The sequence below is a fragment of the Dryobates pubescens genome, chromosome 7 (genome assembly GCF_014839835.1).
Source record: "Dryobates pubescens isolate bDryPub1 chromosome 7, bDryPub1.pri, whole genome shotgun sequence".
Taxonomy (NCBI): domain Eukaryota; kingdom Metazoa; phylum Chordata; class Aves; order Piciformes; family Picidae; genus Dryobates; species Dryobates pubescens.
Genome location: NC_071618.1, coordinates 43,415,315 through 43,485,730, shown reverse-complemented (window position 1 = coordinate 43,485,730; position 70,416 = coordinate 43,415,315). Strand labels below are relative to the sequence as shown.

The 70,416-nt window shown below is 50.0% G+C and overlaps 2 protein-coding genes across 2 annotated transcripts in view; one reads left to right on the top strand and one right to left on the bottom strand.

Annotated features, from left to right (window-relative positions):
* Positions 1–31,992, top strand: part of CAB39L (calcium binding protein 39 like) — a 40,721-nt gene extending 8,729 nt beyond the window's left edge. Inside the window, exons 2-8 of the mRNA XM_054163121.1 lie at positions 2,190–2,354; positions 5,930–6,048; positions 15,251–15,419; positions 19,247–19,306; positions 22,986–23,051; positions 24,593–24,736; positions 31,661–31,992. Of these exons, the coding sequence (XP_054019096.1) occupies positions 2,190–2,354; positions 5,930–6,048; positions 15,251–15,419; positions 19,247–19,306; positions 22,986–23,051; positions 24,593–24,736; positions 31,661–31,840 (903 nt within the window). The 3' untranslated portion in view covers positions 31,841–31,992. The remainder of the gene's footprint in view (positions 1–2,189; positions 2,355–5,929; positions 6,049–15,250; positions 15,420–19,246; positions 19,307–22,985; positions 23,052–24,592; positions 24,737–31,660) is intronic.
* A 14,683-nt stretch (positions 31,993–46,675) lies between these two features.
* Positions 46,676–66,681, bottom strand: CDADC1 (cytidine and dCMP deaminase domain containing 1). Its single transcript, XM_009906278.2, has 9 exons — positions 66,606–66,681; positions 61,311–61,405; positions 59,451–59,628; positions 57,771–58,349; positions 54,293–54,342; positions 51,144–51,313; positions 49,917–50,106; positions 48,374–48,434; positions 46,676–46,919 (listed from the first exon to the last, which is right to left on the bottom strand). Exons 1-9 carry the CDS (start codon positions 66,679–66,681, stop codon positions 46,846–46,848), a joined length of 1,473 nt encoding a protein of 490 aa, XP_009904580.2. The 3' UTR covers positions 46,676–46,845.
* Between the last annotated feature and the right edge of the window lie 3,735 nt (positions 66,682–70,416).

Here is a 70,416-nt window from a genome sequence, read left to right as displayed (position 1 = left end):
TGTTGGGTGATAGGTTGGACTTGATGATCTGAAAGGTCTTTTCCAACCTGGTCCTATCCTATCCTATTCTATCCTATTCTATCCTATTCTATCCTATTCTATCCTATTCTATCCTATTCTATCCTATTCTATTCTATTCTAATTATAGATCTGGCTTTGGACATCCATTAGTGTCCTCTTAGCTTTTACAAATGACTCTTAGATTTTCTGCTTGGGTCTAGATGTCTTTTTTTTTCCCTTGCAAAGCTATCAAAATGCTCCTTTCAAACAAATGGTTTTCAGTATAGATGTGAAATGCTCTCCTGCCTTTACTATATTCAGCTGTCTTGTCTAGCACTTTCCTGTCATGCTCAGCTTTGCTTTCAAACTTGTTCTTTAATTCCTTCCCACTCCCTGCCAAAAGATCCAAGCAGCCCTGCTGTGGGTCGTGTGTGTTAAGGTACCCTCAGCCAGAAAGAGATGTTGCCTCCACAGCTTCACAGGTGTGTGTGCATTGCTATGCAGTTAAAATGCACACACAGAGTCACAGTATGTCAGGGCTTGGAAGGCACCTTGAAAGATCATCTAATCCAACCCCCCTGCCAGAGCAGGAGTACCTATAGCAGAGCACACGGGAATGCATCCAGGTGTGTTCTCACACATGTGAGGAAAGGACATCTTTGTTCCATGGAGTCTTTGCCTATACAAAGTGGAGTAAACCTGGGAGGAGAGCACGAGGCAGAACTGCCATGCTGTAGCCATCAGTTGTTTTGCTTGCCAAGGGGGACATTACCCCTCAATCTGGTTTAAACCTGCTGACTGCCACCAACATCAAGCTTTTACCTATTTATACAGGTTTCTCTTTAATTTTCCCTGCAAGCTTTCTGGTCAAGCTACTTAGAATCATAGAATCAATAAAGTTGGAAAAGACCTCAGAGATCATCGAGTCCAACCTAGCACCCAACACCTCCTGACTAACTAAACCATGGCTCCAAGTGCCACATCCAATCCCTTTCTGAACACCTCCAGTGATGGTGACTCCACCACCTCCCTGGGCAGCACATTCCAATGGCCAATCTCTCTTGCTGGGAAGAACTTTCTCCTCACCTCCAGCCTAAACCTCTCCTGGTGCAGCTTGAGACTGTGTCCTCTTGTTCTGGTGCTGGTTGCCTGGGAGAAGAGACCAACCCCCTCCTGGCTACAACCTCCCTTCAGGGAGTTGTAGAGAGCAAGAAGGTCTCCCCTGAGCCTCCTCTTCTCCAGGCTAAGCAACCCCAGCTCCCTCAGCCTCTCCTCACAGGGCTGTGCTCCAGACCCCTCCCCAGCCTTGTTGCCCTTCTCTGGACACCTTCAAGTCTCTCAATGTCCTTCTTAAACTGAGGGGCCCAGAGCTGGACACAGGACTCAAGGTGTGGCCTAACCAGTGCTGAGTCCAGGGCAGAATGACCTCCCTGCTCCTGCTGGCCACACTATTCCTGATGCAGGCCAGGATGCCATTGGTCTTCTATAGGTGGTACAAGGATTTGTTTGTGCTACCAGTAGAGGAGCCAGGGCTGCCCAGCAAGCAGTTGATGGGGAAGCAGCACAGCAGCCACCCTGCCAATGGGAGGACCTGGCTGGTTCAGTACCTCCAGCCTCTGTCCCCATGTCTGTTGGTTGACCCCACTGGGGAGGACGAGTGGAGCAATGGTGAAAGTGCTGCTGCCCCTGTGGGGCAGTGCCTGCCTCCAAACCCAAAGAGGGTCTTGTTGATGCCTGTTGGTGGTTGCACTCCTGACCCAATTAGAAATAGAATAGAATAGAAATAGAATAAACCAGGTTGGAAGAGACCTTCAAGATCATCGCGTCCAACCCATCAACCAATCCAACACCACCCAAACAACTAACCCACGGCACCAAGCACCCCATCAAGTCTCCTCCTGAACACCTCCAGTTGTGTGGCTGTGGTCTGTAAGGCCATTTTTCCATGGGGTATATCCATGTGTTTCTATGGAACCTGCAGGATCCAGTGTGGATGCTCCAGCCCCAGTGGTTACATACAGTTATTAAAACCATTTTGCAGTGGATAAATAATCATCACAGGTAGCTGGAAGCTTGTCTTTTGAACTGCTTGTCTTTAATAATGAACCACTTCTTTTTTCTTTCTTTCTTTTTTTCCCTTTTTTATCCTCATTTGTGTACACCCCCCCCCCTTATTTGCTGGTGTACAGGCATCAGAGGAAGTGTCAAAATCTCTGCAAGCAATGAAGGAAATTCTGTGTGGGACCACAGACAAAGAGCCACCTACAGAAACTGTGGCTCAGCTGGCACAAGAGCTATACAACAGTGGCCTTCTAGTGACACTCATTGCCAACCTGCAGCTGATAGACTTTGAGGTAGGTGAGCTTCCATGAACCATTCATCTCCTGGGTCTCAGTGTTGTCAGTGAGTAGGGATGTATTTTTCTGAAGCCTAAATGATTAGCAAACAACATGAAACCCACCCTGGTCCAAATGACCAGGGAAACTGCTCCACTGCCCCACTGCCCCCTAAACCTCCCAGATCTCCCGGTACTGAGAGAGAGAGGAGTTGAGACAAAGCAGTGTTAGTCTCATCTCAAGGTCAGCCAGAAGTGTTATCTTCTCCCAGGCAAACAGAACAGCCAAGATAAGAGGAGAAGAGAAAAATGGGAATGGAAATGAAATGTGAAGAATTGTTATGATACAGCTTCTCTGTAGGGCAACAAAGGGCAACAAAGCTGGGGAGGGGTTTGGAGCACAGCCCTGTGAGGAGAGGCTGAGGGAGCTGGGGTTGCTTAGCCTGCAGAAGAGGAGGCTCAGGGGAGACCTTCTTGCTGTCTACAACTCCCTGAAGGGAGGTTGTAGCCAGGTGGGGGTTGGTCTCTTCTCCCAGGCAACCAGCACCAGAACAAGAGGAGGTTTAGGCTGGATGTTTGGAAGAAAGTGTTCCCAGAAAGAGAGATTGGCCATTGGAATGTGCTGCCCAGGGAGGTGGTGGAGTCACCATCCCTGGAGGTGTTTAAGAGGGGACTAGATGAGGTGCTTGGTGCCATGGTTTAGTTGATCAGATGGTGTTGGGTGATAGGTTGGACTCAATCTTGAAGGTCTTTTCCAACCTGGTTAATTCTATCCTATCCTATCCCATCCTATCCCATCCTATCCCATCCTATCCTATCCCATCCTATCCCATCCTATCCTATCCTATCCTATCCCATCCTATCCCATCCTATCCTATCCTATCCTATCCTATCCTATCCCATCCTATCCTATCCTATCCTATCCCATCCTATCCCATCCTTTATTATTGATGTAATGGCATCCTTTGCAGTGCTTTTGTCCTTCTCTAGCTGCTTTCTATCCACCCTGCCTTATCTTGTGCTCCAGTGGCCATGTGCCTTTCATGACAGTACAACCAAATTGCAGATCCAAGTAAGAAACATTCTAGTATCCCTACAATTTTTAGAGCTGTCTTGTGGTGAGGGAATTCTGCACTGGTTCCCTCCTATGTGCCTCCATTCCCTCTAGGAGAATCCAGAGAGACCAACTTCTCTGGCTCTTGCTGTCACTCATCTCCAGAAAACTGGATGTAACTAGAGCTAAACAGACATCTCTCTCTCTAGGTATATCTCCCTGTGTGACAGTAGAGTAGGAGATAGAGATAGTGGTGCAGTGTACCGAATTTTAAGGAACTAATACTAAGTTTTGCATAGCAGAGATCATCTCAGGTTTTGGCTGTTTTCATCTCCCCCTGTCAACAGCTTTCCTCTCTCTGGGTTGTTTTCATCTTGGAATAGCTGCTGAAGCCACTGGGGATCACAGGATTGCAGGCATGTGTTATGGGTGTTGTGAAGACAGGGTAGAATGGGATGACTTTGTGCAGAATTAGGCTAATTAAGCACATGTCCAAGGGTCAAAAGTGTTGCAGACAAAGGCAGATGGACTGGCCTGCTCTGCTTTGATTCCTCTGTTTAATTCCCTGAGTCTCCAAGCCAGCTGGGTTGGGAAGCAGAATATTTTGTGTTTCTCAGCAGTGACTCATTTGTAGAGGTGAAACCAGGGAATTGCCTTCTGGGTGAAACTATCTGCTCCTTGGCTTCAGATGTTCAATAAGTTCCCCACCAAGGAATGTTTGTCCTCTCAAGACAGATCAAAGGGCATGTACAGATTGTAAGTAACCTTTTGCCTTAGCTTGCCCTGTGCATAGTGACCTGTTGTTGACTCAGTGTCTTGGTTACTGGTCAATAGTGAGCTGTCTCCTTCCTCCATGTATTTCACATGTCAATTTGTCTCCTGTGGCCAGGGGAGAAAGTGGTGGGGGAGGAAGAGGTCTTCTAATGCAAGATGCACTGGCAAACTCTGTGGTTGAGTAAGACATAATCTGGAAAGATCTTAAAAGCTGTTTGCACAGGGAAGCATTCAGAGACAAAGCAAGATTGTGCAGATAGATGCATGCAGGAGAAGAGCAGCAGAAAGTGATGGATCTTGGTTGTGACTAAAGTGGGAGTGTGGCACAGCTGTTTTCTCAGGAGTAATTATTTCATTCTTCATGGTGAAACAGGATGGGATAGGATAGGATAGGATAGGATAGGATAGGATAGGATAGGATAGGATAGGATAGGATAGGATAGAACAGAATTAACCAGGTTGAAAAAGACCTCAGAGATCATCAAGTCCAACCTATCACCAATACCATCTGATCAACTAAACCATGGCACCAAGTGCCTCATCCAGGCTCTTCTTAAACACCTCCAGGGATGGTGACTCCACCACCTCCCTGGGCAGCACATTCCAATGGCCAATCTCTCTTTCTGGGAACACTTTCTTCCTAACATCCAGCCTAAACCTCCCCTGGCACAGCTTGAGACTGTGTCCTCTTGTTCTGGTGCTGGTTGCCTGGGGGAAGAGACCAACCCCCACCTGGCTACAACCTCCCTTCAGGGAGTTGTAGACAGCAAGGAGGTCTCTCCTGAGCCTCCTCTTCTGCAGGCTAAGCAACCCCAGCTCCCTCAGCCTCTCCTCACAGGGCTGTGCTCCAGACCCCTCCCCAGCTTTGTTGCCCTTCTCTGGACACCTTCCAGCATCTCAACATCTTTCCTAAACTGAGGGGCCCAGAACTGGACACAGGACTCAAGGTGTGGCCTAAGCAGTGCTGAGTCCAGGGGCACAATGACCTCCCTGCTCCTGCTGGCCACAGTGTTCTTGATGCAGGCCAGGATGCCATTGGCCTTGTTGGTCACCTGGGCACACTGCTGGCTCATGCTCAACCTACTATCAAGCAGCACCCCCAGGTCCCTTTCTGCCTGGCTGCTCTTCAGCCACTCTGACCCCAGCCTGTAGCACTGCATGGGGTTGCTGTGGCCAATGTGTAGAGCCTGGCACTTAGGTGTGTTCAATCTCCTGCCATTATCTGTAGTAATGATTGCATTCTTTCTGGTGAAACAATGGGCAACTTTAAAGTGAACCCTGATTTTCCAGCATGTAGTCACACTTGGCATTGGTTGCATTTGTGTGATTAAAAGCTTTCACTTTGTCAGTCCGGGTTGTGGGGCAGTGTGCATGGTTCTAGCTTGACAGCTCCAACTGGGATGCTGCAGGGGCAATAGTACATGCTGCAAAGCCATGCTCAGCTTCAGGTAATGGCTTTCATGTTGCTGTTTCAGATGGCAAGGGACTGATTTGCTTGACAGAACAGGGGAGATGTACATCTTCATGTAAATAAATCCCCCAAAAGCTGTAAATGGGAGTGAGGAGGATCAGTAGACTTCAGAGCCACCAGATGGAGGAATCCTTCTTGTGACACTGAAGAAACCAAGTATGAGGTTGTGTGACTGTGGAGAGCTCATACAAGCAGACTGCCTTGGTTTCAATTTGTTTTCTGCTTTAAGCAGAGATCAGTAAAGGTCATCTGTTCATGCTTGTCCAGTTGAAGCTCTATTTTTCTCCTTTAACAGGGAAAAAAGGACGTTTCCCAGATCTTTAACAACATCCTGAGGAGACAGATTGGCACACGCAGCCCTACTGTGGAATACATTAGTGCCCATCCTCATATCCTGTTCATGCTTCTAAAAGGGTAGGTGCTGTAATCTGGTTTTCATTGGAGAGCATGGCCTGGAAAGTGCTGACGCTGCAGTTGATCTGTGTTCTCACTTTTAGTTTGGCTCTTGGGTTTTGGTGGGGTTTTCTTGCTCTTCAATAACAGATTTTGTTCCAGATTCTTATGTGACTGGTTTGATATTGGCTTTCACAGTCTCACAGTATCACCAAGGTTGGAAGAGACCTCAAAGATCATCAAGTCCAACCTGTCACCACAGACCTCATGACTAGACCATGGCACCAAGTGCCACATCCAATCCCCTCTTGAACACCTCCAGGGATGGTGACTCCACCACCTCCCTGGGCAGCACATCCCAATGGCAAACGGCTCACTATCTGGGAAGAACTTTCTCCTCACCTCCAGCCTAAACCTCCCCTGGCGCAGCTTGAGACTGTGTCCTCTTCTTCTGGTGCTGGTTGCCTGGGAGAAGAGACCAATTCCCTCCTGGCTACAACCTCCCTTCAGGGACTTGTAGAGAGCAATGAGGTCACCCCTGAGCCTCCTCTTCTCCAGGCTAAGCAACCCCAGCTCCCTCAGCCTCTCCTCACAGGGCTGTGCTCCAGACCTCTCCCCAGCCTTGTTGCCCTTCTCTGGACACCTTCAAGTGTCTCAATGTCCTTCTTAAACTGAGGGGCCCAGAACTGGACACAGGACTCAAGGTGTGGCCTAATCAGTGCTGAGTCCAGGGTCACAATGACCTCCCTGCTCCTGCTGGCCACACTATTCCTGATGCAGGCCAGGATGCCATTGGCCTTCTTGGCCACCTGGGCACACTGCTGGCTCATGTTTAGGCAGCTGTCAACCAGCACCCCCAGGTCCCTCTCTGTTTGGCAGCTCTCCAGCCACTCCAACCCCAGCCCGTAGCTCTCCCTGGGGTTGCTGTGGCTTTCTTTCTACTTGTATTTTTTCATTACTGGATTCTTTTATTTGACTGTTATTTTTTTTTTATGTCACCAAACATTGCTGGAGTAATTCCAACATGTTGGAACAGTTGTGTGCTGATTGCTTTTGACTGCTCCCCCACGTGATGCAGTTCTTGCCCTGGACTCTCGTGCAGCATTGTTGACGACTGCTGGGTTTTAATTTGGACTTTTTTTGCACTGCAGGACTGGCTTCAAATGGTGTCTGTAAATAACTGGAGCAAAACTGGGCCATTATGTGGTACAACAGAGAGAAGACCAAAAAAATGCATGAAAAGAATAGTTGTGTCTGTAGGACAGGCTTCCCCGAGGCTTGCAGCCACATCTGAACTGCAACTTTAAATTCATTCTGTACTGAACTCCCCAACCTTCAGCAGTAAATCTTTGGGGTTTTTGTCTTTTAACCTTTGAGGAAGTCAGTGCTTAGCTGTAGTCTGGTGGTTCCCAAGGTAAATTGGCCAAGGAAGGGGAATAGACTGATGTGCAGAGAGGACATCAGCTGTGCCAGGGGAGGTCTAGGCTGGATGTTAGGAAGAAATTCTTCCCAGCAAGAGAGATTGGCCATTGGGATGTGCTGCCCAGGGAGGTGGTGGAGTCACCATCCCTGGAGGTGTTTAGCAAGAGCCTGGATGAGGCACTTGGTGCCATGGTTATTTGATTAATTGTGTTGGGTGATAGGTTGGACTCAGTGATCTCGAAGGTCTTTTCCAACCTGGTTAATTCTGTATTCTGTCTTCTATTCTGTAAAGTGATTGAGAGTACCACAGAGTACCAGGGATTTCCAGAACTGGGGGCTTGTGGTTGAATGTGGTGGCAAAGCTCTTACCTTGAGTACTGTGTCCAATTCTGGGCCCCTCAATTTAGGAAGGACACTGAGACACTTGAGCGTGTCCAGAGAAGGGCAACAAGGCTGGGGAGAGGTCTGGAGCACAGCCCTGTGAGGAGAGGCTGAGGGAGCTGAGATTGATTAGCCTGGAGAAGTGAAGGATCAGAGGTGACCTCATTGCCCTCTACAACTACCTAAAAGGTGGCTGTAGACAGGAGGGGGTTGGTCTCTTCTCCCAGGCAACCAGCACTAGAACAAGGGGACACAGTCTCAAGCTGTGCCAGGGGAGGTTTAAACTCGAGGTGTGGAAAAAGTTCGTTACTGAGCGAGTTGTTCGTCATTGGAATGTGCTGCCCAGGGAGGTGGTGGAGTCACCATCCCTGGAGGTGTTCAAGGGGAGATTGGACGTGGCACTTGGTGCCATGGTCTAGTTGTGAGGTCTGTTGGGACAGGTTGGACTTGATGATCCTTGGGGTCTCTTCCAACCTTAGTTATACTGTGAGACTGTGGTTGCTGTGACAAGAAGTGATGTAGACCCTCTGCCTTCCTTGCAGGCAGGGCAGTGAGTAGCTGGGCAGGCGATTGTGCTTTTACAAGTGTAGAGATCTGTTGTCATTCAGCTTCAGTTTTCAAACTCTTGACTTGTTCTGTGTTACTAAATGGCAGCTTCCTCAGAAAGGAAACCAGTAAGCTACTTACTTACTCGAGTACTGTGTCCAGTTCTGGGCCCCTCAGTTTAGGAAGGAGGTTGACTTGCTGGAGTGTGTCCAGAGAAGGGCAACAAGGGTGGTGAGGGGTTTGGAGCACAAGCCCTATGAGGAGAGGCTGAGGGAGCTGGGGTTGCTTAGCCTGGAGAAGAGGAGGCTCAGGGGTGACCTTCTTGCTCTCTACAACTACCTGAAGGGAGGTTGTAGTGAGGCAGAGGTTGGTCTCTTCTCCCAGGCTACCAGTACCAGAACAAGAGGACACAGTCTCAAGCTGCATCAGGGGAGGTTTAGGCTGGAAGTTAGGAGGAAGTTTTACACAGAGAGAGTGATTGCCCACTGGAATGGGCTGCCTGGGGAGGTGGTGGGGTTGCCGTCACTGGGGGTGTTCAGGGCAAGGCTTGACAGGATGCTTGGTGCCATGGTTTAGTTGATTAGGTGGTGTTGGATGATAGGTTGGACACGATGATCTTGAAGGTCTCTTCCAACCTGGTCTGGTCTATTCTATTCTATTCTATTCTATTCTATTCTATTCTATTCTATTCTATTCTATTCTATTCTATTCTATTCTATTCTATTCTTAAATGGATTAAAATTCACCATTTGTTTATTAAAAGTCACCATTTATATAAACTTCAAGCCAATTGTTTCAGGAGCGTGTGACTTCCCTCAGTCCTCGTTAAGTTGTACAACTGGTTTGGATTTCATCTGCAGAGACAGTCATTTTCTTCCCTTTTCTCTGCCTTTGGTTTGTTTGGTTGTTTTTTCCTCTCACACATTGTGCATGTATTGCTGCCATATGTCTGGGCTTTATTTAAAGCTAAGAAATATATTTGGATCTTGTCCCAGATATTCTTTGGCATCTGTAACAAGCAATAATATTAAGATTAATTTAAGAAGGACGTGGAGACTCTTGGATGTGTCCAGAGAAGGGCAGTGGGGCTGGGGAGAGGTCTGGAGCACAGCCCTGTGAGGAGAGGCTGAGGGAGCTGGGGTTGCTTAGCCTGGAGAAGAGGAGGCTCAGGGAAAACCTTCTTGCTCTCTACAACTGCCTGAAGGGAGGTTATAGCCAGGTGGGGGTTGGTCTCTTCTCCCAGGCAACCAGCACCAGAACAAGAGGACACAGTCTCAAGCTGTGCCAGGGGAGGTTTAGGCTGGAAGTGAGGAAGTTCTTCCCAGCAAGAGAGATTGGCCATTGGGATGTGCTGCCCAGGGAGGTGGTGGAGTCACCATCCCTGGAGGTGTTCAAGAGGGGATTGGATGTAGCACTTGAAGCCATGGTTTAGTTAGTCCTGAGGTGTTGGGTGCTAGGTTGGACTTGATGATCTCTGAGGTCTTTTCCAACCTTATTGATTCTATGATAAGATGATGGTGATGATTTTATGTTATGCATATGTGCTGCTGACAGACATTTTACTGTAGGTGACCTGAGCCAGTGGGTGGTGGCATCATTTAGGTGCTTTTTTGGAGGTTTCTGTTTGTGTAGCAGTGTGTCTGTGTTAGTTTAGTCCTTCAGGCTCCTCATCCTTGATTTCTTGATTATCTCCCCAAAGCACTGCACTGTATCAGAATTGCCACTTCAGAAGTTTCTTGTTAGAAAGTGCCGCTGAATTCGCCCACAGCAGGCCATAAGACAGTTCTCTCCTGCCCTGATGGCATCTGAGCAGCTGCTGCAGAACAGCGTAATGATGTCAAACACAATGCTGCCCTAACTCCCTGTGCCTTGGTGCTGTGACTGTCTAAAACCAGTATGCTGGAGATTGGGAATGGAATGGAATGGAATGGAATGGAATGGAATGGAATGGAATGGAATGGAATGGAATGGAATGGAATGGAATGGAATGGAATAGAATAGAATAGAATAGAATAGAATAGAATAGAATAGAATAGGATAGAATAGAATTAACCAGGTTGGAAAAGACCTCAGAGATCATCAAGTCCAACCTATCACCCAACACCATCTAATCAACTAAACCATGGCACCAAGTGCCTCATCCAGTCTCTTCCTAAACACCTCCAGTGATGGTGACTCCACCACCTCCCTGGGCAGCACATCCCAATGGCCAATCTCTTTGCTGGCAAGAACTTCTTCCCAACATCCAGCCTAAACCTCCCCTGGTGCAGCTTGAGACTGTGACCTCTTATTCAGGTGCTGGTTGCCTGGGAGAAGAGACCAACCCCCACCTGGCTACAGCCTCCCTTCAGGCAGTTGTAGAGAGCAAGAAGGTCTCCCCTGAGCCTCCTCTTCCCCATGTTAAGCAACCCCAGCTCCCTCAGCCTCTCCTCACAGAGCTAGTACCTAAAATATGTGCCTGCAGCAAGGGCAGGGCTCTGAATATGCAGCTTGAGCCTGTGGTGCTTGTGTGCAGTCAGCTATGGGGCTGGGAAACACGTGTTCAGGTTGGACACCACCACTTGAAAACGTGACTTAAGGACATGTTTTCCTATTTGCTTAGTGCTAAATGAAATACATGAAATCAGCATCTGCTTAAAGAGAAGGAAAGTGGATTTGGCTGGCTTGCCCCATGCAGTGCTAGTTACATGACATTTGGAGAGGAAGAACACTCTGTGACGTTTCCAGCGTGACTGTAGAAGAGACACCTTGGGACCATTGTGAAGGCTTGTCATTGTTGTGCTTGCATGGGATGCAAAATTTCCTCTGCTCCCTGACAGTCAATTCCCAGCAGCATCAACAAAAGGTTACTTTTTCACTGCATAATATCAGCTCTCTTGAGTGGGAAGGATCCTGAATCAGAGCTCCCGCCCAGGGTTTCCTGCTTAGTACTCCAGCGGCACTGCCAGCTTGAGATAACTCTTTATACCTTGTAGGCTTAATTTTACTTGGTGGCTGCTTCCTTCCAGCTTCAGAGAAATTTACAGCACGTGGCTCACTGCTTTTTCTTTATTTTTCTGGGTAGGTTAATTGACCTTCCTGCTGCAGGAGTCCTGTGTCCAGTTCTGGGCCCCTCAGTTTAAGAAGGATATTGAGACACTTGAAGGTGTCCAGAGAAGGGCAACGAGGCTGGGGAGAGGCCTTGAGCACAGCCCTGTGAGGAGAGGCTGAGGGAGCTGGGGTTGCTTAGCCTGGAGAAGAGGAGGCTCAGGGAACACCTTCTTGCTCTCTCCAACTCCCTGAAGGGAGATTGTAGCCAGGTGGGGGTTGGTCTCTTCTCCCAGGCAAGCAGCACCAGAACAAGAGGACACAGTCTCAAGCTGCACCAGGGGAAGTTTAGGCTCAAGGTGAGGAGAAAGTTCTTCCCAGAAAGAGAGCTTGGCCATTGGGATGTGCTGCCCAGGGGGGTTGTGGAGTCACCATCCCTGGAGATGTTCAAAAAGAGATTGGATGTGGCACTTGAAGCCAGGGTTTAGTTAGTCCTGAGGTGTTGGGTGACAGGTTGGACTTGATGATCTCTGAGGTCTTTTCCAACCTTGTTGATTCTATTATTCTATGAGGACTTGCTTTGACAGTGCTTTGCTTTCTGGGAGTGCTGGCTTTGTGTCTGAGTAGGATTTCAGATGGATACAACATTTGGTGTATAGAGAGTGCCGTTTTTCTCTCTCTCTGTTGTCAAGCACATTGCATCAGCCTGGAAATAACTTTTGTCCTTTGTAATTTAAATCATTCCCCCTCTACCACAGTGACTGTAGAAGCCTTGAGGTTTGTGTAACTCATTTATAAATTCCATATATATATATATATATATGTAGCTCATGCCATATGCTCTCTCTAACATACTTAGTCACTGCCCTGATTTGGTTTGCGATGATCTCTCCTTATCACAGTGCAGTTAAAGTTTAATGGTGGATTGGCTGAAGCTGCAAAACTCCCCTTGAGTTCATACAAGGATAAACTCAGGCTCTATAAGGTACTGTAAAATCAGATCAGAGTGTAGCTGTTTGTCAAATCCTTGTGTCTCTCAGGCTCAATGCCTTCCAAATCTCCTGCCTGAGCTCCTTACCTTGTACCATCTTCCACACCAGACAAGCAAGTGTGATTCCCTTTGCACCCAGATGGATCTCTGCTTTCAGCCTTGCCTCTTTCAGCCTCCATAGTGTATGTCTGGAAACATTTCAAGCCCATTGTTTGCTTTTCTGGTGGCCCCAGTAGCCAGCATGTGGGGATGTCTTTAGGTTGCAAGCTTAGTCTGAGCAGAGAGGAACAAGGTACTTTTTCCTGCTGCCACAATATGTTGGTATACAGCACTAGTGGCTTGCTAAAAGTGATTTTTGAAAGACATTCCTATCATTCCTGCCTGGTGGCTTTGCATGTAAGTGTGGGTGCAGGCAACATGCCTGGGGAGGCCACACCTTGAGCCTGTGTCCAGTTCTGGGCCCCTCAATTTATGAAGGACATTGAGACTCTTGAATGTGTCCAGAGAAGGGCAATGATGCTGGGAAGAGGTCTCAAGCACAAGCCCTGTGAGGAGAGGCTGAGGGAGCAGAGGTTGTTTAGCCTGGAGAAGAGGAGGCTCAGGGGAGACCTTCTTGCTGTCTACAACTACCTGAAGGGAGGTTGTAGCCAGGTGGGGGTTGGTCTCTTCTCCCAGGCAACCAGCACCAGAACAAGAGGACACAGTCTCAAGCTGTGCCAAGGGAAGTTTAGGCTGGAGGTGAGGAGAAAGTTCTGCACAGAAAGAGAGATTGGCCATTGGGATGTGCTGCCCTGGGAGGTGGTGGAGTCACCATCCCTGGAGGTGTTCAAGAGGGGATTGGATGTGGTACTTGAAGCCATGGTTTAGTTAGTCCTGAGGTGTTGGGTGACAGGTTGGACTTGATGATGTTTGAGGTCTTCTCCAACCTTATTGATTCTATGATTCTATGAGAGGGCAGCCTGTAAATGTCTTCCAAGGAGTTGTGAGAGCCAAACCCAACTTTCCTCACTTCTGTGACCAGCCTGAGGTCCATAAGCCACTTCCAGATAACAGAAGATCTGACTGAGAATTACTCAGTGGATACTCATGTTTTAAAAAGTCATTGTGCTGGAAACAATGTAATTTGCTTTCATTCCAATCAAAATATTCCTCAGCCAACTACTAAACATTTTCCTGGCTGCACTCCTAGCAGCAACTCCGCCTCTTTTGCCTCGACAATTAATACTCCTGTTAAAGGAGCTGGGGAGAGGTATGCCCCAACGGGAATCATCAGCAAACCTCCATGGCCCTAAAGAGTCATAAATTCATGATGCAAATGAGTCCCAAAAGGAAACAAATAGGGGCTTGAGTGCTTGCAGCTCCTTGAGGGTGGGAAGTTTCACTCGCCTGCTCGGAACAGCGCTTCGCTCTTCATCAAGCCAGCTATTGTTGACGTCGGTTTGAAGCATGCAGCTCTGGTATGCTCCTGAAACACTACCAGTCTTTTAAACTGCAAGCTGGTGGTCAAGTTGAGGGCCCACTCACTTCACAGCACAGATGGCATTTTGTGCTTCCCTCCTTTTTTGCTTCTCTTTTGGCCTAGTGATAGGAATGAATTGTGCACAGGGAAACTGATGCTGATAAGCTCTGAGCGATAATACACAGTTCTGATATAGTATAGCCAGCTTATTGAAACAGAGTGTGCTTTCTGTCCCGTGGCCTTCATCACTTTCACATGACTGTATATTGTTGGAAGAAGTTCATTTTCAGGCCTTCCTGACTGTTGGAGTTTTGTTCTTCCTTTGGGGTTTTTTCCTGGGGTTGTTTTTGGTTGTGTTTGCTCAGGGGGGATGCGGGGAGGGATCATTGCTCTTTGGTTTGTTTCGGTTTTAATTGCATGTCTAACAGTTTTGTTTCAGGTTCATTTCAGCCTTAAAGAAATCCAAAGTTTATAGAAATAGAAAATGCTCTGAATTGCTTCCCCCTTTCCTTCCCTTTACAAGGTCAAGAAGTGTGCTGGCTCCTGACTATTGTAATGCCTGTGCTGTAGTGGGATTGGAATTTGAGGAACAAATAATTTGTCTCCCAGACAAAGTTGTAGCATCTGCAGAGGAGAGATTGAGCAGAATTCTTCCTGAACTGCAAACAAAATCTATCTCCAGAGCTACAAAAAACTTAATCCTGTCTAGACTGCCTGGATAGACTTCCTACCTTCCTTGTTAGACATGAGTATTCCACAGTGATGTTCTCTAGAAGAGGAGTGGAAGCTGATGGATGGTCATGAAGTGTTCTGTTTTTCTTGGATAAACAGAGGAGCTCAAAATGAAACCTGAAAAGGGGCATTGCTATATTGTATGGGCTTTGCTTTCTCATCAATTCTCATCAGAGCAGAGGAGCTCACAATGTAACCTGAAAGGGGCATTGCTATATTGTATGGGCTTTGCTTTCTCATCAATTCTCATCAGAGCAGAGGAGCTCACAATGTAACCTGAAAGGGGCATTGCTGTATTGTATGGGCTTTGCTTTCTCATCAATTCAGAAGGATAAAGGAGTTCTGCTGAAACATTATGCACTCCTCACAGTCTTTCTGCAGAGAGGAGGTGTAAGACACATTCACACTGAAATGTATTTTGGCTTGGGAAGACAGGGGTCTGCAACAGGAAACGCTGGCAGCCTTCCCTGCATGGCTGCTCCTTAGCTTGGAGCTGAGGTCCCCGAAGCTGGGGGCCGCGGTGCAGCTGGGAGCTGCTGTCCGTGCACTGTGTCCCTTCTGGTGTGCACATTCCCTGTGCTACCAAGTTTTGCACTGCTGGAAAGGTGCCTGCTTATCTTTGTCCTCCTGTGTTCTGATCTTCTCTGTTTCTTTTCATTCTTCAGTTACGAGTCCCCAAATATTGCCTTACGCTGCGGAATTATGCTGCGAGAGTGCATCCGGCATGAGCCCTTGGCCAAACTCATCCTCTTCTCAGAGCAGTTTAGAGACTTTTTTAAATATGTGGAATTGTCAACGTTTGACATAGCTTCTGATGCCTTTGCTACATTCAAGGTAAACTGCCCTAGACCTGGGTCACAGGGTGCTGTCAAGAATGGCACTCCGTGAGCAGTTGTCGCTGGATATTGCGTCACACTTAAACTTACTAATCTTTGTTGATTGATAGGTAAAGGCTATAATCAATCCTCAGTCTGTCTGTAACAGGAATCACAACAGTGGTCAAGCCTACAAAGAATCTTTGGAGTGGAATAGAATAGAATAGAATGGGACAGAATAGAATGGAACAGAATGGAATAGAATAGAACAGAACGGAACAGAATGGAACGGAACGGAATGGAACGGAATGGAATGGAATGGAATAGAATGGAATGGAATAGAATAGAATAGAATAGAATAGAATAGAATAGAATAGAATAGAATAGAATAGAATAGAATTAACCAGGTTGGAAAAGACCTCAGAGATCATCAAGTCCAACCTATCACCCAACACCATCTAATCAACTAAACCATGGCACCAAGCACCCCATCCAGTCTCTTCCTAAACACCTCCAGGGATGGTGACTCCACCACCTCCCTGGGCAGCACATCCCAATGGCCAATCTCTCTTGCTGGGAAGAAATTCTTCCTAACATGCAGCCTAAACCTCCCCTGACACAACTTGAGACTGTGTCCTCTTGGTGCTGGTTGCCTGGGAGAAGAGACCAACCCCCACCTGGCTACAACCTTCCTTCAGGGAGTTGTAGAGAGCAAGAAGGTCTCCCCTGAGCCTCCTCTTCTCCAGGCTAAGCAACCCCAGCTCCCTCAGCCTCTCCTCACAGGACTTGTGCTGGAGACCTCTCCCCAGCTTTGTTGCCCTTCTCTGGACACCTTCAAGTGTCTCAATGTCCTTCTTAAGTTGAGGGGCCCAGAACTGAACACAGGACTCAAGGTGTGGCCTAACCAGTGCTGAGTCCAGGGGCAGAATGACCTCCCTGCTCCTGCTGGCCACACTGTTCCTGATGCAGGCCAGGATGCCATTGGCCTTCTTGGCCACCTGGGCACACTGCTGGCTCATGTTCAGCCAGCTGCTCCAGGGGAGGTTTTGGCTCGTGGTGAGGAGAAAGTTCTTCCCAGAACGAGTAATTGGCCATTGGGATGTGCTGCCCAGGGAGGTGGTGGAGTCCCCATCCCTGGAGGTTTCCAAGAGGGGATTGGATGTGGCACTTGGTGCCATGGTTTGTTAGTCCTGAGGTGTTGGCTGCTAGGTTGGACTTGGTGATCTCTGAGGTCTTTTTCACCATTATTGGTTCTATGACTCCTGCAGGGTGCCAGTGTGGTGTGTAGCCTGTGGGCAAACCTGTGTGTGCTGCTGAGCTTCATGTACAGAGGAATTAGTTTAGCCCTAAAAAATAATTTAAGCAAGCTGGAGAAAATTCTTTTTGGGTAAAGACTCTTCTAAATATAGCCATAACTCCTTTTTATCTTCTGTCACTGCGTGCCTTGCTGCCATAGGAACGAGTTGTTCCCTCTTTCCTCTCACAGCTAATTAGAAACATGATTAGGTAGCCCTCAGGAACAACTGTAAGGAATGCTGGAGTTCATCTCAGCATTTCAATGCACACTGAAACCTGGCCTTGGGTTTTACTGACCTACTGAATGGGGTGAGGATTTGCATAGTGGAGATCAAGTTGCATTCTTCAGTAATGAGCAGCATTGCTGATGCAAACCACCAGTTAATCAACAGCAGCCCTTTCATTGCTTTAAGTCAAGCTGCCCTGGAGCTCCTGAGGGTTGTGTTACCAGAGTGGAGGTGGCACAGAAACATGCACAAGTCAAACTGCACTGTCAGGTTGTATGAAAATGCAACATAACTGAGATACTTGAATCTTCTGGCATTTTACCCTGCACTCTGAAGACTGTTTGATCAGCAAAAGTGCTCCTGGACCCTGTTCCCAGCTTGACAGAAGAGATTTGCATCTTGTTTTGAGCAGCACAGCAGAATGTGTGGTTGGTAATGATGGGCAGACTTCAGCCCAGCCAGGAGGCAGGGTGGGGACAGGGGTCAGTTAAGCTGGGTTCAGGGACTGCAGGCTGCCATGACTCATAGTATCATAGAATCAGGCAGGGTTGGAAGGGACCACAAGGATCAGCTAGTTCCAACCCCCCTGCCATGGGCAGGGACACCCCACACTGGATCAGCCTGGCCAGAGCCTCATCCAGCCTGGGCTTAAACACCTCCAGGGCTGGGGCCTCAACCACCTCCCTGGACAACCCATTCCAGGACTTCACCACTCCCCCCAGAAAAGAGGGATTCAAGTCGTTCACAGATCCACAGCTGTGGAACTTAACTTGTGTGATCTGGGTCTATTTTTAGCAGGGTTTAAAAATAGCATGCTGCATCCTCACGTGCCCTGGAAAGCTACAAGCATGGGGGCAGTTCATCCCCAGGCACAGGGCAGAGAGTGCCTGTTAAAATGCTTGGGGGGGAAATCTATAAACAGCATTTTTCAACACTTGCCTGACCTGATACGTGGTCAGTTCTGGAAATAAAGCAGCTGTTCATCCCCTCTCCTATTTGTCTCTTACACTGAAAGGCTGGAGCAGTGAGAAGTGACAGGGAAGCAACTGAATAATGAAATGTGGAGCTACCTCTTTCTTTAATGCTGTAAAGACAGGTTCCATGATTGCTTGCTGGCTGGATTGCTGAACTCATCTTTACAGCTGTGTTTCCCCCACGCTGGGTTTGTAGTGTTGCCACTGGGGTTCAGAGCTGAAAGCCTTGGATAGTCTATGCACCAGAGGAGGGCTGATCAAATGTGCACTGAAGTCTGAGAGTATTTATAGTAAGGAAAACATTAGAATGTCTGATGATTGGAGGTGTGCTGCTTGATTAAATTCAGGCAGGTGCACTGCAGAGAGGAAACAGGGCTGCTAAAAATGCAGACAGTCAGATGTGGGGGGTGCCAGCTGCAGCTGGAAGGAGTGCTGATGGACTGCTGCTGCTCCATGCCCTGTCATGATTTGCTGTGCCAAACTCAATTTGGATTAGCATAGAATCAATAAGGTGGGAAAAGACCTCAGAGATCATCAAGTCCAACCTAGCACCCAACACCTCAGGACTAACTAAACCATGGCTTCAAGTGCCACATCCAATCCCCTCTTGAACACCTCCAGGGATGGGGACTCCACCACCTCCCTGGGCAGCACATCCCAATGGCCAATCTGTCTTGCTGGGAAGAATTTCTTCCTAACATCCAGCCTAAACCTTCCCTGGTACAGCTTGAGACTGTGTCCTCTTGTTCTGGTGCTGGGAGCCTGGGAGAAGAGACCAACCCCCACCTGGCTACAACCTCCCTTCAGGTAGTTGTAGACAGCAATGAGGTCTCCCCTGAGCCTCCTCTTCTCCAGGCTAAGCAACCCCAGCTCCCTCAGCCTCTCCTCACAGAGCTTTTTGCTGGCTCTGTTCTTGGAGATAAGCAACAGCAGTTGATTCTTATTAGCATAATTTCCAGCTGCAGGGTAGCACATAGATCACTTTTGACTTTGGGTCCCTCCATAGAGGGTTCATTTACTTTATTCCTTTCCCCTGCTCCACTTCATGGTAAGTACTGTGACCTGTGAACCATGACCAATGACCATAAGTAAAGGAAAGAAGGGAAAAGTCATATAAAGCAATAGTGTTAAAACAGTTTTATATTGATTGTTAACACTAACCAAGCTCTCCTTAAAATCCTGCTGAACACACACTGCAGTATGGGTTTTAAATGCTTTCTGCCTGTGGAAATCATGTCAGGAATGCTTGCTAAAAGATGGCCTGATGAAAAGTGCTGAAACACATTTGAGGGTCAAGGGACAATCCGGTGAGCATTCTCTCCAGGTAACCTTCTGCTGTTCTCTCCCAGGACCTGTTAACACGCCACAAATTGCTGGTAGCAGAATTTCTGGAACAAAATTATGATGTGGTAAGTATGAATGTTGGAAGAGAATGTGTGTGTGTGTGTGTGTGTGTGTATATAATACAGAATTAACCAGGTTGGAAAAGACCTTTCAGATCATCCAGTCCAACCTATCACCCAACACCATCTGATAACTAAACCATGGCACCAAGTGCCTCATCCAGGCTCTTCTTAAACACCTCCAGGGATGGTGACTCCACCACCTCCCTGGGCAGCACATTCCAATGGCCAATCTCTCTCTCTCTCTGAAGAATTTCTTCCTAACATCCAGCCTAAACCTCCCCTGGCACAGCTTGAGACTGTGTCCTCTTGTTCTGCTGTTGGTTCCCTGGAAGAAGAGCCCAACCCCCACCTGGCTACAACCTCCCTTCAGGCAGTTGTAGAGAGCAAGAAGGTCTCCCCTGAGCCTCCTCTTCTGCAGGCTAAGCAACCCCAGCTCCCTCAGCCTCTCCTCACAGGGCTGTGCTCCAGACCCCTCCCCAGCTTTGTTGCCCTTCTCTGGACACCTTCCAGCAACTCAACATCTTTCCTAACCTGAGGGGCCCAGAACTGGACACAGGACTCAAGGTGTGGCCTAACCAGTGCTGAGTCTGGGGCAGAATGATCTCCCTGTATATCTATCTAGCTATCTACATACATATATATATGTGTGTGTATACACACAGAGGGGTTTGTGCACCCCATAAAAACAGTTGCATGGGACTGCAGAGTTAAATGCTGCTTTTACTAAAGCAGAATCCTCATGTGGTGTTTGAAGCAGAGATGCCTACACAGACACCTGGGAACACAAGCCAAGGGTGTGGGAGAGCTCTTAGTTCAAATGCAAGTGTTACTCCTCTCTGCAGGCATTGCATCTCCTCAGATGTGAATGGAATTGTAAAAGTAGTATGGGAATGGAATGGAATGGAATGGAATGGAATGGAATAGAATAGAATAGAATAGAATAGAATAGAATAGAATAGAATAGAATAGAATAGAATAGAATAGAATAGACCAGGTTGGAAGAGACCTTCAAGATCATTGTGTCCAACCCATCAACCAATCCAACACCACCTAAACAACTAACCCATGGCACCAAGCACCCCATCAAGTCTCTTCCTGAACACCTCCAGTGATGGTGACTCCACCACCTCCCCAGGCAGCCCATTCCAATGTGCAATCACTCTCTCTGTATAGAACTTCTTCCTGACATCCAGTCTGACCCTACCCTGGTGCAACTTGAGACTGTGTCCTCTTGTTCTGCTGCTGGTTGCCTGGAAGAAGAGACCAATATCCCCCTGTCTACAACCTCCCTTCAGGTAGTTGTAGAGTGCAATAAGGTCACCCCTGAGTCTCCTCTTCTCCAGGCTAAGCAACCCCAGCTCCCTCAGATCATGGGGGGAAACTGTGCATGTTCTGGAGGAGTTGTGTGGTATTTCAGCACTGCTAGGGCCATCCCAGTGTTATTTATAATACTTTGGGGCACAGGAGAAGGGTTACCAGAAGAAGTTTCCCATTTTACCTACATGGGGGACTGAGGTGTGTAGCAGTCCTTTTGCCAGCCTAAGCCAATTGGTCCATTGGTTTGCTGCCATTTTTCATGCTGGTTTTTTTATGGCTTGGTTTTGAACCAAACGTGGGGCAGAAATAAATCCCCTGGAACAAGCTGAGAGTGGACTGATAGAGATCGTGGGGTTAGACTCTGGGTTATGTGCTCGTGTTACCTGAGATATTCTGTATTTCCCTGCCAAAGTGAAAAGGCTGAAGACTGTTTTTTTCATTCTCAAGTTACCAAAAAGGTTAAATAAAGACCAGGATTATTGCTGAGTCATGCATGCAGCTTAGCTGGAGCAAAATTAGTGTCTGCTAACCTTGTCTCTCAATGCTGAAGCGCTGCACTGGAACAGCCTCTGGTCTGCATTTATTTGACATTTAACATTTTTTAAGCAGGAAGTCAGAGGGGGTTTTGGTATGGGGTTTTTTTTGTTTGTTTTTTAAAGATGATTCCTGTGCAGCAGTACTGAGGATTTCGGGTGGTTTGGTAGATGGATTGAACATACGATCATAGAATCAGGCAGGGTTGGAAGGGACCACAAGGATCAGCTAGTTCCAAGCCCCCTGCCATGGGCAGGGACACCCCACACTAGATCAGGCTGGCCAGAGCCTCAGCCAGCCTGGGCTTAAACACCTCCAGGGACGGGGCCTCAACCACCTCCCTGGACAACCCATTCCAGGGCTTCACCACTCTCCTGGGGAAGAACTTCCTCCTCACCTCCAGCCTCAATCTCCCCACCTCCAGCTTCATTCCATTCCCCCTAGTCCTATCACTACCTGAGAGCCTGAGCAGTCCCTCCCCAGCCTTCTTGGAGCCCCCTTCAGCTACTGGAAGGCCACAATGAGGTCACCTGGGAGCCTTCTCTTCTCCAGACTGAACAGCCCCAACTCCTTCAGTCTGTCCTCACAGGAGAGGTGCTCCAGCCCTCTGCTCATCCTCCTGGCCCTTCTCTGGACCCCTTCCAGCACCTCCAGATCCCTCTTGGAACAGGGGCTCCAGAACTGGAGGCAGGACTCCAGGTGGGGTCTCAGCAGAGCTGAGCAGAGGGGGAGAATCCCCTCCCTTGCCCTGCTGGCCACACTTCTCTTGCTGCAGCCCAGGCTCTGGTTGGCTTTCCAGGCTGCAAGTGCACACTGAGAGCTCCTGGTGAGCTTCTCCTCCCCCAGCACCCCCAAGGCTCTCTCCTCAGGGCTGCTTTCCAGCCAGTCCCTGCCCAGCCTGGATTTGTGCCTGGGATTGCCTCCACCCAGCTGCAGGACCCTAGCCTTGCTCTTGTTGAAGCTCCTGAGGTTGGCTTGTGCCCACCTCTCCAGCCTGTGCAGGTCCCTCTGGATGGATCCCTTCCCTCCAGCCTGTCTGCTGCACCACACAGCTTGGTGCCATCAGCAAACTTGCTGAGGGTGCACTCAATGCCACTGTCCCTGGCACCCACAAAGATATTGACCAAGCCTGGTCCCAGGACTGATCCCTGAGGGACTCTGCTTGTCCCTGACCTCCACTGGGACATGGAGCCATGGACAGCCACTCTCTGGGTGCTGCCATCAAGCCAGTTCTTTATTCTTGACACTGCAGCCTTATCTCTCAGTCTTCTTGACCACGAGATTCCCTTGGCTTAATCCTGCAAAAGCCAGCATGCTCCCAGCTCCTAGTGACAATCATTGTGCCACCAGCTTTAACAGGTGAGAGTGCTGAAGGCAGGTGAGGTGGCATCTCACAAAAGGAGCTTTTGGGATGTGCCAGAATGGGATGCACTGCCACCAGGGTGGGGTATTGTATTCAATCACATAGCAGGTCATGACCATGATGTGAGGAAGTGCACATTATGTGCTGCACCCACACATCCTGGCAGAAGGCTGTACAGACAGTGGCTCACTTCTGTCCTAGTTGGCTCACACCAGCTCCTGTTACATCCAGTCCATATGTGGTATCCCCCTCTGCAGTATTTGGAAGAGAAGTGTTCCTGGGCATTAATTCACTGCATGAAAACCTGCCAAGAGCAAAAAAAGACCACGAGAGCCTGGGCCTGGCATGGCAGCCCAATGCTAGAGGGTGGCATTGCTGTGGGCTGTGCTGCTCCTCGCGAGTGGGAAAGACTGGGAGGGTGAAGAATGGATATGACTCAGATGCATTTCTGTTTTCTTGTGACTCTAGATCTTTGAAGATTATGAAAAACTCCTCCACTCTGAAAACTATGTAACAAAGAGGCAATCTTTGAAGGTAAAGCCTCCCAGCACTCTCCCTCTACGTTTGAGCCCCACATTATGCAGCACAGCAAGGTGCATGCATGGCAGCAGAGCAGCCAGGTGCCTTCCAACCAAAATAAATGAGGACGTGGGATGCTCTCACAAAGTGCAAGACCTTGCTGTGTCTTTTCTTCCCTGCATCTCTGGTGCAGCACTGGGCTCTTTCTGTGCAACAAGCACTGTCATTTCTCCTCTGCCCTCAAATTTGCACTTTGGTTTCTGAATGTAGCTTAAAATGAACTTCAAAGTAGCATGGGAGTCTCTGGTGCTGCTTGCTGCTGCAGCCCCAAGTCTGACATGACCTGCAGATGGCTCCAGATAGGTGTGTTAAGGTAATGTCTGAATGAAGTGAAGGTGTCCTTGTGGGACAGCTGAATTACACTTGCTTCTGTTCTAGCTGGCTCACACCAGCTCCTACTGAGCCCAGTTCATATGTGGGCAGTGTGCAGTGTTTAGAAGATGGTCACTACTGGCATTAAGTAACTCACTGCAAGGTAACAAGGCCAGTTGCCCTTGGTTTGTTTCTTTAAAGGGTATCATAGAATCATAGCATCAATAAGGTGGGGAGAGACCTCAAAGATCATCGAGTCCAACCTGTCACCCAACACCTCATCACCACTAAACCATGGTACCAAGTGCCACATCCAATCCCCTCTTGAACACCTCCAGTGATGGAGACTCCACCACCTTCCTGGACAGCACATCCCAACAGCTAACAACTCTCTCTGTGAAGAACTTTATCCTCACCTCAAGCCTAAACCTCCCCTGGCACAGCTTGAGACTCTGTCCTCTTGTTCTGGTGCTGGTTGCCTGGGAGAAGAGACCAACCCCCTCCTGGCTGCAACCTCCCTTCAGGTAGTTGTAGACAGCAAGAAGGTCTCCCCTGAGCCTCCTCTTCTCCAGGCTAAGCAGCCCCAGCTCCCTCAGCAGCATCTTTCCTAACCTGAGTGGCCCAGAACTGGACACAGACAGCTGGCTCCAGCTTGGCTGTGTGGGCTGAAGGCCTGTTTGCCAGCAGAGTGCATTAGGGCTATGCCTATAGATTGTTTCCTTGGTTCACTTCATCTGAAAGGAATCCAATCAATGCACTCCAAGGCTGGCTTGTTAACACAGAGCCACACACAGTAAGCAGGGCCAGGTGAGAGGTGCATTTCAGAAGTGCTGTGGGACTGGAATATCATTGAGGACACAGTGTGCAGCCAGTGGGACCTCAGTCATCCAGGCTGGCAATGGGGCAGGCTGCCCAGAGCCATGTTTCATGGGGGGACTACTCTGAAGAGCTTTGGAATCCCCTAAACAGCTTTGTTTTGGCCATTGTGCCTGCAAACCAGACTTCAGATATTTGGGGTTGGCTTTAATGTGTTAGATGCAGTAAGTGACATTGCTTAGAGGCTAGAAAAGCATGGAGGCAGTTCTGCTGCTTCCTTGGCATTTAAAACCAATGTGGTGAGCTGGGGAGGGGGAAAAAAAAAGATTCCTAATAATTTGGTTTGGTTTTGTTATTTCTGCCTATAGCTGCTGGGTGAATTGATCCTGGATCGACACAACTTTGCCATCATGACAAAATACATCAGCAAACCAGAAAACCTGAAGTTAATGATGAACTTGCTGCGAGATAAAAGCCCCAACATTCAGTTTGAAGCATTCCACGTGTTCAAGGTGAGCTGGTGGGAGCTGCAGAGGTGGCAGAGTGGGGTTTTAGCCTCACAGAAGGGTCTTCCAAGGTGGTCAAGAGGAAGAATGGTATTGGAATGGGCTGCCCAGGGAGGTGGTGGAGTCACCAACCCTGGATGTGTTTGAAGGCTGTTTGGATATGGTGCTTGGGGATATGGTTCATGGGTGAACCTTGCAGAGTCAGGTTATCAGTTAAACTTGGTGACCCTGAGGGTCTTGGGATGTGTCCAGAGAAGGGCAACAAAGCTGAGGAGGGGTTTGGAGCACAGCCCTGTGAGGAGAGGCTGAGGGAGCAGGGGTTGCTTAGCCTGGAGAAGAGGAGGCTCAGGGGAGACCTTCTTGCTGTCTCCAACTCCCTGAAGGGAGGTTGTAGCCAGGTGGGGGTTGGTCTCTTCTCCCAGGCAACCAGCACCAGAACAAGAGGACACAGTCTCAAGCTGCACCAGGGGAGGTTTAGGCTGGATGTTGGGAAGAAATTCTTCCCAGCAAGAGAGATTGGCCATTGGGATGTGCTGCCCAGGGAGGTGGTGGAGTCACCATCACTGGAGGTGTTTAGGAAGAGACTGGATGGGGTGCTTGGTGCCATGGTTTAGTTGATTAGATGGTGTTGGGTGACAGGTTGGACTCGATGATCTTGAAGGTCTTTTCCAACCTGGTCTATTCTATTCTATTCTATTCTATTCTATTCTATTCTATTCTATTCTATTCTATTCTATTCTATTCTATCCTATCCTATCCCATCCTATCCCTTCCTATCCTATCCCTTCCTATCCTATCCCATCCCATCCTATCCTATCCCATCCTATCCTATCCCATCCTATCCTATCCCATCCTATCCTATCCTATCCTATCCTATCCTATCCTGTCCTATCCTATCCTATCCTATCCTATCCCATCCCATCCCATCCCATCCCATCCCATCCCATCCCATCCCATCCCATCCCATCCCATCCCACTTCTCCCCAGTGCCCCCAGTGGGTAGGGCAGCTACAGGATGTGTTACACAAAACTGCACTGTGAATTCTCTTTGTAGAGTGGGTCACAGCAGATCCTTTTCCTCTGCTTTCACTTCAAATCCTTAAATATTTCAGAGAATGAGGGAAAACACTACTGCTTGGTTGTGCCCCCTTCTAATGTGTTCCTGCCTCCTCTTTCTGGGTTAGTGTCCTCCAGCTTAGTCCTTTTTGTCCAGCTGTCAGAATTCCATGCTAATCTAACTGGGAGAGGAATCTTGTCCTCAGTTTTTAATCTCACCAATCTGAAACTGTGCCTGCATTTTAAAACTGTGCTTGCAAAACACCTTCCCAGTCCTGGTTGAAATTACAGTAGACTCACTGCAGTGACTTTGAAATCCAAGGTTTGCTGAGAAGGGGATTGCTCTGTCTGAGCTGCCAACAGATTTGGGGTTAAATTACCTGATGTAAATGTTTCACTACATAAGACACAGTTGAAATGACAAAGTGCTTGTTCTGTAAGCACCCAGATTCCAACACTCCCATGCCCCAGGTGACCCCCCCCAAAACCCCCACATATGACTCCTACCTCCCTGAGGCATTTTCTAGTTACTGAAGATTCCAAACTGCAAAGTAGAGATGAAAATGATGAACACCTCTGCTGTGAAAATACTTTGCAGGGGCATTTTGTGGCTGAAAATGCCAGTACCCCTACAAGCTCTGAGGAGGTTTTACTCATCCAGGACACTTTGGGTGGGATATTGAAGACAAACCAAGTGCTCACTTGCAGTGTCTCCTTCCATCTCTAAGGAGAAGCTTGATCTTCCTCATAGTTGCAGCTCCTCTTCCTTTTGTCTGAGCAAAATGAAACTTAAGCTCTTTTGGTCTCTTCTCCCAGGCAACTAGCACCAGAACAAGAGGACACAGTCTCAAGCTGTGCCAGAGGAGGTTTAGGCTGGAGGTTAGGAAGAAGTTCTTCATAGAAAGAGTTATTTGCCATGGGAATGTGCTGCCCAGGGAGGTGGTGGAGTCACCATCACTGGAGGTGTTAAGGAAGAGCCTGGATGAGGCACTTGGTGCCATGGTTTAGTTGATTAGATGGTGTTGGGTGATAGGTTGGACTCAATGATCTCAAAGGCCTCTTCCAACCTGGTTAATTCTATTCTATTCTATTCTATTCTATTCTATTCTATTCTATTCTATTCTATTCTATTCTATTCTATTCCATTCCATTCCATTCCATTCCATTCCATCCCATTCCATTCCATCCCATTCCATTCCATCCCATCCCATCCCATCCCATTCCATCCCATTCCATCCCATCCCATTCCATCCCATTCCATTCTCTTCTTTGCAGCACCATCCTAAAGGCCTGTGGCTGCTGGGTAAAACTGGCTGTGCTAGGCAATGTATGCATGAGGATTAGGCAGTGTTGAGTCATCAGGAACAGCTAACACAGCTCAGCTTTTCCCCTCCTCTCCATAAATAATTCAGTGGGGTCACACAGGGCTGTAGGCTTTGAGAATCACCAGTTCTTCTCTGCAGTTATTTCAGTGGAGAGGTCTTGGTCTTGAGCATGCACACTTTGAGGACCAAATATTGAATCACAGTCTGCCATAGATTTGTCAGGGTTGGAAGGGCCCTCAAGCATCATCCAGTTCCAACCTCCTGCCATGGGCAGGGACACCTCACACTACAGCAGGTTGCTCAGAGCCTCATACAGCCTGGCCTTAAAAAGCTCCAGGGATGAGGCTTCTACCACCTCCCTGGGCAACCTGTTCCAGTCTCTCACCACCCTCATGGGGAAGAACTCCTTCCTAACATCCAGTCTGAATCTCCCCACTTCTAGTTTTGTTCCATTCTCCCTAGTCCAATCACTCCCTGACACCCTAAAAAGTGCCTCCCCAGCTTTCTTGTAGCCCCCTTAAGATACTGGAAGGCCACAATTAGGTCTCCTTGGAGCCTTCTCTTCTCCAGACTGAACAGCCCCAACCCCCTCACTCTGTCCTCATAGGAGAGCAGCTCCAGCCCTCTGCTCATCCTCCTGGCCCTTCTCTGGACACACTCCAGCACCTCCAGATCCCTCTTGCAATAGGGGCTCCAGAACTGGACACAGTACTCATGGTGGGCTGCTGAGATGGATTTGTGACAGTTAGCACTGCAGCCTGCTTGGAGTTTGCCTGCAGGGGAGCCTCTCAGACATACTTTGATGTGGTGACCTTATACATTTGCAGTTAAAGGCTAGTAAGAAGCTCTCTTGGCTTCCATGCAAACAGATCATTGTGAGGAAACCCCCCTGCAGTGGTGATCTGGGGTTATGCAACTTTCTTGTTCTGAAGCAGACATTTTGCAAGATAGATTTTACTGTTTGAGTCTAAAAATAGTTTGGGTACACTGTGTTTTGGGACCTTAGTTTCATTTTTCCATCCTCTTTCGTGCACATTACAGAGCTACCTCCAGCAGCTTGCTCTGAAATTGGGCTCACGTAATTTGACCATGCTGACAGCTTCCTTCTGGGACAAAGCTCAAACCACATCTGTGGGGCTGTGCCCTCTCTGCTTCTTAGCTGGAGAATTTAACAGCTGTTATATGAAGCACTGCACTATAAGCAACATGAAGCATAAGGCACTTCCATGTGCAGTTGCCTGACCCAGTAAGATTGAGTGTGACCCAGGAGTAAGCCTTAAAATACCCAATCCAGGGTAGCCAACCTCTGTAATTGCTTTGGTAGCCAACCTCTGTAATTGCTTTGGTAGACAACCTCTGTAATTGCTTTGGTAGCCAACCTCTGTAATTGCTTCAACTCTGCTGTAGTCCCAGAAAGAATCATAGAATCAATAAGGTTGGAAAAGACCTCAGGGATCATCAAGTCCAACCTAGCACCCAACACCTCATGGCTAACTAAACCATGGCACCAAGTGCCACATCCAATCCCCTCTTGAACACCTCCAGGGATGGGGACTCCACCACCTCCCTGGGCAGCACATTCCAATGGCCAATCTCTCTTGCTGGGAGGAACTTTCTCCTCACCTCCAGCCTAAACCTCCCCTGGCACAGCTTGAGACTGACTTCCCTGCTCCTGCTGGCCACACTATTCCTGATGCAGGCCAGGATGCCATTAGCCTTCTTGGCTACCTGGGCACACTTCTGGCTCATGCTCAGCCTACTATCAACCAGTACCGCCAGGTCCCTTTCTGCCTGGCTGCTCTCCAGCCACCCAGGCTCCATCCTGTAGCACTGCCTGGGGTTGTTGTGGCCAATGTGTAGAACCTGGCACTTGGATGTGTTCACTTTCATGCCCTTGGCCTCTGCCCATCTGTCCAGCCTGGCAAGGTCCCTCTGCAGAGCTCTTCTACCCTCTAACAGATCAACTCCTGCCCCCAGCTTGCTGTCATCTGCACATTTACTGATGATGGACTCAATCCCCTCATCCAGATCATCAGTAAAGATACTGAACAGGATGGGGCCCAGCACTGATCCCTGGGGCACACCACTGGTGCCTGGCTGCCAGCTGGCTGTGGCACCATTCACCACCACTCTCTGGGCCCAGCCCTCCAGAGTGGTGATGCCAGGTTATTGCAAGGAAACAAGGCCAGATTCTCTAATCAAGTGATTTTGGTATTTGTTTGAAGAGTCAAATAGAGAAGAGAGCCAGAGTTCCACTTTGGACAGAGCTGATTTTCATTTCAAGCATTTCACAAATTCTCCCAAAATGAACCTACTGCCAAGGCTATTTCTTTTTTTAATTGGAATTTTAAGATTAATCCTCTCTTCATTTTGAGCCTCACTCATCTAACTGAATTAAGTGCTCTGGAACATTGAGCCTTTCATAATAGAACCACAGGTGAAACACTGAAGCCCTCTTCATGAAGTTAGCTTCAGTTCTGCTTAATTTCAGGGGGAATGTTCCAGATAGTGTTAAAATGCTCTCTGTTTTCAGGGATTTAGCTCCTCCTCTATGAAACTAGCAGAGTCCTACATGAGGAGAGCTCTTTTGAAAGTAAAATCTTACTGTGATCCTAATCCTGGGCTTTGTGAAGCTGATGAGAATAGAACAGAATTAACCAGGTTGGAAGAGGCCTTGGAGATATCGAGTCCAACCTATCACCCAACACCATCTAATCAACTAAACCATGGCACCAAGTGCCTCATCCAGGCTCTTCCTAAACACCTCCAGGGATGGTGACTCCACCACCTCCCTGGGCAGCACATTCCAATGGCCAATCACTCTTTCTGGTAGGAATTTCTTCCTAACATCCAGCCTAAACCTCCCCTGGCACAGCTTGAGACTGTGTCCTCTTGTTCTGGTGCTGGTTGCCTGGGAGAAGAGACCAACCCCCACCTGGCTCCAACCTCCCTTCAGGGAGTTGTAGAGAGCAAGAAGGTCTCCCCTGAGCCTCCTCTTCCGCAGGCTAAGCAACCCCAGCTCCCTCAGCCTCTCCTCACAGGGCTGTGCTCCAGACCCCTCCGCAGCTCTGGTGGCAACCTGCACATTTCCCGGTCCTCTCCATCCTTACTTTCTTCCCATCGGCTAGAGAGTAACTCGAGCTATTGATGTTGTTGCACAAGCACTGGGGCAGTGTTTTGTTGACCAGCCATGGTAACCTCGGAGCGGGCCAGATGGGAGAGCTCCCCCCGGGGCGGCCAGGGGCGTGCTGCTGTGTGTCCCCACCGCCAGCCCCCGGCCCGTCTGCCCCCTGTGCAGAGCCTGCATCTCTGATCCATCCTGCGCTCCCTGGGAGGAGCTTGTCACCTCTGGCCTTTACAACCAGCCTTAAGTTGGCCGTTGTCAGGCAGCGCTTAAGGCAGAGGAGCTGTTAAAGAAGCAGTGTTGTGGCCCGGGGTGGGGGGACATGTGCAGAGCCGGAAACCTCTGCGGCTTTAGGCATGGCAGGAGGAACTATCAGAGCGTGGTTTATTCTTTACAACTCCAGTCTGAGGAGAGCCCAGTGCTTGGCTGCCTGTGCCAGGTGAGTGTCGGTTCCTCCTGGCCCCCGCTGCCCTCTCAGCCTCCCCTGCTCCCTGCGGGCAGCGGCGGCGCTGGGTTTGCCGCGGCGCTCCTGCTCCTGCTGCTGGAAATTTCCACGCTCTCATGAATGGATTAGGCAGAGGGAAGTGGAGCCTCTGACATGCTTTTCCAAACCAAAACAAAGCTGGCAAGTCTAATTTTAGGCCTGGTTTAGTATGGAAATGATATCAATACTGACACAAAGCTTTTCCGTTCTCCTGATAATGAAGTTCTGTGTATTTAAGCCTTGCACGTGGAAGAGGCTGGGAATTGATGGCTCCCTCTCAACAGCTGGGTTTGCAATCAAACACAGGACAAAATTAAAGGGCAGCAATGCACACAGCCATAGCTTTGCTTCAGCTTGCTGCCCCAACAGCATGTTTATAACTTCCCTCTCTCTGTGCCTTGGGACAAGGTGTCCAGTGGCAGAGTGTCATAGAATCATGGAATCAATAAGGTTGGAAAAGACCTCAGAGATCATCGAGTCCAACCTAGCACCCAACACCTCATGACAACTAAACCATGGCTTCAAGTGCCACATCCAGTCCCTTTTTGAACACCTCCAGGGACAGTGACTCCACCACCTCCCTGGGCAGCACATCCCAATGAGCAATAGCTTTCTGTGCAGAACTTTCTCATCACCTCAAGACTAAACTTGCCCTGGCACAGCTTGAGACTGTGTCCTCTTGTTCTGGTGCTGCTTGCCTGGGAGAAGAGACCAACCCCCACCTGGCTACAACCTCCCTTCAGGGAGTTGGAGAGAGCAAGAAGGTCTCCTCTGAGCCTCCTCTTCTCCAGGCTAAGCAACCCCATCTGCCTGGCAGCCTTCAGCTGACCTGTTAGGGAATAACTTCCAGTGATACTGTGACTGACATTGTTCTCTCTCTCTCTCTCTCTCTCTCTCTCTCTCTCTCTCTCTCTCTCTCCCTGGGTTTGTCTGCATGCTAGGTTTTTGTGGCCAGTCCAAACAAAACACAGCCAATTGTGGAGATCCTGTTGAAAAACCAGCCCAAGCTAATTGAGTTCCTGAGCAACTTCCAGAAAGAGAGGACGGATGATGAACAATTCACTGATGAGAAGAACTACCTGATCAAGCAAATCCGGGACTTGAAGAAGCCAACGGCGTGAGGAGCTCCTCCAGTTTTCCACTCTAGGCATTAATCTCATCTGTTAAGTTCTTCTGTGTCCCTTAAACACCACAATAGTGCTTGAGAAGGCACAGCAAGTGCCTGGGTTTGATTTTTGTCTTTGTTCCTAGATGTCAAGAGTATAGGGGGGGGGGGGGGGAGGGTTTACATGAAAACAAACAAATCAAAACCACCCCACAAACCCCACCAAAAAAATAGAATAATATATTGTTTTTAATCAAGACTGTACTTATTTATGTCTGTTTAGAACCTGTGCTAGAAGCTGGTTTGATGGATTTGCATTTGTGCTCAAGCAGAATGAGCCTCTCTGCCTAACTACCAGCAACCTCAAGCTGGTGGTGAGTGCACGGCGTAGGTCTTCTGAGGGCTGTAGCATTGCTCCTGTACTAGCGACTTGGTTCCAGTGCTGCACACACACACATGACTGTGAAAGAGGACATTTGTCTCTGGAGTTAGCTGCACTTACAGACAGGGTTCTTCAGTTAAAGCAGCAGGAGATGAGAAAGCAGTAAAGGCCACGGGTTTGCTTTATCTCTGTGTTCTATCACCTTTAACTTTTCCTTTCTGCTAGATCAGAGGTTTTCTATTCAGTGCTAGGGAAGGGATGAAGGCATCAGCTAGGGGAGCTCTTTCTGCCTGCTTCCCATTTTCCTGTATGTGATCAACCTTTGTGCTAGAGCACAGGCTGTCCCCACCAGCTCCCAAGCAGGGCGATGAGGAGCTGCCCCAGGTACACGGTGCCCGCGTAGCCCTCAATGGGAAGGAGGGAAGAGCAAGCCCTCTCTGCCGAGGCTCATGCCACATTGCTGATAAAGTCATCCTGCACCTACTAAAATCAGCAAGAAGTCTGTCCCCAGTTTCAGCAGAAATAATGCTGGGTGGTGGCCAGAGCCACATGGCTGAATTGTGCCAAGCACTGAGCCCCAGCACTGGTGCTGCGAGGGGAGAAGGTCCTCAGTGGCTTCCCAGCTGGTTTTAAATCCTGGCCGTGCAAAATGGGGTTGAGCCGAGTTCAGCAAGGGGGATACTGCAATGGCCTCAGCCTGAAGCCCTCAGGGGCCTGGGGTTCCTCAGCCTGCAGGTGCTCCCAAAGCTGAGAGCATCTGGTGGATTCCTAAGTCAAACATGGGAGGCCATATAGCAGCCCCAGGCACCAGAGGCTGCTCGCCGTCTAGCCTGGTGTTTTCCACCCTCGTTGATCCCGATGCGAGTTCAGGTTTTGTGCAGAAGTTGTGGAAGGGGAAATTGCTGCACTCCTAATGATCCAGGTTCAGTAAGCTGTGGTGCAAACAGTGTTTCCCAGGTGTGGTTGAAGAGGTTTTGGGGGCTTTCCATTTTCTGTTGGGAAATGAAACTGATGCTTTAACAGGAAGTGGAGTTTTGAGAGCAGGGAGTGGAAACCCCCTGGATTTTTCTGAGCAGCCCAAGATCTGAGTTTTCCTATTTGTTGTAAGAGAGTTGTCTAGCTAAAACCCCAGCCAGTGCTTCAGATACAAAGGTGATGACACTGCACTGTAAAATCAGAACAAGATCTTTCCCTTCATTAAAATGTTATATACTGGGCGACTGGTACTGTGTGTGCTTTAGAAAGGGGGTGGAACAGAACAGCTGGTGGGGTTTTGTTTTCAGAGGTCAGACACACACAACAAACGCACTTCTTACTTGCCTGGGGCTAAAAGAAAAGAATTCTATATTTACAAGTTATTAAAGGCATGATTACTGAACACTTGATTTCTGTCTCTGCTTTTCGCCTCTTGCCCTTCTGGAGAGCTCGACTCTGCGTGGTGCTAAATCCTTCCTGTCCTTTGTCAATCATTTTCAGCAGGTGGAGAGAGATGAGCACTGCCTTCAGAGCTGAGCATCACCTCTGCAGCCCAGGCTGGCCGTGGGGGCAGCTGGCAACTCAGGCTGCAGTCCAGCATAGCCTGCCTGTGATCTTCACCTGCAGCCCCGTGGGGAGTGCTCACACTGTCTGTAGCAGCTTGTGGGGCAATACAGGACCAGCTTCAGAACTGCAGTTCCCCACAGCTAATCATTTGTCTGCTCCCCTGACATTTAGAGCCTGAAACTGAAGGGCACTTGGCTGTGCTATGAGCTCTTGGGGTGGGGCTGTTCTCCAGGGCTTGATGAACACAGAGACACATGTCCATGGCCTCAGCCTCGCGAGTCACAGGAGGGCATTGGGCTCCCCACCTGTGCTGGGAAAAAGTGCCTAATGCTGTAGTGCTGGGGAGTGCCTGCCCTTGACAAGAGGAGCCCCAAGGGCATGAGATGTTACACATCTACGTGCTGGGGTCTACACACTGGCCACAGCTACCCTACGCAGTGCTACAGGCTGGGGTCAGAGTGGCTGGAGAGCAGCCAGGCAGAAAGGGACCTGGGGGCTGAGAGCTGGCTGAGCATGAGCCAGCAGTGTGCCCAGGTGGCCAAGAAGGCCAATGGCATCCTGGCCTGCATCAGGAACAGTGTGGCCAGCAGGAGCAGGGAGGTCATTGTGCCCTGTGCTCAGCACTGGTCAGGCCACACCTCGAGTCCTGTGTCCAGTTCTGGGCCTCTCAGGTTAGGAAAGATGTTGAGTTGCTGGAAGGTGTCCAGAGAAGGGCAACAAAGCTGGGGAGGGGTCTGGAGCACAGCCCTGTGAGGAGAGGCTGAGGGAGCTGGGGTTGCTTAGCCTGGAGAAGAGGAGGCTCAGGGGAGACCTTCTTGCTCTCTACAACTACCTGAAGGGAGGTTGTAGCCAGGTGGGGGTTGGTCTCCCAGGCAACCAGCACCAGAACAAGAGGACACAGTCTCAAGCTGTGCCAGGGGAGGTTTAGGCTGGATGTTAGGAAGAAATTCTTCACAGAGAGCGTGATTGCCCATTGGAATGTGCTGCCCAGGGAGGTGGTAGAGTCACTGTCCCTGGAGGTGTTCAGGAGGAGACTTGATGGGGTGCTTGGTGCCATGGTTTAGTTGATTAGCTGGTGTTGGATGATAGGTTGGACTCGATGATCTTGAAGGTCTCTTCCAACCTGGTCTGGTCTGGTCTGGTCTGGTCTGGTCTGGTCTATTCTATTCTATTCTATAGTAATTGAATCTTCCCCAAAATGAACTTGCTTAGCTCTTTGAAAGAATCATGGAATTGTCAGGGTTGGAAGGGACCTCCAGGATCATCTACTTCCACCCCCCCCTGCCACAGGCAGGGACACCTCACACTCGATCAGGTTGCTCAGAGCCACATCCAGCCCCATCCAGAAGAAAAAGTAAAATAAATGGTGGAGTTAAATAAAGCACCAAAATAACATTTCATGGCAGGGGACACTCATCCCTGGTGAAAGGGAAATGTGGTCTTTTCTAATGCAGCTTTGATACAGTGATGGAACTCCTGGAGGTGTTCAAGAGGGGATTGGATGTGGCACTTGGTGCCATGGTTTAGTTAGTCCTGAGGTGTTGGGTGACAGGTTGGGCTTGATGATCTCTGAGGTCTTTTCCAACCTCATTGATTCTATGATTCCTAATTTCCTTTGGTGCTTTCTACCAAGGTGGTTGTCCTGCCTAAGCCACTGTTCCCACCAGGAGCTCACAATTACTCTGGAATCAATATCTGGGGAGCTGTGTGAGTGCAGGAGAGTGTTCCTTGGAGTGAGGACAGGGGAGAAGATTGTAGTCTGAAGACAGAGAAAGAAGCTTGGGCTGCAGCCTGTCCATTCCAATCCCCACCCAGCATGCAGGGTGGCCATGCAGTGTACAATCCTGCACACAACACCTTGTTTGATACAGCAGAGTGCCAGGAATCTGTGAACCATAAGCCTCTGTCCTAGGACTTGGGCAGCTTGTGCTACGGAGAATAAAGTCTGATGAGAGGCAGCACCAGACTCCCTGGTCTGTCATGGTGGCAGGTGTGAGCCTGGGAGGAGGATGTAGGGCTCTGGCCTTCAAGAAACGTAGGTGTTACAACCACTTGAGCCTCCTAATCTGCATGCTCCTGGGACAAGATCAGATGAGAAGGAGAGAATGACTTGGACCTTGTAATGTAATGATAAAAGCACTCACACGAGGGAGGGGAGATCTGGATCCCATTTGTTCTCCACTGCATGCTCTGCCCTGGTCTGTGAAATTGGAGCAGGGCTAAGAGGGCCCAGGCCTCCTTCCAAAGGGTGCTGTGATGTTTGGTCAGTGGAGAGGCTTTTTCTTTGGGCCAGCAAGTGCTTCAGTTTTTTCCTCTGAAGCAGAAGCACTTCAACATTCTGGCTAGCAACACCTTCCTGCAGAACAGCTTGTGGCTGGCAGTGAAGGCCATTAGGAGGCAGAGGGGATAGGGCACTAAAGAGAGTTGTACCCAGCTCTCCCTCTCCTGATGAAAGACTCTTGCATAAAATTCTGTGGCCTTCCACTGGTCTTGGACTGGCATTTTGGCACCTGCCACTTCACCTCTGTGGGGCTCATGCTGCATTTGCCTTGAGCTTCACCCACTGGACTCTTACACTCTGCCTGGCAGCTGAACAGCACCAAGGAAGAGAGGGATTCTATAGGACTGTGGTATTTGCTACCGAGAAATGAAAGGCCACTTTGTACCTCCTGCACTGATGGACCTGAAGTGGCCACTTGTTTTCCTGTCAGAGCAGATAGGTGGTGGAAATTCTGCTAACCTGAAGAGCTCCTGGGGGTCTGAGAATAGAAATAGAATAGAATAGAATAGAATAGAATAGAATAGAATAGAATAGAATAGAATAGAATAGAATAGAATAGAATAGAAAATAAATAACCAGGTTGGAAAAGACCTTCAAGATCATCCAGTCCAACCTATCACCCAACACCATCTAATCAACTAAACCATGGCACCAAGTGCCTCATCCAGGCTCTTCCTAAACACCTCCAGGGATGGTGTCTCCACCACCTCCCTGGGCAGCACATTCCAATGGCCAATCTCTCTTGCTGGGAAGAATTTCTTCCTAACATCCAGCCTAAACCTCCCCTGGCACAGCTTGAGACTGTGTCCTCTTGTTCTGGTGCTGGTTGCCTGGGAGAAGAGATCAACTCCCACCTGGCTACAACCTCCTTTCAGGTAGTTGTAGAGAGCAAGAAGGTCTCCCCTGAGCCTCCTCCTCCACAAACCTCTCCCCAGCTTTGTTGCCCTTCTCTGGACATGTTCAAGAGTCTCAATCTTTCCTAAACTGAGGGGCCCAGAACTGGACACAGGACTCAAGGTGTGGCCTAAGCAGTCCTGAGTCCAGGGGCAGAATGACCTCCCTGCTCCTGCTGGCCACACAGGAGACACCCAGCACTCACTGATGCCCAGTGAAAGATGCAGGCTTTTAAGGCTCTTCCTGCTGCAACCCAAGTCCTGGAGCTGTTGGTGTGTATCAGTTTTTGGTGTCAATGCAGGCCCAGCCTCAGGAACTGATGTTTGTCTCTTCCAAGCCAGCACCTTAACAGAGCTCACCCAGTTTGTTGTTCTGTTCAAAGCAAACCCAGGGCTCTTCTGTCACTGAGTGACAAACTTCATGAGGTGTGATACTCACTCATGCCCCATGCACACGTTGTATTCCACACAGTGCAGCAGCACTTTGTTAAGCCCCAGTGTGAGGTGTCCCAGAGCCTCTACTGGGAAGTCCAACCCCAGAGAGAGAGAATGAGCCAGTCCTGCTGTCAAGAGCTGGTGTGGCCTGGGGAAGAGCAAGAGCTAACATCCTGGCCCCCCCAGGCCATGCTGAAGGGGAGCCTTGCCTCCAGCAAAGGCTCCAGTCCCTCAGTTGGTGGAGTGTGAGGCCACGAAGTAGCAGCAGTCCAAGGCACCCCCGAGCCTGGTTGGTGCTGGACAAGCGATGTGGAACAAGGCTAAGGGAAAACCCAGGGCAAGGTCTGCAGTTTTGGCTGTGTGGTTGTAAGCCAAGCACCTCACAGGGCTGTGACTTGGCCTGGCTTCCCAGAGAGCCCCAGGGAGAGGCAGGCAGCGAGCCCAACCCTCCTGACTCATGTTCCTGCTCCCCAGTGCCTGCTGCCCCCCTCCCTCCTTTCCAGGAATGTGCAAATAGGAAACACAATCAACCAACCAACTAACCAACCCCCTTCCTATGGTACCACTTGTGAGTGGCTTTGCAAAGCCACAGCCACAGCAGCCTGCTCCTCCTCAGGCTGTGTCACAGCACATGGCGGCCTGGGGAAAGCCTGTGACTGGGGTGCAGCACAGCTCGGCCATGGCCGTGCCCAGCCATACCACAGTGGGGAGGTGGCTCCTGCCACCCCAAACACCCACACCCATCTGTACTGCTGACTGCTGCACCGGGTATGGGGACAGGAGCTGCCCCAGCAGATCCTGCCTTGCAGGATGCAGCTGAACACTGTAGTTTGCCACTGCCACGAGAACCCTGTGGCTGTTTTTCATCACTGTGCAGCACTGGCCACAGCTGCAGGCAGCTTTGCTGCTGTGCCCTGGCCCCAGGACAGCATCACACTGCTCTGAACACCCATGAGACTGCAGATACCTGCTGTGGTGCAGCACACAAGCCATGGCCCGCTGTGTGTCCCGATGCCACCTCAACCTCCTCCCTCCCTTGGTGTGCCTGGTGTGCTCCTTGGTAGTGATGCTCAGGGGGCTATGAGATGGTGCCTGCATTTCTTCTGATCCTCTCCTCCAAGTGCAGATTTGGGAGTGAAGCCTCCTTCTCCTCCAGCTAAACTTGCAGCATGTGTTTTGCCTGTCACCCTGTGCCAGCAGGCACCTCCAGCATGTTGAGACTTGTGCAGGTTTTGGGGCACAGCGAGCACCTGACCACCAAGGTGACAGGTACCAGCAAAGTCTTTTGGCTGCCTGACAGGCACCAGCCCAGTCATGGCACCACAGCCCAGCTCCTTGCAGCTGACTGTGGTGGGGAAACTCACCCAGCTCCCCAGTACTGGTCTGCTAATGGATGCAATGATTTCTTCTGTGGGCACAGCGAAGCCAGGACTGTATCTGTGGGACCACGAAGTGCCTTGCTCGACTCTTACGAGTGGAGACCTTTTATTTCCCTATTCCTGGTCCGTTCTCTCTGCTAACACCCAGCTTTGGCAATGCCCTGCAGCTCACTTGCAGAACAGCTGGCTTGACAAGGGTTTGGAGATGATTTGAAAACACCCCTGCCAGAGCAAGAGCCCATTGCATCTGCTCAGAGCTCTGTGTGAACACGCCGTCGGGGCTAGCTTCTCGGCAGGCGGCACACCCAGACGCAGCCCTGCCCTGGCAGCGAGCACACCAGCCCCTCATTTGCTCAGGCAGATGGTCAGGTGCCCAACAGGCTCTGGGTGCACAGGACAAGCAGGAGCCTGCAGGGAGCAGGGCTCAAAAACTCCCATGGAGAAAGTGCAGAAAGGTACCTCCTCCCCATTTTAAAGCTGGGTGCGGGGGGGAAATGATATTCGCAGCCAGGCATGCCCTGTGTGTGCCCCAAGGAGTGTCAAGAGCAGAGCCACAATTAGCTCATGGGACACAGCAGGCTCACACTGTGGGCTGACAGCTATGCCTCATGCTTCCTGTCAAAGGCTCAAAGGAAAGTGACACTGGGGACAGGCCTGCAGTATGTCCCGGGGGGCGGCAGGCATTGCAATGGGAGGAGAGACGTGTTCATGCCAACAAAAGACCCATAGCTCCTGCTAATAAATACCACTCCCAGCCATGCAGCTAAGCTCCTCTGCTTCTACTGGGGTTTGTTTTCTTTAGCTGTCTTGCTCCACAATGAGAATGAAGGACTAACTGCAGGTGGTTGTGCTGGCATTCATGCTATCTCCCAGACAGCTTTCAGGTATTTCTGAAAGGCCACTGGGGAGGGGAGCAATGTATCTGTGCTGGCATTTGTCCCTAAGGCTTGGCTCTTGCTGAAGTTACTGTTCAAATACTTCATGGTTTCCCCACACCTCTTAAACCCTTTATTTTTTTTCCCTCCAAGTTAGAGATTTAGCTGCCCTGGGAGAAAAATCCACTGGCAAAGCAGTGAGGTGACCTCACCAAAGACAAGACAGTTGAGCAATGGAGGCACAGGAGGAGAAAAGGCTGCAAAGGCTTCGTTGTTGCTACTACACCACTTTAGTGCCAGGGATTAACGCCTTGCCCAAGTCAGACCTGCCTTAAAGCTGGAGCAGAGTCCATCCTCTCAGCAGTGGTAGGATCAGGCAGCGGTCCTGCGGCTGCAGGAAGACACCCAGTGCTGAGGCGGAGCACAGCCAAGTGGCAAACTTCAGGTACACGCAGATTGTACTGGGAGCGCAGAAAATAAAGGTCACGCTGCAAGACACTGCAGGGGAAAGGCTGCGCCCAGCGCTCCCTGCTGCCTGCCTGCTCCGAGCCCAGCCGCTGGGAGGCGGGCAGCGCCCGGCACCTCGGTGCCAGTCATGCCAGCCTCATCTCGTCCCCCTTCCTGCTTGAGAGGGTGCTCACGGTGCGCACCAGCACTCCTTGGCCTTTTGCTCGCGGCAGTTTCCGTGTGCCCCGTGTGGTATTTAAGGTACAACACATCCCTGCCGTGGCAGAGCTACAGACACGGCCCCCGGCAGAGAAGCCGCAGGCGAAAGCAGGAGGCCTGCAGGGTCCGGGGCATGTGTGCTGGGGGGGTCCCTCAGCGGGGTTCATTTCCCTGCGAACAGCGCCCCCCGACGGCCGCACTCCGGCCCTGCACCCTGCAGCCCTTTCTTACCGCTGATCACGGACGGGAGCTTGGTTTTTCCTGTCTCCTGCCGCAGCCGAGGCGGAACAGCCTCCGTTTGCAGCTGAGGACGCAGACCGGGGAGCCTGCTCTCGCTGTCAAAAGGCAGAACCAGCACAGCAGCTCCTTGCCTTTTCTCTCCCAGCAGCAAGGACTCTGCTGCGCTGCACCCTGCCTGCTCACCCCGGGGCTGCAGGATCAGTCCCCAGCTGCTGGAGCCGCCAGCACTGCGTATCACCAAGGCATAACAGTGCTGAGTTCCAAGCGGCTATTTCGGTATGTCACAAAGGTAGCGACCCCTGTCTTGGCTCTACTTGTATCATCCCAGTATGGGACGAGATGGAGGAAAGGAGGTTGAGGGGAAATCATATGAGAATTAACCAGGTTGGAAAAGACCTTTGAGATCATTGAGTCCAACCTGTCACCCAACACCATCTCATCAACTAAACCATGGCACCAAGTGCCTCATCCAGGCTCTTCCTAAACACCTCCAGTGATGGTGACTCCACCACCTCCCTGGGTCAATAACAGTTCTCTGCATTACCTTTCTGTGTGGAATGGAATTCAGCTCCACCTGTTTGGCACTGTGACCATCTTCAGTAGTGATAGGGTAATCCAGATTGATTACAAAACTGCCTCCATGCTTTTCTAGCCTCTAAGCAATGTCACTTACTGCATCTAACACATTAAAGCCAACCCCAAATATCTGAAGTCTGGTTTGCAGGCACAATGGCCAAAACAAAGCTGTTTAGGGGATTCCAAAGCTCTTCAGAGTAGTCCCCCCATGAAACATGGCTCTGGGCAGCCTGCCCCATTGCCAGCCTGGATGACTGAGGTCCCACTGGCTGCACACTGTGTCCTCAATGATATTCCAGTCCCACAGCACTTCTGAAATGCACCTCTCACCTGGCCCTGCTTACTGTGTGTGGCTCTGTGTTAACAAGCCAGCCTTGGAGTGCATTGATTGGATTCCTTTCAGATGAAGTGAACCAAGGAAACAATCTATAGGCATAGCCCTAATGCACTCTGCTGGCAAACAGGCCTTCAGCCCACACAGCCAAGCTGGAGCCAGCTGTCTGTGTCCAGTTCTGGGCCACTCAGGTTAGGAAAGCTGCTGCTGAGGGAGCTGGGGCTGCTTAGCCTGGAGAAGAGGAGGCTCAGGGGAGACCTTCTTGCTGTCTACAACTACCTGAAGGGAGGCTGTAGCCAGGTCAGGGGTGGTCTCTTCTCCCAGGCAACCAGCACCAGAACAAGAGGACACAGTCTCAAGCTGCACCAGGGGAGGTTTAGGCTCAAGGTGAGGAAAAAGTGATTGGCCATTGGAATGTGCTGTCCAGGGAGGTGGTGGAGTCACCATCCCTAGAGGTGTTCAGAAAGGGACTGGATGTGGCACTTGCAGCCATGGTTTAGTTAGTCCTGAGGTGCTGGGTGATAGGTTGGACTTGATGAGCTCTGAGGTCTTTTCCAACCTGGTTAATTCCATTCCATCCTATCCTATCCTATCCTATGCTATCCTATCCTATCCTACCCTACAACCCTTGATAGCTCAGGCTTGGTCAAGCTACAGACTCACTCCCCTTCAGGCACACTGCTGACCAGCCTAGATGTTGGCCCCAGTCACTGCAGCAATCCCCCTCTGTGGTGACTATGAATCACAACACCTGTGTATGCCTGTGCAGGCAATCCTGGCAGCAAGGCAGGAATCATAGAGTCAATAAGGTTGGGAAGGACTTCAGAGATCATCAAGTCCAAAGCACAGGAAGGACCAACTCTAGGGCTTGAAGGCCAAAGCTTTGCCCACTTCTATCCCATCCAATTAAGAAACAGGCTGTGCAGGTGGCAGCTCATGCAGTGCTCCCTGAGGCAGTCCTTACTCTGCCAGGAAGAGAGGATTAGTGTTCCTTAAGGCTCCTTGTAGGGCTGAGGGAGGGGGTCCCAGCCCTTCCCTCCCTGAGGCTGGCAGGAAGCACAGATTCTTCAGACAGAGCAGAGGGAGGTCTGATGTAGCTCAGCAACAGCAGGGACTGTCCCTGAAGGTGTTCAAAAAAGGCTTGGATGTGGCACTTGGAGCCATGGTTTAGTTGTCATGAGGTGTTGGGTGATAGGTTGGACTTGATGAGCTCTGAGGGCTTTTCCAAGCTGGTTGATTCTGTGACTGTAGAAGCAAGGACAGCACTGGGTAGGTAAAGCATTTCAAAGCACTCTGTAATGTTTCTAATAACCCAAAGCACTTAAAAATGCACTCCAGTACTTACTGTTAGATTGATTTATTAGCAGAAAAGATGTTTTGCTGCAAGGCAGACAACCAACAGGGAATTTCTGTCATTCTCAGTCAAGGGGCCAAATTTAACACCTGCTATTAAAATGACAGCTCTTGAAATGAATGGAAGAGACCCAAAAATGCATATGGAAGATTCATACAAGAGATAAAATGTGTAACTTTAACATTTCTTAAATAGGCTGTAACTGGTGCCATGGGTTAGTTGTTTAGGTGGTGTCGGATTGGTTGATGGGTTGGATGTGATGATCTTGAAGGTCTCTTCCAACCTGGCTTATTCTATGTATTCTATGCTAGGTAAGAAACAAGCATCTGGAGCTCATTTGCAAAGTAAGCACTGCAGAAGACATCTAGGTCTTCCATGGCTCTCCCTGGTAAGAAGAGGACGTGCCCAGCAGTGCCTACAGAGTCCATGGGTTGAGAGTGAAACCCCTTTCACATGGTTCCTGGATAAAGACCCTCTTTTGTAAGCCCAGGAAGGCCATGGTTTAGTTAGTCCTGAGGTGCTGGGTGACAGGTTGGACTTGATGATCTCTGAGGTCTTTTCCAACCTTATTGATTCTGTGAGTCTATGACTGCATATTTCAGGGACTTTTCTACTTCAGATGTTCCTGCAAAGACATAGACTTCTTTTACTGATTTTGATACCAGCTGACTGATCAATATAAACCTTGAAGGGATCTTACATCTGCCCCTTTTTCCACCCCCCCTGCTTGACTTCAAGTGGAAGAGCATTGCCAATGGATTATGGAAACCACATTTCAGTGGGTGGGGTGGGGGCAGACCTTTTGCTCTGTTCTGAAGAGTCCCTTTCTGTTCTGCAGAAAAAGCCAAGACCAATTAGTCTAACACAAGATGCTTACAAGATGTGGAGGGGAAATCTGCCAAAATAAAACATAGTTATGATTTAAAACCAGATTATGGTCTTGCTTATGAAATACCAACATTTGACTTTAACTTCATTGAGAAGTTATAAACAGTGAAATTCTCTGATCCTTGGTGAGAGGGAAAAAACCTCTTTGACATCTGTGCAGCTTGTGGCCCAGTAACTTAAATCCCAGGCCCTGAACTCATTCTGACAGGTGAAGCACAGAGCTCCCTCAGATGGATGTGCTGGTGCTAACTTCAGGACCCAGGTTCCCCCACACTAGGCTACAAGACCTGGTGAAGTTTCAGCTCAGCCATGTTCTCCTGAGCCCCTGTGAAGCAGCACACTCTTCTGTGGTGTGACACAAAAATGGATTCCACTGTCCTTCCCTGACAACACAGGGTCAGATTTTCATTCACTGCTTGGTCCTGGCAAAGGAGCTATGCACCCTGCTTAGCAAGAGAGCAGCGGTGCAGCAGGTCAGCAAGTTGCCTGATGGGATTTGTGCCAACTGCACCTACCGCACGCAGCCAGCAGCCGCAGAGCAGCCGTCAGTCCGACTAGGCTCAGAGAAACAGCAGCTTCTCCAGCTCCAGCAGGAGTGAATTCTCATGCTGGTAAGAGGATATGAGCATTCTCCACTTCTGAAGTCCAGCTACTCGATTATACTGTATGCCATGGAGAAATCACAGCCCCCTGTTGCAGCCCCAAGCACTGTACCCTAAGTTACAGGACCAGTGGCCAAGCTGGGTGAGCACAGACTCCATGGAATTAATGCCAGGCTAAGGATGCTTTGGATGCTATCCAATCACAGCTTTGCCTTCTAGTTCCAACCTTTTCCAGAGCCTAAAATAAACAAACAGAACCTACAGCAGCATCCTGAGACTTAACTCCCCTTCCAGGACTTTAAGGAGGGCAGCAAAGACAAGATGCATGAAAGAACTGGGGAAAGGCCATTCATGTATCTCACCAGCTGCAGCAGACAAAGGTTTAAGGTGTTTGCACTTGAGAGCTCAGCAGGAGAGTGAGCATAAATCCTGGAAGATCTGCTAAAACAAAGATCTAGAGGTCACATACAAAGCAGCAAAGCAATAGGGGCATTCAGGGTGACCTCTCAAAAGACACTGGGTACAACTCTCTGTTCCAGTTATGTGTTACCTGCCCAGCACTCCCTCAAAACTAGCAACCACATTAGCCTGCAGTTTCATTGGTGGTTTTAATGTCGCCCTTGCTTCACAGTATCACAGAATCACCAAGGCTGGAAGAGACCTCAAAGATCACCGAGTCCAAGCTGTCACCACAGACCTCATGACCAGACCATGGCACCAAGTGCCACGTCCAATCCCCTCTTGAACACCTCCAGGGACCTTCATGTGCAGTTACCCTATAGATTGGCACCCAAAAAGATCTGGGCTATTCCACTGGTACAGATCATCCTCTCCAAGAAACAGGAGGGCATCTGGCCCTTTATTAGCTTCTGCAGCCCTAGAAGCTAGAAGGTGAGTAATGAACCTACACATTAGCTATCGCTACCTTCACATAGTATCTAGGGGACACCAAGATGGGAGCAGATGACACCAAGTTGGGAGCAGGAGTTGATCTGTCAGAGGGCAGAAGGGCTCTGCAGAGGGACCTCGACCGACTGGACAGATGGGCAGAGTCCAACAGGATGGCATTCAACAAGGCCAAGTGCCAGGAGCTGCACTTTGGTCACAACAACCCCATGCAGTGCTACAGACTGGGGGCAGAGTGGCTGAGAGCTGCCAAACAGAGAGGGACCTGGGGGTGCTGATTGACAGCTGCCTAAACATGAGCCTGCAGTGTGCCCAGGTGGCCAAGAAGGCCAATGGCATCCTGGCCTGCATCAGGAACAGCGTGGCCAGCAGGAGCAGGGAAGTCATTCTGCCCCTGGACTCAGCACTGGTTAGGCCACACCTTGAGTCCTGTGTCCAGCTCTGGGCCCCTCAGTTTAGGAAAGATGTTGAGTTGCTGGAAGGTGTCCAGAGAAGGGCAACAAAGCTGGGGAGGGGTTTGGAGCACAGCCCTGTGAGGAGAGGCTGAGGGAGCTGGGGTTGCTTAGCCTGCAGAAGAGGAGGCTCAGGGGAGACCTCATTGCTCTCTCCAACTCCCTGAAGGGAGGTTGTAGCCAGGTGGAGGTTGGTCTCTTCTCCCAGGCAACCAGCCCCAGAACAAGAGGACACAGTCTCAAGCTGTGCCAGGGGAAGTTTAGGCTTGAGGTTAGGAGACAGTTTTTCACAGAGGGAGTCATTTGCCATTGGAATGTGCTGCCCAGGGAGGTGGTGGAGTCCCCATCCCTGGAGGTGTTCAAGAGGGGATTGGATGTGGCACTTGGTGCCATGGTGTAGTCATGAGGTCTGTGGCGACAGGTTGGACTTGATGATCTTTGAGGTCTCTTCCAACCTTGGTGACACTGTGAGACTGTGAATTTAATTTGCATTTAGGTGCCAGTAAGGTGTACACAGCCAAATTCTTTCAGGCCTGCATCCAGCAGCTGAGAAAAAACAAAGGCAGCCTTTGCCTGCATCAATTCAGCTGGGCTGCACTTGAGGAAGCACACAGAGCACCAAAGAAGCATCATGAAACTAAACAGTTCTGCTGCTGTGGTGGCTGGAAGGGGTTGTTTAAGAGAGACAAGCCTGATCTCCAAGTCACTCACCTAGCAACAACTGGCATCTCAATGGCTTGGACTCTTTTATACAAGCAGACTGAGAAGCAAAAGCCACCTCCAGGGACAGGAATGATTGTTGATCTACCATGTGCTAGAAGATTCCCTTAATGTCAGTACTCTCAGAAGCAGAATTTGTTTCTGCAGTCTGCCAGCCCAGAACTTGGAAGTCCATTCCCTCAGCCCATAAAGCAAGCCAGGTACCATTTTATTAGTACTCTGATCTATCAGCAATAAACTTTTCTTCATCTTGAGCCACTCAGTTACTTTCACAGAAAATCCAAGCAGCATTTCCTCCCCCCCTCCAACCTCCCCCCCCAGGAACTTCTACATTAAAAAGGCCTGCAGGTAATTCTGGAGAACATTTAAGACATCATAAATAAACTTAAGCTAAAAATCACTTTCCAAACAATAAATAAAACTCTTCCTCAGTTGAAAGTGCAAACAGGCTGCATTAGAAAAAGTACAAAGCAAGACTGCAGAAGTGCTTCACTGTTCAGCAGTGACCCAGACACAGTTTCTTGTTTTGGTGCTGCTGGTCATCTGATGATTTTGTTTTCTGAACCCCATCTACAGAGAAAAAAGGAAAGGGGAGGGGGAAAAAAAGAGGGTGTGAAACATTAATGCAACAGCAAAGCAGAGTGTTGAGTACTCAACACATACAGGCACACTGGGATAACACTGGGTAGGGGTTTGAGGTAGGGGAACTTGTCTTCTCTCCATGCAGAGGAACATGAAATAACCATAGTGAAGGAAACACAGTGAGGAAAACCTGCAATTGAAAACAGTTGAGTGTGGAAAAGGCAAGCATGTCGACTCAAATAAGATGCTGTTAGAAAAATGAGCCCTGCTAAAGCTTGTCAAAGTACCCCAGGATGATCTTTCCCCAGCTGGGTCTAAAAATGATTAGCAGAGAGAAGGACAAACAAGACCTAACATTTTGCAGTGATTAGAACAGAACAGAACAGGAACAGCATAGAGTAGAGTAGAGTAGAGTAGAGTAGAGTAGAGTAGAGTAGAGTAGAGTAGAGTAGAGTAGAGTAGAGTAGAACAGACGTTAACCAGCACTTGGAAAAGACCTCTGAGATCATCCAGTCCAACCTATCACCCAACACCATCTAATCAACTAAACCATGGCACCCAGCACCCCATCCAGGCTCTTCCTAAACACCTCCAGTGATGGTGACTCCACCACCTCCCTGGGCAGCACATCCCAATGGCCAATCTGCCTTTCTGGGAAGAACTTCTTCCTAACATCCAGCCTAAACCTCCCCTGGCACAGCTTGAGACTGTGTCCTCCTGTTCTGGGGCTGGTTGCCTGGGAGAAGAGACCAACCCCCACCTGGCTACAACCTCCCTTCAGGTAGTTGTAGACAGCAAGAAGGTCTCCCCTGAGCCTCCTCTTCTGCAGGCTAAGCAACCCCAGCTCCCTCAGCCTCTCCTCACAGGGCTGTGCTCCAGACCCCTCCCCAGCTTTGTTGCCCTTCTCTGGACACCTTCCAGCAACTCAACATCTTTCCTAAACTGAGGAGCCCAGAACTGGACACAGCACTCAAGGTGTGGCCTAGCACCCAAATAAAAATGTCAGTTGAAAAGCACTGGCATAGACTCTACTTCATAAAAGAAGCAGCAAATGTTCTGCAGGCCACATTTGAATGGCTTGGAGCAATCCCATTGCTCTAGAAAAAGAACAGCACCGTTTATGGAACACAATAGAAGAAGGCTTTGTAGAGCAAACTGTAAGACACAATAGTCTGAAGTGATCTGTGTGCAAAGCAGCACATTGTTGACCTCACTAACAGCACTAGTAGATTTTTTTTTGCTGAAGCCAAGCATTTACTAAAGAAGCTCACATTTTTGACTTACCAATATTATTAAGAAAGCTCAGAGAGGTTTTCATAGCAAACATTTAACTAGTCAAGATTAATCAAGACTAGTAAATCCCAGAGGGATTCAGGTGTGTTTAAAATGTGATCTGAACTTACTACTTCAGTCATGAAATGAATTAATGAAGACATACTTACTTTCCCTGGCTGTTGGGTCATGGAATTCAAGGGCATTGATGTGCAATGGATTCGGTTGCCACTGGTAAAAGAAGAAAAAAGCTTCACTTATTGCAGAAAACACATTAGGATAGGACAGGACAGGACAGGAGAGGACAGGACAGGACAGGACAGGACAGAACAGAACAGAACAGAACAGAATAGAATAGAATAGAATAGAAGGAGAATAGGAGGAGAATAGGAGGAGAATAGGAGGAGAAAGAAAAAGCACCCCACAGTTTTCACTGTAAGGCATGACTAGGGGTGAGGTGGGAACTGAAGGGCTCCCCTCCAACACACATTTGCTTTGAGGACAAGAAGCTGTCCAGGGATGTGTGGCCATTGACTGCCTCCAGAAAAGGAAATGAGCCCACTCAAACCAACCGTGCTGCAGTCTGCCACGGCGAGCAAGCTGAGTGCAGGTGCCCTTGGCCACCTTCAAAAGCACATAGTGATCTCCCACATCAGCTGCAGCACTGGCTGGACAGATGGGCAGAGTCCAACAGGATGGCATTCAACAAGGCCAAGTGCCAGGGGCTGCACTTTGGCCATGGCAACCCCATGCAGAGCTACAGGCTGGGGTAAGAGTGGCTGAGAGCTGCCAAACAGAGAGGGACCTGGGGGTGCTGATTGACAGCTGCCTAAACATGAGCCAGCAGTGTGCCCAGGTGGCCAAGAAGGCCAATGGCATCCTGGCCTGCATTAGGAATAGTGTGACCAGCAGGAGCAGGAAAGTCATTGTGCCCCTGGACTCTGCACTGGTTAGGCCACACCTTGAGTCCTGTGTCCAGTTCTGAGCCCCTCAGTTTAGGAATGAGCTCGAGACACTTGAAGGTGTCCAGAGAAGGGCAACAAGGCTGGGGAGAGGCCTTGAGCACAGCCCTGTGAGGAGAGGCTGAGGGAGCTGGGGTTGCTTAGCCTGGAGAAGAGGAGGCTCAGGGGTGACCTCATTGCTCTCTACAACTACCTGAAAGGTGGTTGTAGCCAGGCAACCAGCACCAGAAGAAGAGGACACAGTCTCAAGCTGTGCCAGGGGAAGTTTAGGCTGGAGATGAGGAGAAAGTTCTTCACCGAGCGAGTCGTTCGTCATTGGAATGTGCTGCCCAGGGAGGTGGTGGAGTCCCCATCCCTGGAGGTGTTCAAGAGGGGATTGGATGTGGCACTTGGTGCCATGGTCTAGTCACGAGGTCTGTGGTGACAGGTTGGGCTCGATGATCATTGAGCTCTCTTCCAACCTTGGTGATACTGTGCCAGGGAGCCTTGGAGAGAACTTCAGAGTGGGAAGAGATCACCTCGAACAACGGCAATGAGTTAGAGGGAAATCTGCAAGGAAATCACTTGCCCCTACCACCTGGAATATGACACAGCTCTTGTCTTCAGTGTTGTGACAAAGCAACCTCTCAAATCCACTCACATGACTGAATGGCACAGGAAAACACTCCTGTAAGGCTGGCTGCAAGCAACTGCTCAACTCTCCCCTGCTCCAATGCTGCCCAGAGCTTTTAGAAGGTATTTTGACACTTACTGTAAACTTGCTCACACCCTCAAGTTCACCAAACTTCATATAGGATATGTCTGCCTTCTTTTTTCCAGCATCAACATCTCCTGCATAGATCTGCTTGATCCCAGCCCCTTTGATTAGAGGAACACATTCATCACAAGGACATTTTGTGACAAAGATCATGCTCCTCTCATCCGGCTTTATGTCTCGGCACCTACGAGGAGTCAGGAAACAGAACGTCAGAGTTTGTAACTCCATGGGTTGGACTGGTGACAAACCTGGTGTCTCACAAGAGCAAGCAAAGAAGTGTGGTAGTGTTTCCCCTGGACTCAGCATTGGTCAGGACACACCTTGATTACTGTGTCCAGATCTGGGCCTCTCAAAGAAGGACACTGAAACACTTGAATGTGTCCAGAGAAGGTCAGCGAGGCTGGGGACAGGTCTGGAGCACAGCCCTGTGAGGAGAGGCTGAGGGAGCTGGGGTTGCTTAGCCTGCAGAAGAGGAGGCTCAGGGGAGACCTTCTTGCTCTCTACAACTCCCTGAAGGGAGGTTGTAGCCAGGTGGGGGTTGGTCTCTTCTCCCAGGCAACCAGCACCAGAACAAGAGGACACAGTCTCAAGCTGTGCCAGAGGAGGTTTAGGCTGGAGGTGAGGAGAAAGTTCTTCCCAGAAGAAGTAATTGGCCATTGGAATGTGCTGCCCAGGCAGGTGGTGGAGTCACCATCCCTGGAGGTGTTCAAGAGGAGATTGGACGTGGCACTTGAAGCCATGGTTTAGTTAGTCCTGAGGTGTTGGGTGATAGGTTGGACTTGATGATCTGTGAGGTATCATACTATTAGTCAGGGTTGGAAGGGACCACTAGGATCATCTAGTTCCAACCCCCCTGCCATGGGCAGGGACACCCCACACTAGATCAGGCTGCCCAGAGCCTCAGCCAGCCTGGGCTTAAACACCTCCAGGGCTGGGGCCCCAACCACCTCCCTGGACAACCCATTCCAGGGCTTCACCACTCTCCTGGGGAAGAACTTCCTCCTCACCTCCAGCCTCAATCTCCCCACCTCCAGCTTCATTCCATTCCCCCTAGTCCTATCGCTACCTGAGGTCTTTTCCGACCTTATTGATTCTATGATAGGCATAAACAAGACTGTGACTGCAATCCACACTTCATCACAGTGCATCACCCCCTGCACCTGTCCCATGATTATTTCTGACCTGCCCCATTACTTCCTGAGGTAAACCCCAATCCCTTACCTGAAGGTCAAGGCGTTCTGCTCGGCGTGGATGATGTACCTGAACTTCCTGATTTCCCGGTCCTTTTGCTTATCATCCATGTGTGGGAAGTCAGCATATTCAGATCCAACAGGAAAGGCATTGTAACCACAGCCTACAAAATACATTGCTCCTGTTCCATCACAGCTTCTCTGCAACAGTAAGCAAAGCATCACCGTTGGAGACCTGTAAGCTGAAGACGAAGTCAGCGTGCCGTGCGAAGGATACTTCCACGTTACCAGTTTGTGCCAAGTTACAGCAGTGAAAAGAGAACTCAGCTCTTGCTAACTGTTCCATGCCTGTATGAAGCTTTTCCATCAAGCTCCACAGGGGACACACAGGCAAACAGTAGCACTACAGAGGACACACAGCACCAGGCTTAGAATACATAGAATAAACCAGGTTGGAAGAGACCTTCAAGATCATCGCCTCCAACCCATCAACCAATCCAACACCGCCCAAACAACTAACCCATGGCACCAAGCACCCCATCAAGTCTTCTCCTGAAAACCTCCAGTGATGGCGACTCCACCACCTCCCCAGGCAGCCCATTCCAATGTGCAATCACTCTCTCTGTATAGAACTTTTTTCTAACATCCAGCCTGAACCTCCCCTGGCACAGCCTGAGACTGTGTCCTCTTGTTCTGGTACTGCTTGCCTGGGAGAAGAGACCAACATCCGTCTGTCTACAACCTCCCTTCAGGTAGTTGTAGAGAGTAATAAGGTCCCCCCTGAGTCTCCTCTTCTCCAGGCTAAGCAACCCCAGCTCCCTCAGCCTCTCCTCGTAGGGCTTATGTTCCAAACCCCTCACCAACTTTGTTGCCCTTCTCTGGACTCGTTCCAGCAAGTCAACCTCCTTCCTAAACTGAGGGGCCCAGAACTGGACACAGGACTCGAGGTGCGGCCTAACCAGTGCAGTGTACAGGGGCAGAATGACCTCCCTGCTCCTGCTGGCCACACTGTTCCTGATGCAGGCCAGGATGCCATTGGCCCTCTTAGCTGCCTGGGCACACTGCAGGCTCATGTTCAGTCTACCGTCGACCAGCACCCCCAGGTCCCTCTCAGCCTGACTGCTCTCTAGCCACTCTGACCCCAGCCTGTAGCTCTGCATGGGGTTGCTGTGGCCAATGTGCAGAACCTGGCACTTGGATGTGTTCAATCTCCTGCCCTTGGACTCTGCCCATCTGCCCAGCCTGTCGAGGTCCCTCTGCAGAGCCTCTCTACCCTCCAGCAGATCAACTCCTGCGCCCAGCTTGGTGTCGTCAGCAAATTTACTGATGATGGACTCGATGTCCTCGTCCAGATCATCAATAAAGATGTTAATGAGCATGGGGCCCAGTACTGATCCCTGGGGCACACCACTGGTTTCAGTGTCTTTGCTTTTAGCAAGTAAGGACGCAGTCTCGAGCTGTGCCAGAGGAGGGTTTGGTTGGATGTTAGGAAGAAGTTCTTCCCAGCAAGAGAGATTGGCCATTGGAATGTGCTGCCCAGGGAGGTGGTGGAGTCACCATCACTGGAGGTGTTTAGGAAGAGCCTGGATGGGGTGCTTGGTGCCATGGTTTAGTTGATTAGATGGTATTGGGGGATAGGTTGGACTTGGTGATCTTGAAGGTCTTTTCCAACCTGGTTAATTCTACTCTACACTATTCTACTCTATTCTATTCAACTCTAGTCTACTCTACTCCACTCTACTCTAGTCCACTCTACTCTAGTTCACTCTACTCCATTCTACCACTGATAGCAGGAACAGAAACTGTGGAGCACTGAGTCCCTGAGTTTTTCTGCAGTGCACAAAATGAAGCCAGCTGGAGTTAGCCCCTGATGTGGCAGAGCCTGTGTTTCATCTGTCCCAACAGACCCAGTGACCAGCAGGTTGACCAAGCAGCAGTCTGCAATTGCAATCTCCATGAGAAACAAGACATCAACAAGCAGCTGGTGACTGAAGTGCTCAAACCAAATGAAGTTATGTGTCAGCTGCCTGAAGAGTGAGGCTTCCTGGGGTTGGTAATCTGCACAGTCAGAGACATAAAGAAATGAAGCCTTTCTGTTTGGGTGGGGAAAAGCACAGTAACTGCCATTTAACAGAAAAAAACCCTTTGGTCCCCACAGGAATGCTGCTAAAGCCAGTACAGAGCATTTCAATCACACACAAACACACCCTCAAGAGACTGTCAGACTATGATTGCTCTGAGACCTCTCCAAAAAAGAGCTGCAAAGGGGACCATGCAGTGCAGGCCCATGCTGCTGGAGCAGCAGCTGTGGCAAAACTGTAGCCAGGGCACCTGGAGTAACTGACAATGATTAGGGAAGCAGGCACACTGAAAAGCTGGGCAGAAACACTGCAGCACTTACTAAACTCATACTTCCCCTTCACACTGACAGCATAAGCATTAAGCAGTCATTAACTTAGTCACTAAAGGATGAGAAGAGGGTAGAAGGGCTCTGCAGAGGGACCTCGACCAACAGGACAGATGGGCAGAGTCCAACAGGATGGCATTCAACAAGGCCAAGTGCCAAGGGCTGCACTTTAGCCACAGCAACCCCATGCAGAGCTACAGGCTGGGGTTGGAGTGGCTGGAGAGCTCCCAAACAGAGAGGGACCCAGGGGTGCCGATTGACAGCTGCCTAAACATGAGCCAGCAGTGTGCCCAGGTGGCCAAGAAGGCCAATGGCATCCTGGGCTGCATCAGGAACAGTGTGGCCAGCAGAAGCAGGGAGGTCGTTGTGCCCCTGGACTCTGCATTGGTTAGGCCACACCTTGAGTCCTGTGTCCAGTTCTGGGCCCTGGAGGTGTTCAAGAGGGGATTGGATGTGGCACTTGGTGCCATGGTCTAGCCATGAGGTCTGTGGAGACAGGCTGGACTCGGTGATCCTCGAGGTCTCTTCCAACCTGGGTGCCATGGTTTGGTTGATCAGATGGTGCTGGGTGATAGGTTGGACTTGATGATCTCAAAGGTCTTTTCCAACCTGGTGAATTCTTTTCTAAGCTGTCTTTTTCTAAGCTGTGATTTTTCTAGTGCTGTGCATGAACAACACTCATGTGAAAACCTACAGCAGTCACAAGCTCAAGGCAGACACAAGGGTATGGCATTTTGAGTGCAAGACAAATGTCCCTTTTATTCAATACTTACTGATTTTTCTTCTGCCCAAATAATAGCTCCAACTCCTGTTTTATGATCCTCTGAAATACATAATATTTAGTCAGTAAGTAACAAGCAAAGCCCTTCTGGGTTACACATACAGTAAGATACAGCACCCTGTAGATGGAATAACCTCTATCACTGCTTTGTGGAGAGGAACAAAAGAACTGCAGAAAGATCAAGAACTTCAAGTTCCATCAAGAACTATGAAGTCCTATGAGACTATTGCAAAAGCTGGGTGTGCTTTAACTGCAAGGCCACCCATTCTAAGACTTTGCTACATACATCTGGGCTCGAGTTGAGGAGCAAGATCTTCCCAGAGAGAGAGCTTGGCCATTGGGATGTGCTGCCCAGGGAGGTGGTGGAGTCACCAGCACTGGAGGTGTTCAAAAAGGTATTGGATGTGGCACTTGAAGCCATGGTTTAGTTAGTCATGAAGTGTTGGGTGCTAGGTTGGACTTGATGATCTCTGAGGTCTTTTCCAACCTTATTGATTCTATATTCCATGATTTGTTACCAGGTGCTAAGAGGCTACTAACATGTACATCAGGTAAGAAAGTGTGTGCCAAGAACACACGTGGGCAGGATTGCTGATGTGAGACTGCAAACTGCTGCAAACTTCCCAAGTGCTTACTACTTAACTTAACTACTTCATTTCATGGCATCAGTAAGGTTGGAAAAGACCTCAGAGATCATCAAGTCCAACCTAGCACCCAAAACCTCAGGACTAACTAAACCATGGCACCAAGTGCCACATCCAATCCCCTCTTGAACACCTCCAGTGATGGTGACTCCACCACCTCCCTGGGCAGCACATCCCAATGGCCAGTCTCTCTCTCTGGGAAGAACTTGCTCCTCACCTCAAGCCTAAACCTCCCCTGGTGAAGCTTTTCCTCTTTAGTGGAATTTAGCCCTGTAGTGAAATTAAAGTAGCAACTCAGTCACATGCATTGAGATGCTTTACCATATTATATAGGTGTATATGAGGGGAGAAAGATCATAGGATGGCCTGTATCAGGAATAGTGTGGCCAGCAGGAGCAGAGAAGTCACTGTGCCCCTGGACTCAGGCCTGGTTAGGCCAAACCTTGAGTCCTGTGTCCAGTTCTAGGCCTCTCAATTTAAGAAGGACACTTGAATGTGTGCAGAGAAGGACAACAAGGCTGGAGAGAGGTCTCAAGCACAAGCCCTATGAGGAGAGGCTGAGGGAGCTGGGGTTGCTTAGCCTGGAGAGGAGGAGGCTCAGGGGAGACCTTCTTGCTCTCTACAACTCCCTGAAAGGAGGTTGTAGGCAGGTGGGGGTTGGTCTCTTCCCCCAGGCAACCAGCACCAGAACAAGAGGACACAGTCTCAAGCTGTGCCAGGGGAGGTTTAGGATGGATGTTAGGAAGAAGTTCCTCACAGAAAGAGAGAGATTGGCCATTGGAATGTGCTGCCCAGGGAGGTGGTGGAGTCACCATCCCTGGAGGTGTTTAGGAAGAGCCTGGATGAGGCACTTGGTGCCATGGTTTAGTTGATGAGATGGTGTTGGGTGATAGGTTGGACTTGATGATCTCAAAGGTCTTTCCCAACCTGGTTAATTCCATTCTATTCAATTCAATTCATTTTCTTTTAAGCTTTAAATGTACACTATATGTTTGTTTACAAGGGTTTAAAAAAGCAACTATCCTGTCTAGATAAAAAGAGCATCACTCAGGAGTACTGCCAAGTTTTAAATCTTCATATGCTGTTCCCTGGAAGAACTCAGCAGCTTATTGTATTGCTTCTCAGATAGAACAAATTAGTAAACAGAAGCCATCTGTATCAAAAGATTGTCAACAATTGCTCTTCCACCCTGAAAGCCTGGTGGTGGATGGTGCCACATCCAGCTGGTGGCCAGTCACCAGCGGTGTCCCCCAGGGATCAGTACTGGGCCCCATCCTCTTTAACATCTTCATTGATGATCTGGATGGCAATGGGATGGCATTCAACAAGTCCAAGTGCCAGGGGCTGCACTTTGCCCACAGCAACCCCATGCAGAGCTACAGGCTGGGTTCAGAGTGGTGGAGAGGAGCCAGGCAGAGAGGGACCCAGGGGTGCTGATTGACAGCTGCCTAAACATGAGCCAGCAGTGTGCCCAGGTGGCCAAGAAGGCCAATGGCATCCTGGGCTGCATCAGGAACAGTGTGGCCAGCAGGAGCAGGGAGGTCATTGTGCCCCTGGACTCAGCACTGGTTAGGCCACACCTTGAGTCCTGTGTCCAGTTCTGGGCCCCTCAGTTTAAGAAGGACATTGAGACACTTGAATGTGTCCAGAGAAGGGCAACAAGGCTGGGGAGAGGCCTTGAGCACAGCCCTGTGAGGAGAGGCTGAGGGAGCTGGGGTTGCTTAGCCTGCAGAAGAGGAGGCTCAGGGGAGACCTCATTGCTCTCTCCAACTCCCTGAAGGGAGGTTGTAGCCAGGAGGGGGTTGGTCTCTTCTCCCAGGCAAGCAGCACCAGAACAAGAGGACACAGTCTCAAGCTGCACCAGGGGAAGTTTAGGCTGGAGGTGAGGAGAAAGTTCTTCACTGAGAGAGTCATTTGCCATTGGGATGTGCTGCCCAGGGAGGTGGTGGAGTCACCATCCCTGGAGGTGTTCAAGAGGGGATTGGACGTGGCACTTGGTGCCATGGTGTAGTCATGAGGTCTGTGGTGACAGGTTGGACTTGGTGATCTTTGAGGTCTCTTCCAACCTTGGTGATACATCAAAAACCCAATGAAATAAACCATCAGATGTATGATCACTTTTCCTAGTAAGATTTGAACTAGGGAACTTAATATAACTGTAGCTAATGCTTTGCTGGGAGGACATTAATTCACTGCTCTTTCTGAAGAAGTGCACATAGTAAAATGCTGGCACTTACCTACTAACAGAAGTATCTTGTGAAACCTCCACAGGGGAAAACACAACAGTGCCTCAGACTAGCCTGAAGAATTTAAATGCCATCATATTCTGTTTCCATATAGGTGTTGGACACATTGCCAGGGCAGACTTTGCCAGCACTGTCTGTGAAATACCTGCCCTGATTTTCTCTTGGAAAGCTCAGTGCTTTCACAGTCTGCACTACACACCACCACTGAGTTCATAGTATCATAGTATCAGTCAGGGTTGGAAGGGACCACATCTAGTTCCAACCCCCCTGCCATGGGCAGGGACACCCCACACTAGATCAGCCTGGCCAGAGCCTCATCCAGCCTGGTCTTGAACACCTCCAGGGCTGGGGCCTCAACCACCTCCCTGGACAACCCATTCCAGGGCTTCACCACTCTCCTGGGGAAGAACTTCCTCCTCACCTCCAGCCTGAATCTCCCCTCTACTGCTGCTCCCATTTCACAGATACAAGAACAGAATTCAGCAGATTGCTGAAGGGAACATTTGGAAGAAGGAAGACTGAGGTCAGGAATTGCTCTCTCCATGAGACACATCCTTTCTCCACTACTGTAACAACTCACCTGTCCGATACTCAAGCAGTCTGGCTTGTATCATACAGTGCCTGGCAATGTCCTGGGGCAGACACTGATGGTCTGTTTCATTTGATCCCCACGGCTCACTGCTGTAAAAGCCAAAGCAGCCAAAGACAGGGACACTGGCAGCCACTGTTGCCAAAACCAAGACAAGGTCTTTCATGTTTTGCCTGAGGTTGCTGAAGTATGGATTTTCACAGAGGTTCTCCAGTCCTATGGTCATCAAGATTTGCTTGTGCAGCTCCTCACTGGAAACCAGGAACAAGCTTTCATACTCCTTTATTCTCTCTTGTCTACATGCAGCATAGAAGTCAGTACTTGAGTCTGGCTGAGTTTTTGCTATTTTTTGGATAAAATCAAACTTGGTGGAAGTTTCCTCCACAAACTGCACCATGTAGCACACCAAGGGCTGAAGCAGCACACAGACACGGGCACGGCTGTTCGACTTCAGTCTTTCCACTGCTTTGGCATCCAGCTTTGCATCTTCAGTACTCATGGGATTGGGAGCCTCACTCTGCAAGCTGATTTCAGGATCTGCAGGCCAGTAAGAAATCCTGTTCACCCCAGCTGGAAGAGAAGATAATGCAGCAAAAGGAATCATGCAGTATAAGCTTCATAATCAACACACTATTGATTAACTCTGGTTTGACTCCTTTAACATCCTGACTGCTGCTTAAGGAAATGCTTGCAGGTATGAGTAACCACAGCTTATCAGACTTTACAGTCAGCCTACAATTCTTCACAGGAAGAGAAGGGCAACAAGGCTGGGGAGAGGTCTTGAGCACAAGCCCTATGAGGAGAGGCTGAGGGAGCTGGGGTTGCTTAGCCTGGAGAAGAAGAGGCTCAGGGGAGACCTTCTTGCTCTCTACAACTCCCTGAAGGGAGGTTGTAGCCAGCTGGGGGTTGGTCTCTTCTCCCAGGCAACCAGCACCAGAACTACAGGACACAGTCTCAAGCTGTGCCAGGGGAGGTTTAGGCTGGAGGTGAGGAAGAAGTTCTTCCCAGCAAGAGAGATCACAGTATCACAGTATAACCAAGGTTGGAAGAGACCCCAAGGATCATCAAGTCCAACCTGTCCCATTGAGCACAGCCCTGATGGCCTCAGTGAAGACCTCTTTGATTGGCCATTGGGATGTGCTGCCCAGGGAGGTGGTGGAGTCACTATCCCTGGAGGTGTTTAGGAAGAGACTGGATGAGGCACTTAATACCATGGTTTAGTTGATTAGGTGGTGTTGGGTGACAGGTTGGGTGACAGGTTGGACTCCGTGATCTCTGAGGTCTTTTCCAATCTGGTTGATTCAACTCAACTCAACTCAGTTCAAATCTATTCTGCTCTACTCTGCTCTGCTCTACTCTATTCTTATTCTGGGCCTAGTCATCAGGCTTAAGATAGCTCTGGCAAAGTGCAACAGGTATGTGAGAATCTCAGCAGCACATGCCAGCCAGTGGCAGAGGGGCTCAGCAGTGAACTCCAGTTTCTTAATCATCACCTCTGGGAAATGCACACTCAGTAGTGTTTTCTGCCTTGTGGAGAGTGTTGGTGCAGGCTGTGGACAAGTTGGGGACTGGTACTCACCAATGGGACAGAGCAAAGAGAACACAAGCTTCCTGGCACCAGCAATCACAAGCACAACATTTGCTCTTAACTCTACCACAGTCATTGCTTACCATTCACAATCATTTTTAAGCAGGTTGAGCAAGGCTTTCTGGAAAAATAAAGATCACAGTTTTTAAGTCTTGATCCATGTTTAATGAGGGCAATCTGTCCAGCATGGAGGTCTGTACTGGAACAATGAAGACCAATAATCTTCATGTTTTTCACCACCACTAGGCCACTCTTCTTCACCTACAGAAAAATGCATTGCTGTTACTACTATTTCCCTTTCTTTTTCAACAGCAAGTCCACAGAGATGTTAAAGCTATTCCCCAGGTAACAGTAATCAGCCAGGATCAGAGCATTACTGTGTCCAGTTCTGGGCCCCTCAATTTAAGAAGGACATTGAGACTCTTGAATGTGTCCAGAGAAGGACATCAAAGCTGGGGAGGGGTTTGGAGCACAGCCCTGTGAGGAGAGGCTGAGGGAGCTGGGGTTGCTTAGCCTGGAGGAGGCTCAGGGGAGACCTCACTGCTCTCTACAACTACCTGAAGGGAGGTTGTAGCCAGGAGGGAGTTGGTCTCTTCTCTCTAGCAACCAGCACCAGAACAAGAGGACACAGTCTCAAGATGTGCCAGGGGAGGTTTAGGCTGGAGGGGAGGAGAAAGTTCTTCACTGAGAGAGTTGTTAGCCATTGGAATGTGCTGCCCAGGGAGGTGGTGGAGTCCCCATCCCTGAAGGTGTCCAAGAGGGGATTGGATGTGGCACTTGGTGCCATGCTCTGGTCATGAGGTCTGTGGTGACAGGTTGGACTCGATGATCTTTGAGGTCTCTTCCAACCTTGGTGATACTGTGAGACTGGGATGAAGCTGGTGAAACCAACCTCATTATGCCTTCCAGCTGCTACCAGAATACTCCTGCCTCAGATGTGTAATTTATTTGGTTTCTTTGTGGTTGCAGAAAGGAGGCTGCACCAAACCCTGTGTATAACCCAGCTGCCACCCTGAACTGAATTACTACATCTGAAGCTACTTTTGAAGTCAGGATAGTGAACAGTCACCCACCTCTCTTTCAGATCTAGTCTGGGACATACCAGGCTTTGAAAATTAGGACTAATTGTCACTCAGAACCACACAGAATCACAGAGTGTTAGGGGCTGGAAGGGATCTCCAGAGATCATTGAGTCCAACCCACCTGCCAAAGCAGGATCACCTAGGGCAGGCTGCAGAGGAATGCATCCAGGTGGGTTTGGAAAGTCTCCAGAGGAGACTCCAAAACTCTCTGGGCAGCCTGCTCCAGGGCTCTGTCACCCTCACTGTAGAGAAGCATCTCCTTGTGTTGAACTGGAAACTCCTGTGTTCTAGCTTGTGCCCATTGTTCCTTGTCCTATGACTGGGAACCACAGAAAAGAAACTGGCACCTTCACCTTGACACCCTTCTCTCAGATAGGCAGTGGTAAGATCCCTTCTCAGCCTTCTCCTCTCAAGACTAGGTAGCCCCTATAAGAGAACTAGGTAGTTCTCTTATAGGAGAGATGTTCAAGTCCTGCAATCATCCTCTCAGCTCTCTGTTGGACTCTCTTTAGCAGATCCCTGCCTCTCTGGAACTGGGGAGCCCCAAACTGGGCACAGGTTTGTATCTCCTCTTGTCCTGGCTGCTACAGGTGCTGTGGATGCTGGCACAAGGGTATGTTCAGCAAGAGCATAGTACTGAAGCATTTTGCCCTTTTGGTTTGTTTTAATCACACCAGTGGACTTTTGTCTGCTTCTAAGAGATATGTGTTAAATGATTAGCTGATGTTGTTTTGGGGTTTTTTTTTTCCCCCTCTCCTCTGGACTAGCTGCCATGTAAAAAGCAGTTAGGTTAAATTCACTGCAGGAGCCACAAGGGTCTGTTCAGAAAGATCAGGCAATGGCAAATGTAGACATTTTTACCTGGGATTTTTTCTGTTGCTCAGATGAGGGAAAGAGCTCCATCCACAGACTGAACAAAGTGAAAAGGTTGACCTTAGAAAGCCTTGGCATTTGACCTGTCATTAAAAGAAAACAAAAATGAATGAATAGAATTAACCAGGTTGGAAAAGACCTTCGAGATCATCAAGTCCAACCTATCACCCAGCACCATCTGATCAACTAAACCATGGCACCAAGTGCCTCATCCAGGCACTTCCTAAACACCTCCAGTGATGGTGACTCCACCACCTCCCTGGGCAGCACATTCCAATGGCAAATATAACTCTTTCTGTGAAGAACTTTCTCCTCACTTTGACCTTAAACTTCCCCTGGCACAGTTTGAGACTGTGTCCTCTTGTTCTGGTGCTGGCTGCCTGGGAGAAGAGACCAACCCCCATCTGGCTACAACTTCCCTTCAGGGAGTTGTAGAGAGCAAGAAGGTCTCCCCTGAGCCTCCTCTTCTGCAGGCTAAGCAACCCCAGCTCCCTCAGCCTCTCCACACAGGGCTGTGCTCCAAACCCCTCCCCAGCCTCGTTGCCCTTCTCTGGACATCTTCAAGTGTCTCAATATCCTTCTTAAATTGAGGGGCCCAGAACTGGACACAGGACTCATGGTGTGGCCTATGCAGTGCTGAGTCCAGGGGCAGAATGACTTCTTTGCTCCTGCTGGCCACACTATTCCTGATACAGGCCAGCATGCCATTGGCATCATGTTGTTTAGCCTCATCCAGTCTCTTAAGCACTTCCAGTGATGGTGACTCCACCACCTCCCCAGGCAGCCCATTCCATGGATGGAATGCTTACAAAGAAACCCACATTGCTGAACAATATTTTCCAAGTCTTCTACATCACAGCTGCTAGAGATGATTCATCCATGTCTGCCAGTACTGCAGCTAAATCCACACTGTCCTCTGCAGGGCAGTAGCTGTCAACTCAGAACGCTCACATCTGGTTGCAGAGATCAGATTTGTGCAAGAGAAGAAATTGGGATGCTGTCACTGAACTTCAGTCAGTTAATTCTATTCAGAGGTGAATCATAGAATCAATAAGGTTGGAAGAGACCTCAGAGATCATCAAGTCCAACCTGTCACCCAACACCTCAGGACTAACTAACCCATGGCTTCAAGTGCCATGTCCAGTCCCCTCCCCAGGGACAGTGACTCCACCTCCTCCCTGGGCAGCACATCCCAATGGTCAATCTCTCTCTCTGTGAAGAATTTCTTCCTAACATCCAGCCTAAACCTCCCCTGGCACAGCTTGAGACTGTGTCCTCTTGTTCTGGTGCTGGTTGCCTGGGAGAAGAGACCAACCCCCACCTGGCTACAACCTCCCTTCAGGGAGTTGTAGAGAGCAAGAAGGTCTCCCCTGAGCCTCCTCTTCTGCAGGCTAAGCAACCCCAGCTCCCTCAGCCTCTCCTCACAGGGCTGTGCTCCAGACCCCTCCCCAGCCTCATTGCCCTTCTCTGGACACCTTCCAGTGCCTCAATATCCTTCTTAAATTGAGGGGCCCAGAACTGGAAGAGCAGAAGTCACAGATCAGATCCCCCATAACTTAATGATTCACAGAAATTTGAGACCCATCTTGTGATTCAGCTTCAGGCCCACCACAGGAGAGAGCAAAGACATCTAGGCACAGATGATGATCGTGCCCTGGCACCTGCAGCAAAAGCAGATGAGCCATTGTGAAACTGGCCAGTGACATCAGTTCTGAAGAAACCTGCTTCTGCATTCTTAACAGGCTGCTTAACTTTGGTGGAGATTTTCCACAAACATTTGGTTGCTCAGGCAGACTAAATAAGCAAAGAGACAGCAAAGAGCCCCTTCTTGGACCACCCCTTGGTGCTGTGCTGTGCTTCTACCCAAACTCTGGATGCTGTCCAGCGAGGGCCAGCTCTCAAGCACTGCTGAGTGTCCCACAAACCCAAAAGGAGGAAGTGCTGCCTTTTGCTCAGTAGTGCTTGAACCATTCCAGTGCAAAGCAGTATTGCTCCACACTTGGCAGGAAGTGAATTAAGTCTTCAAAAGAGCTCCAGTCCCTATTTCAGGGGTGCTTACGGAGAGCTGTAATGAACACAGATTCCTCTGCAGGTCTCACATCCACTGTCAGACAATAAAACTATTTCTGCTTTTATCCCTCCCTGCAAACATCAAAGGTTTTGCAAAGGAGAAAGAGGCAAGAGCAGCACAGAGAAATGTAAGAGAAGGGTTATCTACATGGCAACAGAGAAAAACCTTTCCTTAAGGAGTGCCAACTGTATGGAAGAGATGTCATCAGACACCAAGGGTGCTTTCTTCCTGACATGTCTGTGCACTCAAACAATTGGGACAGCAGAGAAACACGTGCCATCCACAACTGGGATTTAGTTCAGCAGGTCTTTTGGCACAGAAGTGTGATTTGGGGAAGCAGCTACAGAGCTCTCAGCAGCACCATCTCATGCCGCGCCGTCCGCTACTCGTGACGCTGCCCTGCCATGCCACCCCCCTGCCTGCACTGCCAGAGGCCACCTGGCTAGCACAGAGAGGTGTGCTGGAAATGCACATGGCTGTCACCTGCACTGAACTGCAAAAGAACTCTGCAAGTACATCCAAAGACATAGAATTTGTTTTCCTAAATGAGCACTGAGTTCATTCTCTCTACAGCCCCTATGAGAGGCTGGGCAGATGGGCAGAGTCCAAGGGCCTGAGAGTGACCACATCTAAGTGCTGGGTTCCACACATCGGCCACAACAACCCCATGCAGTGCCACAGGCTGGGGTCAGAGTGGCTGGAGAGCAGCCAGGCAGAAAGGGATCTGGGGGTACTGGTTGACAGGAGCTGAACATGAGCCTGCAGTGTGGCCAGGTGGCCAAGAAGGCCAATGGCATCCTGGCCTGCATCAGGAACAGTGTGGCCAGCAGGAGCAGGGAAGTCATTCTGCCCTGTGCTCAGCAGTGGTTAGGCCACACCTTGAGTCCTGTGTCCAGTTCTGGGCTCCTCAGTTTAGGAAAGATGTTGAGTTGCTGGAAGGTGTCCAGAGAAGGGCAACAAAGCTGGGGAGGGGTCTGCAGCACAGCCCTGTGAGGAGAGGCTGAGGGAGCTGGGGTTGCTTAGCCTGCAGAAGAGGAGGCTCAGGGGAGACCTTCTCGCTCTCAACAAGTCCCTGAAGGGAGGTTGTAGCCAGGTGGGGGTTGGTCTCTTCTCCCAGGCACCTGGCACCAGAACAAGAGGACACAGTCTCAAGCTGTGCCAGGGGAGGTTTAGGCTGCATGTTAGGAAGAAATTCTTCCCAGAGAGAGAGATTGGCCATTGGAATGTGCTGCCCAGGGAGGTGGTGGAGTCACCATCACTGGAGGTGTTTAAGAAGAGACTGGATGGGGCTCTTGGTGCCATGGCTTAGTTGATTAGATGGTGTTGGGTGACAGGTTGGACTCGATGATCCCAAAGGTCTTTTCCAGCCTGGTTAATTCCATTCTAATTCTATTCTATCCCCCCCCTGCACACACACATTCATTTCCCACATGGCAAGCTCAAATAAACCATGCACCTTACACCAACTCACTTGTATGCCATCATATTGTCTAAAATGGATTACTTTGGCACACAGAGCAGACTTGAAACAGGACACACCAGAAACAAGTCTGAATCACTGTTTGTTTTCTTGGACCTAGTCCAGATGTGACCTGGCAAACACATGGGAAACAAAGTGAAGAATGTCTTGGTTCACAATGCTGTCATGAATTGACATAAATTTACAGTGAGAAGCAGGAGAATGTTATGATTTGTGCTACAGCCAGCTGGCAGCCAGGCACTAGTGGTGTCCCCCAGGGGTCAGTGCTGGGCCCCATCCTGTTCCATATCTTTATTGATGATCTGGATGAGGGCATTGAGTCCATCGTCAGTAAATTTGCAGATGACACCAAGCTGGGGGGAGCAGCAGATCAGTTAGAGGGTAGAAGAGTTCTGCAGAGGGACCTTGGCAGGCTGGACAGATGGGAAGAGTCCAAGGGCATGAGATTGAACACATCCAAGTGCCAGGTTCTACACATTGGCCACAACCACCCCATGCAGTGCCACAGGCTGGGGTCAGAGTGGCTGGAGAGTAGGCAGGCAGAAAGGGACCTGGGGGTCCAGGTTGAAGGTGTTTCGGAAGAGACTGAATGAGGCACTTGGTGCCATGGTTTAGTTGATTAGATGGTGTTGGGTGATAGGTTGGACTTGATGATTTGAAGGTCTTTTCCAACCTGGTCTATCCTATTCTATCCTAAAGGAAAGACCTATGGCCACAGGTACCATATCTATGCATCTACATTTTTATTTACATAGGTACTTAAAGGTGCCCTTAGGTTCAACACAGTGAAGAGAACACTCATTCAAGTGGCTTGGAAGAAAGGTATAAGACATCTTAGAGAATTTAAAGCAGCCACTGCTTATTGATTCTATGATTGTTTAGCATGGAGAAGAGAAAGCCTCAGGAAGCCCTTACAGCAGCCTTCCAGTACTTAAAGAGGACCTAGAGGAAGGACAGAGAGGGACTCTTTACCAGGCAGTGTAGCGACAGGATGAAGGGTAACAGTTTCAGATGGAAAGAGGGTAGATTCAGACTGGAAATTAGGAAGAAGTTCTTCACTACGAAGGTGGTGAGACGCTGGAAGAGGTTGCCCAGAGAAGTTGTGGGTGCCCCCTCCCTGGAAGTGTTCAAGGCCAGCCTGGATGGGGCTTTGGGCAACCAGGTCTAGTGGAAGGTGTCCCGGCCCATGGCAGGGGGGTTGGAACTACATCATCTAGGCCCCTCACAACTCAAGCTGTTCTATGATACAGCTTAAACAGAGATGGAATGCAACTGCAAAAGAAACGATTTTGGCAGGGGGGCGTGCAGACTACAGGAAGAATACAGAAGGCCATCAGGAGTAAGAGCGGGAGCAGGCAAGCAGGGGGCGGGCAGGGAGGGAGGGATGCTTGATTGCATTGCCCATAACGGGCAGGAGCACTCCGAGACACGGCAGTTGAGAAGGGGCAAGGCAGGAGCCCCCTGAACACCGCCCGGGGGGGAACAGCCTGACAAGCGCCCTGGGTAAAGGACAGAGCGGACTGCTCCGGACACTTGGTCAAACACCTCGGAGCAGCCGGTGGGCGAGGAAAGAGCCGCGGAAAAGCCGGCACCACGCTCCCTCCCGCCTCCCCGCCTGCCTCTAGCGCTCGCTCCCTGCGGCGGCGGGGTTCCCTCACGGTGCAGGCAGGCCCCGGCCCGGGCCGACCCCGCCGCCGCCAGACCCCCACGGCGGGCAAAGGGCGGCGCTCACCGGCCATGCTGTCGGTCTGCGTGCTCGCCGCGCTCACCCGCGGCCCTGCCGCCGCCGCCTCTTCTGCGCCGTGCATGGGTGCCAAAGCCGCTGCCGGTGCCCCCCAGCCCCTCCGGCCCCGCCCCTCCGGCCCCGCCCCCACGGCGTCCCCGCTCCTCCCTCAGGGCGTCGCCGCGCCGGGGACGTCCGCCGGCCAACTACCTCTGACGGGCGGGCGCCTCGACCAATAGGAAGCGGAGGGCAAGAGGCGGGTGGAGCTTTCTGTGACGGGGCGGCCCGGGGCTCAGGCCGGCCCAGCGCTCCGCCGCGGCCTTGTCCTGCTGAGGTTCAGCCCGCCCGCGCTGTCCCGCAGCGGCTTTCCCTTCTGTGGCGGGAGCCGCGCTGCCTGCTGCTGTGCTGACCACCTGCCCGCCGAGGAGCGCCGTCGGGGCTGCCTTAGCGCCCTGCGCTCACCTGGGGCCCTCATCCCCGGCTGGCCCTCGCTGGCCTCCCGGGGAAAATGCAAGGCTGTGGGCAAAAGAAGGGCTCCGAGGGGCACCCCGGGCCCGGGCCAGCCTCCTGCGCCACAGCATGGAAGTTGCTTCCGTAGCCGGCTTGCAAAGCATGTGGCTTTTCTGTTTATTGGGATCGTCTCTCTCGTGCTGCCCTGCTAGATGTACCTGCTGAGGTACCTGGGTCAAGTGTGTGGCAAAATCTCTCTTCTGTCACAGAGCCAATAAGGCTGGAAAAGACCTCAGAGATCCTCGAGTCCAAGCTGTCCCCCAGCACCATCTGATCAACTAAACCATGGCACCAAGTGCCTCAGCCAGGCTCTTCCTAAACACCTCCAGGGATGGGGACTCCACCACCTCCCTGGGCAGCACATCCCAATGGCCAATCTCTCTTGCTGGGAAGAACTCTCTCCTCACCTCCAGCCTAAACTCCCCCTGGCACAGTTGAGACTGTGTCCTCTTGTTCTGGTGCTGGTTGCCTGGGAGAAGAGACCAACCCCCAGCTGGCTACAACCTCCCTTCAGGGAGTTGGAGAGAGCAAGGAGGTCTCCCCTGAGCCTCCTCTTCTGCAGGCTAAGCAACCCCAGCTCCCTCAGCCTCTCCTCACAGGGCTGTGCTCCAGACCCCTCCCCAGCCTCGTTGCCCTTCTCTGGACATGCTCCAGTGTCTCAATGTCCTTCTTAAATTCAGGGACCGAGAAGGGGACACAGGACTCAAGGTGTGGCCGAAGCAGTGCAGAGTCCAGGGGCACAATGACTGAAGCATGTTTATGCCTGAAATATATCACAAGCATAGTGCTGCTGGCTCCTAGAGATAAGGGCCAGTTGGTCTGGGTTCTGAGGAGATCATAGCCATGGGTGTCTCTTTTGAAAAGCCTTGTGCTTGCTCCAGTGTAAATACCTTCCTCAAGGAAGTTGCTAAGACCCAGAGAGTACATTTTGCCAGCTGCTTTCCTTTGTGCTATGCTGTTTCCAGCCAGCTGATCACATCCTTGGTGAAAGAAGTCTCCCATCTAGAATGGAAAAATTCATTTTTGAAGACAGAGGAAAACAGCAACCAGTGCACTTTGGTTTATGCTCCTTAACCAATAGTTTAATTTCTTTGTTGCCTTTTCTTAAATGTGTTTTTCTTCTCATCAGTCACTAGGGCAGTGCTTTGATCTCTTAGCTGTGCATAGCTGACACGAGGTCAATGAATGTGTGACTCAAATTAGCAGCGTCCTGCATCGGGAGGAAGCACTTTGGTGTTATCTGAGTTGTCTGCAAATGGCTCACGAGAGTTTAGCTGCTGGGTTTCAGCCTGCTTGGACAAACAGTGGCTTTACTTCTAGGGGAGCTAACCAGACTGCTAAGAAAACCAGACTTACTTTTTTGAGGTAGAGGATGAACAGAAGCTGCATTTCTCCAAGGTGCCTCATGCTTCCTTTGAAGCAGGAGGTAAATACACAGTCTGGAGGAAGCGGAGATGCCTGTCCTCAAAGAGCTTAGAATCAATCCCCTGGGAACAAGTGACAAGCAGAATAGAATAGAATTAAGCAGGCAGGAAGAGACCTTTGAGGCCATGGAGTCCAACCTCTCATCCAACACTATCAACTAAACCATGGCCAGTACTCACAGAATCACTACATGGAGGGAAAGACCTCTAAACTCATCAGGCCCAACCATTATCTAACGCTACCAGGGTCACTACTGTGCCATAATCTCCAGCACCATACGTAGAGAGCTGTGAAATACAGCCAGGGATGGCCATACAACCATTGTTCCTCCCACAAAGTGTGATTTGCCATTAGAATGTGCTTCCCAGGGAGGTGGTGGAGTCACCATCATTCTGGTGCCTGGACGAGGCACTTGTTGCCTCCTTTTAGTTCTTGCTTCCCCATGGGATGTGTGCCAGCCTGTGTGTTGAACTCAGGGATTAGTAACAGCTGCCTAGATCTAACACACAGCTTTCCACCTATAGATCTCAACATGGGGCTGTGTTGTTCTGAAGACCAGGGTGAGATGTTGTTTCTTTTCCAGAGCTGAGGTAGAATTGGCTGCAGCAAGATTAAACAGGAGTTGTACCTTCTCCTTGTTGGGCTGCTTGAGAGATGATACCAAACCAGAACAGAATAAATGTTACATCTCTTCTAGACCCTGAGTGCCACTGACTCCCAGCCCAGCATCTCTGCAGTGCTTGGTGCAGACTCTCCCACTGCACCCAAAGCTTCCCCTGTGGGAAGGCTCATGGCTTCTTTCCACAATTCCTACAGGAGAATCCTTCCCTGGGAGAGGCAGGAGGCTTACAGTGCCCTTTCTCAGTCAAGCCTTCCTGTCTAGCAAGAAGGCTGTGGGAGGCTGCTGAGGATTCCAGTTGCTGTCACTTTGGGTTCTTTTCTACAGAGACAGGATACAGCCTGAGAACTCCTTTGAAGGAGACCATCCCAGCTGCATTAGCATTTAGACATTCAGTAGACACTGACTGGAGACCTTACCTCTGGAACTGTAACTTTTCTATCTGGGAAAGAAATACACAGACAAACAAAACACTGCTCAGTACTTCCTTCAGGACCTTAGCTTATTTCAGACTTGAAATAACCTTACTACACACAGCCTCATGTTCAGTGAGAGGTAGGAGAGTTTTAACTGCCTCTTAGAATTGAAAAGCTGTTGGTCAAATTCTGACTCAGAGACAGGAGCATGGCCCTCATCTGAGCTCCCATTCCAAACCTTGGTCACACCACCATCCCTCTTCCACCTGGATAGAGAGTTAGTATCAGCTGTATGATATAACTTTAAATGTTCACCTTCCCAAAGCAGCTCCTGCTCCTGCACCATCCCCCCCAATCCCTTTCATCTCCCCAAAGCAGCTCCTGCTCCTGCACCATCCCCCCCAATCCCTTTCATCTCCCCAAAGCAGCTCCTGCTCCTGCACCATCCCCCCCAATCCCTTTCATCTCCCCAAAGCAGCTCCTGCACCATCCCCCCCAATCCCTTTCATCTCCCCAAAGCAGCTCCTGCTCCTGCACCATCCCCCCCAATCCCTTTCATCTCCCCAAAGCAGCTCCTGCTCCTGCACCATCCCCCCCAATCCCTTTCATCTCCCCAAAGCATCTCCTGCTCACTCTATGCCATCCTTCACCCTGTCTAAACATCTCCTGCTCCCCCACCACTAGTTTTACACCCATCCCAGAGCTGGGGGCAGGACCCTCACCAGCCAAGGGACCACCCAGAGGAGCTCAGCCCCAGCAAGGAGCCCCAGCCAGCACCCGTGGATGATATTGGCGCAGTCATCAACCCTGGCCCTAACAACCGGGGGGCCACCAGGCCCCCCGGCCTTTG

Coding starts and splice junctions, on each gene's coding strand:
- CDADC1 (XM_009906278.2), bottom strand. CDS start 66,681: ATGCACGGCGCAGAAGAGGCGGCGGCGGCAGGGCCGCGGGTGAGCGCG. Junction 59,629..61,310: donor AGCAACAGAAAAAATCCCAG/GTAAAAATGTCT, acceptor ATTTTTCTGTAG/GTGAAGAAGAGTGGCCTAGT. Junction 48,435..49,916: donor AGGGTGTGAGCAAGTTTACA/GTAAGTGTCAAA, acceptor TTCTTTTACCAG/TGGCAACCGAATCCATTGCA.